Genomic DNA, 72,089 nt, shown 5'->3' on the forward strand with positions numbered 1-72,089 from the left:
TAGTCACGTGACACCTTCTACTTATCGCCTGCATGGCTAAAAACCCTTCTCCTATGAGAGTGGATCCTTGTTTTCAAGTGTTCCTGCACGGTGAAATGCTATATTCCCAGAAAGAGCTGTTCTTTGATTTTGAGTGTTTGTATCCATAGAAAAAGAACCTAGTAGATCTTAAATGTTTGAAATTGCTCAAATCGATCCATGGTTCATAGGAATTCTTCAGTGTGCTTTCTTCTGTGTGGAAGCACGCCAGTGATAATGAGATCCTCCCCAAACAAGCCCAGAATCGGTCCTTGGGACGGACTTGAGTGTTCGGGACAAGTGTGAAAAGGCCCTTAGATGCACAAAGGACAAAGTTCTTTAAAACCTTTTGATTGGAACACATCAAACCTCAGTCCCACGGTCTTTAATAGAAAGATGCCTTATATGGTTCTTTGAGCAAAACCACTTTTGGTTCCTTATTTTTGGTTTAAATTGTCCAAGATTTTACATTTACATCAAGTAAAAGTTCTTTAAAGGACTCTTGTGAAGGTTCTTCTATGGTAGCACCCCTCAAGAACCATTAGAAGCAAGTCCATACTTGCAGATTTGTGCCATCTGAACACTAGGGGAGGGTTTCTTGGGACACCAAACAAGCGTAGTCCTGGGCTACAACATGGCAGCAATGGCGAACTACCACTGATGACCATTTTAGTTTAGGGTTAGCCTAAACCAAGACCCCATGCAGCACCATAGAAGAACCAGATTCGGTTCCACACGAGGTGAAGAAGCTATGTCAGAATCTCATGCAACGAGGGCGATGAAATGAGCAATGCTAAAACCACCCTGATGTATAATTCACATTTTAATGGTCATACTTCCCATTATCAATATAGCCCTGTTCAACAGTGAGAAGAAGTGCAACATGTATAGTATATGTAATATTCAAGATAGTCTGAGGTCTGTCATTCCAAAAGTTGCAAACAACAAAAAAGGATTACTGTAAAAGTACACCAGTTTTTCAGATTGCCACACAGGGAGGCACTTCAGCCTGTCTCATGCAAAAGCAGGTAGAAAAAAAAGAAGATATATATATATAGAGAGAGAAAGAATTAATTCATAAACAAACAAACAAACAAACAAACAAATAAATAAATAAACGCCCTGAAAATGGACAGGACAGCCAGGCTCACAGAGTTTAACAGTACGCAGAGCACGAGGACACAGCTTGACTGGCATACTTTTGCAATATTTGGCACAAATGTGATCATATCCTGTACAGCAGGGAGTAACAGCCACGGTTGGAAAAGTGCTAGGACGACAACTACGAATCAAACCGAAGCAGTTTTCTGAAAAACTGCTCCTCCATACAAAAATAAGCTATTTCAGTGCTATTAGGCTGAGCAGGCAGTTTGTAGCAACCAAAAAAAGAAAAATTATTACGATAAGCAACATCAAAAAATTGATTTTCTTAAAAAAAAAAAAAAAAGTTTCCGTTTCAGTCAGTCTATAAGAAAACATTTGCACCGCCCTCCAGCACTGCCAAAAAATAAACAAATAAACAAATAAATAAAAGTGCCCAAAATGATCATAGATTTCCAAGTGAAGAAAGAGAAAAAACACATTACTGAAGAAGTTCACAGTCCCAATGTGCACAAAAGTCATCATAGTGTTGCAAAAATACCGAAAAAAACAAAGTGCCCTGTGAGAGGACGGTAATAATATAAACGTATGAGGAAATAGAACGGTTGCCAGTAGGCTTGTGACTTGTGCTTGTAATATCAATGCATTCCTCTCACAAATACAAAATGGTACCTTTTACTATTAAAAGATCAAACCCACAAGTATTGAACAACATTGGACTGATCTCAGCTTATGAAAGGAAGAAGAACAAAAAAAAGTGATATCAAAACATGCCCTTCAAAAGGAAAGAAAACAGCCGCTCGGACCCCAGCTTCCCCCCTTTTTTTGGAAGCCTGCGCCAGTGGTCTCCTCCGTGTGCTTTGCTGTGAAATTCAACCCCCTGTGCCGAGAGGCACTGCAAAGTGCTTTTTCTTTTTTACACACATTTGTGTACGCCGACACTTCCCGCAGCCCTAAAGAAAACCGTCCTTAGGCTCTCACGCCTCCGCCGGCGACTTTTCTGCTGTGTTTTGGAGCACTTCGTCAATCTGGTCATCTTCTATGACAACTGGAGGACAAAAAAGAGAGAGAAGAGAGAGAGAGAGAGAGAGAGAGAGAGAGAGAGAGAGAGAGAGACATTAAGGTTAGATGGGTCTTAAATTCTGTGAGACTTACCAGGCAGATGTGGAGAAGAAGGGTTGAGGGCTGTGGAGGACACATATACACATACACACACACTTGCTCAGTGGGCCCATAGACAGACAGACAGGCAGACAGACAGACAGACAGACAGACACACAGACTTGCTCCTCGTGACTGGCAAAAAGCCCACTGTAAGCCCACCACCAGCGCCAGCGCCACTTGGGGACCCATGTGCGCGTGCGTTATGCAATCCATCAAACCTCAACACATACGAGGTTTGATAGAGGAGACATGACATTCATCAGATATCAGACGTTACACCAACAGAGGAGAGAGAGAAGGGATGAGGACAAGCCTGCATTATTTTTCCTGTCTACAATTAAATAATAAAAAAATTAATTAAAAATAAAAAATAATTAAAAAATAATTCTAATATATTTTTTAATTAATTAATTAATTATTTAATTAATTAATAATAATAAAAAGTCCCCTCACCTCGCTTGCTCCTTCCAATCTGTCCAAGTTTAGGGGGCCGTTTGTTTTGCCCGGTGCTGAAGAAGTTGTTGGTGTTCTGCAGTCGACAGGTGAGCGAGATCTGCTCCTCGTCTCCATCATTCCCGTAGTTCCGTAGGTTTTCCTCGTAAGGCAACACCTCGGACATGATGTCGCTCTGTTTCTAATCACTGATAAATCGACCTGATCGAGGCTCAGCGGCTGAAGCGACCCGCACGAGCGCAGCCGGACCTAGCCTGGAAGCTAGCTGGAGCAGCTAGCTTAGCCCACTGCTTCACACAGCGAACGTCCTCAGGCGCGAGCTCGTGCTTTCGTGTCTTTGGTGACCTGGACCCGGTTCGTCGTGGTTCCAGCTCGGTTCGCGAGGGGCGGAAAATAAAAATAAAGCTGAGAAAAGCGAGAAAATGAAGAAGAGGAGAGAGTGAAAAGCCCAAATACGTCACTCACTCACTCACTCACTTACTCTCTTACTCGCGCGCGCGCGGGCAGGCAGGCGGGCGGGCAGGCAGAGTTGGCGGTGCTGCTGCAGCTCTACCCGCTTCACTGTGCTGTGCATCGAGCAGTCCCCTATGCCTCCGGAGGGAGCGTCCCACGTTAAATAAAAAAGTGTTCGTGTGGACCTAGTCGTCTTACACAATACGACCTGTAACGCTGGGCTCTTCTCAGATGTTCAGGACATGTGTGGACGAGGAGGAGAGAGCAAAATAGTGTTTAGCGTTTAGGAGGCAGATTTTTGGGAAGTGTGCATCTCACACACTGCACACTTGTGCACTTATACTAGAGCCCTAGCTGCCTTTTCTCTAACTCTCTAAGTCTAACTCTTATATGCTCAGAATAATAATAATAATAATAATAAACACTCAATAAATGTGTAGCCTAAAACTGATTTGATGAATTAATTACTTAATTATATTTGATTTGATTTAATTTAATTTAATTTAAATAAATGTATTAATTAGGCCTCAGATATCAACACAGCACGCGCATGAAAAGTATTGTCTGTGCCTGGAAGCTCACGAGCTTGTGTGCTCATGTCTCATCCCCTGTAATTTCCATGCAGGGACCTGGTGTACACTGGAGCACGTCCAGCTGGGAATACATCAGCTACTACTGCTGCTGCTGCTCTGTAATTCAGCCAAACGGACTGGAATGAGGGCTGCCTGCTTTTGTAAAGTACACAACATCTTTCACCACAAACATCTCAATTAAGACTGATTTGCACCACATTGAGTAATCCCAGTTTTGCACCTGATGATACGATGATGGGTGGAGAGCGCCCTCTGCTGGTGATCATCAGTGTTTCTCAAAGGCTTGTTATTTATATTATTGTTATTATTAATACGTCAACCCCACCTGCATTATATACTGTATATACACCACTGGCTCCCAACCCTGGTCAGGGAGGACCTTCTAACCAGCACATTTTAGTGGTTTCCTGCTCCAACACACCTTCACCTTTAAGTAAGAAAGGGCCTGTTGATTTTTGCTGATGAGCTGGATCAGGTATGTTGGTAGCAGGGTTGGAAACCACTAATAAGGACAATTACGTTCAGGGTCTGCTTCATTAAAAGTATTTAAAAGTCTTTGCACGGACAGCATGGACAGCATGGACGCATATCCAAAACTGTGACTTTACAGGGGAAAGCAAAAAGCAATGGAGAAAACTAAAAACATACAAACATGGAGATACATGGTTGTCACTGGACAGCAGCGATAGTTTGGGCATGTTAGGATAGTAGTGCTGTATAAGAAAAACATTCAGCACATTCAGAATCAGAACCTGTTTATTTTTGGTTTAGAAAACAATACATTTATAGCTCAGATATCTCTAGTTTATGGCTTGGAAACCCCTTTATTGAGAAATTTATTTAGAAAAATAAAGTAAATACATACACTGCATACACTTCAGTTTAAAGCATCCGAAAAGGATAAAAGCTTAAATAGGGATATGGCCATATAGTGTGCATATAGCAAACCTAGATACATTCATATCATCATCCAGAAATATTTCGACCTTGTTCATTTCTGTTTAACATAATAGAGGCCTACAGAAATGCCTCCATCATAAATCATAAAACCATAAATGCAAAACCTGTGGTAACAGCTGTTTGATTAGGCTGTTGCTGATGATGATGGCAAGCAATCCCACACATCCAACTGTATATAATGTATAATCTAAGGTGTACATAATGCGCCAAAGGGGGAAAAAAAAAAGAAAAACAACAAGCAGCAAGCATTTTTAATTTTTTTTGTTTGTCTGCCTAATGCAGGACATAGTCGATCAGCCAAGACCTGTTTGGTGTCCAAATTCTGCTTCTTAATCAATTACTGGCACTTTGAGGCCAACAAACGCTAGAAACCAATGATATTTTCTGATATTTTTTAAAGTTCACAGCAAATCATACTGTACCCTGAACCACATCATCAAACCTGTGCACCTGTAATACACACCTGGATGCATTTGGACATTTTTATATATACAGCGCCCCCCAACAATGCCACAACAGCTACCACACACCTGTGCTGGTTTTAAGGGGAAAGGGGAGAGAGGGCGACTCCGCTTGCTGATGGCAAAGCCGCATTGCTCAGCATTTGAATTTGATGCGACCCAAGCACAGGTCATAGTGGATGCGCATTAGACCGCTGAGCCACTCAGAGCCCTTTTCACACCAAACGTCTTTGCCAACCAACTACATCTAGAGTAAGATTTTCCACCAAACCATTCCTTTAACCAAAAGGTTAAATAGAAATAGTGAGCTCAAAATGCCTTCGTCTTTTCAGCCCTGGTGCTGGAGTAGCCGTGCCATGTGTTTTGTGGTGACATGATTCCATCTGACTGTTCTGAAGGACTTGAAGGACTCCAGAAGATCTGGAGAAGCTACTGTGGCTATACGATCCTCTTTTTTACACTTAAACAAAGTGCCAGGCTGTGGTTCAGCGGAATAAGGCGCGGTCACTATGACCAGAGATTGTGCTGCTAGCCATCGGCAGCCAGAGCCCAGAGGGAGCACAACTGGCCTTGCTCTCTCCAGGGTAGGTAGATGGAACTTTCTCCACACATCATTCCAGTGCAATGGTGGCCAGCACTTAGTATCTGCTAGGCGGTTCTGAAAAAGAAGCGCTGGCTGGCCTCTCTCAAGCACATGCATGAATGAGCATTGCTCACACACCTCAGATGCAGGTGGACACGGCCAGGTTCAGCTCATGACCATGACTAGACAGGATCAAATAACGACCCGATTTATATTGACCGAAAAAGTTCTTGAATTAGCATAAATGCCTTGATCCACCCAAACACCCCTAAAATGCTCATCAAAAGCATCTGTGACTTGTAGACAGACAAAAGATACAACAGGTATCAGCATCTCAAAGGCCTTCATCACGATAACAATTAATAAATGATGATTCTATTAATATTAAGAGGCAATTAGCTGTTGTATAGAGGCACAATCCTGTCTATGCTAGCCCTACATATAGGGCACTTCTTAGGGTTTGGGAGAGAATGATAGCACTGCTCACAAGAACAAACATGGCCACACTCAAGGAAGACGCAGGACCTTTCGTGGCTGAGGCAGACGATGCAGGTCGTTGGGGACATGGCACCTTCGTCCAGGTTTAGCTCCCGCACACGCTTCTTCTGCTGCTCTTTAAACTCCTTCAACACACTGCGCTCCTTCCTCCGCTCCCTCCGCCAGACATACTGCTTCCACAGCATGTAGATCAGCGTGGCGCAGGCCGCCAGCCCCACCAGCAGCGTCAGGGCCTTCCACACCCGCAGACCACTCTCCTGCTTCCCAAGCAGCGCCTCACTGTCCAGCCGGCTCAGGAAGTAGCGCAGGCCCTGCGGGGTTTTCAAAGACATTGCATATTGTGTTTGTTCAACAAACTATATTACCAAAACTCTTAAGGCTAAAAGTAGCTCATAGCAAGCTCATTTTGAGAGATTTTTTTTATTGCAGTCATTAGTCCTGATTAAGTCCTGTTTTTATTTAATTAACCTTGACAAAATAATTTTTTGCTAAACGTTACAATCAGATATTTTGCAAACACGAAAACTCTTTATGATTTTGGCCCCAGAAGCTACTTACATATGCCTGAGACAACAAACGGTTAATTAGGCATATTCTAACCCCACCAACACCAATGTTGGATTCTTCTACCTGCTTGGGGGGCTGCAGCCGCACCAGGCTGTTGTCCAGCACCAGCTCGCCAACTCCAGTCACGCTGGCCCCGAGCCGCAGCATCTCCTCCGTCTCCCAAATGCCTTGTGGCCTCTCGCCACTTATAAAGTGGCCGATGACATTGCTTAACGACTGCACGGTGGGGTGGAAGTTCTCATAGGTGGTCTCCAGATCCAACTCGGCTGCGTCCAGAGGGCGGACCACGCGCACAGTGGCCGCGACGCTGTCGTCGTGGGGAGCCAGGTCAAAGGGCACAGTGTTGGTGCGCTGGTGGATGACCTTCTCACAGTCGTTCCTGAGGGAGTTTGAAATGTCATATATTGCAGTTAAATTCAAGCGTTAAATTCAAACCCAACTGGTACCTAAGACATATCTAGAATCCAGAACTGTAGGCTCACCACCGATACATTCAGCTGCTTATTTTAGTATATAATTCTACATTTTTTTCTATCCCAAGCAGACAAAGCCAAACAAACATTTACCAGAGATGAGTTGTTCGATTCCACACCATCTTCTTTTCCTTCAGCGTCAGTCTCTCAACGACGCCTTTGCAGTTGTCCACAAACTGACTGTTCAAGGTTTCTTTCACAGACCGCACAACACCTAAAATTACAGGGGGGAAAAAAAATCACCACATCCCAATGTATTCAAGCCAAGGCGTATATCTGTGCACATGCACAAGTTAGGGGGAAAAAGAGAAAATGGAAATCGAAAAACACAGAGCAGCACAAACCTTAGCTCATACCTTCAATAACAGCATATGGGATGCATTTTCCTGGAGCTTCAGCCAGAATGCTTTTCAGGTCTTGATCCAATGAGATTTTCTTTGCCTCCTGTTAATTGAAGCAATGCATTTAACTGAAATGCCATCTGTGGTTCTACACCGCACCAAAAAGGCTCCCAACAAACCATTTTCAGCACTTTACAGCTAGAACCCAGTTTGATTAGGGTGTACACAGATTAGGAAAGGTGGAAGACCTTTCCTAACAGGGTCACTTCAAGCGAACCTGCAGCCAAAATGGACAAAATGCTGCCCTGAGGACGGACAAGATGAGCCTGTAAATCTTTGCATCTAGACGGTACATAATCAGCGAGAAGCGCTTAATTTTAAGTTAAGTTATTTTAATTCACATTTGTGCCCAATTATTATTACTACACCAATTGCTATAATTAAAATGTGCACAAATAGACAGTCAGCCAAGAAATAATCAGCTTATACACCAATCTGCCATAACAGGTGAAGTGAAACACATTATCCACATAAATAAATTCACAATTTATTATATTTTTTCAAATTAATCCCCAAAAGTCTCCTTTGGTACTTACTTTCAACCTGGCAACATGACCTGCCTTCCTCCTATAGACTGAGTACAGGACAGCAGTGAGGGCTGAGCTGGTGGCCAGCAGCACTATCTGGGCTGTGGAGGGTTTCCCATTCGGGTCCATTTTCAGGATCTAATCTAAAAGGCAGACTTTTAGCTTTATTAAACTAACAAAAACTAGCTTCAGCAGGCAAATATACTCGGAAATTCACTCGAGGACCTGAGGAACATCTCAGAGCGAGCTGGCTACCTCTGGTCCTAGCTTAGTTATCCTAGCACCAACTAGGAGGGAGACTAGCCCTACCTGGCTAGAGCTAGCTAGCTAACAGAAAGCTAGAATTAGCTACGTATTATTTCGACCTCATTTTAGAAAATAAGCTTGAACCATGCCTTTTTATATAGCTAATTAAGCTGGGCTGGTAGCTAGGGGGTTCGTGCCAAGGTAGCTTGCACTAGCTAGGTAGCTAGCTTAGCTATCTAGCTAAGTTGTGGGCTAGTTTGCGTTTAGCAGATCCTTTAAGCTCGTTTCATGAGAATTCAGGTGAATATGCAATACAAGGCCGATTAGTTCGGACTTAAATCACATATTTAGTCTCTTTTTAAACTAATATATCTAGAACTGATGACCGAAGTGAGGTAAACAACTCTCAGGGGTTCTCTTCTTCAACGGAGTCTCAGCAGTGAGCCTCGCTAGCTATGCTAGCTACCTGTACTGGCCACACCGCCGCTCGCTGGGAGGGAGTAGCGCTGTGAAGAACCCCAGCGATTCCAGTACGTTTATAAGTTTATGGTTAAATGGTTCTCTGTCTGGATAAATCATTATTTCCCCTTAAAATGGTTCTGAAAAGCACCATAAAGGCTTCCAACGAACCATTTCCAGCGCCGTATAGCTAGAACCCTGCTTGAGGGTGTACTCAGGTAAGGGACATCCAGTGAACCTGCAGCCAACATGGACAAGCAATATGAGCCTGTAAATGAATCAGCAAGAATAACTTTATTATTAATATTTATTTTTATCCATATGCCTAATTAAATTTGAGGTAAAAAAAAATGCAGCAACAGTAGACAATTTTGATATGTTATTATTAATATTTATTATGTATTATTATTATTATTATTATTATCTTCATCTTCAGTGGTATCTGACATGGGGTGGATATACCAGGCAGCAGGTGAACAGTCCATGAACAGTCCAAAGCAGGAGAAATGAGGGTCGACTGGAGGGTCAGAACATCTTTAAAACATCAGGCAGGTCTTGTGGGATTGTTCTGGTACGTAGAACTGGTCAGCACCTACCAAAAGTCGCTAATAAAAAGGGCAACCGGTGAAGCAGAGTCAGGGTCATGGGCTTGTACAGCTCAGTGATGCGACCCATGGAGGCCTGATCTCACAACTTACAGGACTTCAAAATAATAATATAATAATAATAATAATAATAAAAAAAAAAATTAAACAAAATCAGTAACATTACGTTTAATATTACCCTTATTTTATTAGTAGTTTTAACCAATCCAACCAAACCTGTGTAAGCATGAAGGTTTATGTAATCGTTCACAAACCGTGCTTGAAAAACCCTGATCTACAAATTTAGTTATTGCCCAACATTAATTTTGCAATTTTGCAAAAAATTTTGAGACACAATATCAGCTTATATCCCATCTTCTCTGTGGTTTTACTTTACATACTTCATTATTTACTTTTTTTATTATTAAAAATCATTAAAATGATTACATTTTGGTTACCAACAATTGACTTTTTTTTCAGTTGTTGGCATCAATTTTTATCAGTGGTATCAAGGTAAATAGAGCTAAACTATCTCTGTCATTGGTTAGGACTTCAGGAGCAGGGATGAAGGCCTATTATTGCATACACAATCAGCAGTCACATCCAATTTCCAGTAGGTGGCACTGTGAATACAAGCATATGCAAGTGCTTTGCCATTAGCTTTGAGCTTACTAGAAGATACCACTAGATTCCTATAGTGGGGCTAACAGAAATTAGCATTATAATACAGGGTGTTTTTTTTCATTATCCCATTATTCACGATTTGCCACTGAAAATATTATTTGAGGTAATAATTAAATGATGAAGTACCCTTTCGTAATAAAGAAAGAGCTGCAGGTTATTCTGGGCTATACTGTAGGTGGTAGTCTTGAGTCAAGTTGCTACAATAGGTCTTCTTCTGATGCACACAGTCTCAGAGCCAAACCCCACACCACTGCTTGCACTGCTAAACCCAGAACCACAGTAGACAGCCGAAGGTTGCAGGTTCACTGTCTGTGACGACCCGCTGATCTACAGTGTGTGCAGTCCTGCACCAGCAGCATCTCAAAGCACAAGTAGCAAGGTCATGGACTAATAAATCTCCAGCCGGGCACTGCGCGTGACCCCTGTTTTCATGATAAACACCCCAGCAGGTTGTGTAGATAGCCCCGAGAGCACTGTGCGGAAAGGTGTATGTTTCATCACGGGTGAGCTGTGCATAAAGAAATCTGCTGCACTGACGCTCCAGTTCCATCCCCATAAACACACAGATGCAGGCAGCACTCATCCGTTCTCCACGAAAGGAGGGTTTGGGGTTTTAATAACCCTCGGGCTGAAACGGGGATTAGAATGACATCCCGCTGCAGAGTCAGCTTCTTCCCACACAGAACAGAAACCTTGTCTGCTCAGTTTCACAGCAGTTGGTGATAATGTGTGGGGGTGGGGAGGGGGGGATTGGATGGGTGGTATTTGAAAAATGAAGAGATTAATCAGTCAAATGGCCCAAAACTGTCGGATCAGTTTCAGGATCTGTTCTGGAGTGATTGACAGGAAAAGACTGTCAGACAGAGTTAAAGCAATGCTGCTTAAAGGGTCCATAGCCTCCATTTGGACTGATATTTGTGACGTCACTTCCATGGCTTATGTTGGGAACCTGCTACGGTCTTTTGACCCCCCAAGATACACAAAATGGGACCCCTAACAACCATGCAAGACCTGTTAGACAGCCCAGTCACCTCCATCAGAAACGTTTTTTCTTTAAATCAACTCCATTCTCACTTCAGGTCTGAAAACATCTGCAGGTGTTTCTGTAAACAGTGTTGGTCTGAAAGGATGTGGAGCTGATCAAGAAGCTCTTACTCAGAAAAGCAAACAGACACGAGAACAGCAGAACATCTGATCAAACCAAGCTGCTGAAGCTGCCGCTGTTCTCAGAACAGTGCACTGATTACCCGAGAGCCGAGACCTCAACATCATTGAATGCGAATGTGTTGGATGGTGAAAAGCAGAAAATGCTCATAGTTCGTAGACCTAAAAGTGAGTCTCCAAAACAGGGGCACCGTATGGGTTGGTGGCCCAGGGGGTGGAGTTCTGGGGCCCAGTGTAATATATTTTATATGGGGCCCAAAAAAAGGTAAGTAATACACACCAACCACTCCAACATCAGATTTTTTTTATTTATTTATTTATTTAATTGTTGAGGCTTCTGTTTCATTTTCTGGTAAAAATGAACTTTCTTATTGATTAGGACTTCAGGAGCAGGGACGAAGGCCTAACGTTCCTTACACAATTACCATATGGAAATTGTATCTCCAAGGCCCAGGGGTCGTGGGTTCGGCTTTGGCATCAGCAGCCAGAATCTGAGAGTGCACAATTGTCCGCGCTCTCTCACCACTTCTTAAGCAATGTTGGCCTGCACTGGCGCCTTTTAGCTAAGTCTGATATTAGATTAGATATTAGATTCAGTTGTTCAGCCTTTTTGTGTTATTTTCAGAAAAATAATGAATGTCTTGTACCTTGTAGATGTTGTGGCTGGCTTCAGTAATGTGTCCGAACCCTTTAGAAACTGGCGTAGCTTTCCAACTTGCACAGTATCGGCAACGTGTCACGCGTTACCTGATGGAACGTGACTGATGGCGTGAACTTTACGTAGAAATCATCCTAATGAGAACGTGAAACAGCTTTCCGAAACAAAACAGGTATGACCTTTTCGGCTCGCCCCGCGAACAAGCGAGTGAGTCAGCACGAGACGGTGTGTGTGTCCCGAGGCCGGGCCTCAGCCTCGATATTACTCATCTGGTTGAGATAAGCATTAAGGTACCTGACTCATGGTTTAGAACACAGAGTTGTTTCACATCGAAGAGTCCGAGGCAGAAGCGGCAGAGTTCGTCTGCTCTCGGCGTCCAGCCGTGCATGGCAGGAGCCAGAAATAGCGGTGGCGGCAGGCTGAGGGAGGGCTGTGAGCAGGAAGTGCTGGAGAGCAGATGTGGCTGTCTCATCGCTGGATGCCTGGAGGGATTGCTGCAGAGCTTATTCCCTCACACACACACACTCACACACACGTCTGCGCCTTAGATTACCTAGCTATATTTCGATTATAGATAGATCAGATCACAAAGCATGCTCCACTACCTCTGGATCAGGACAACTAGATGTGAAGATTTGAAGCAGCAGTGAATTACCAAGTTGGGGAGCACAATCTGAGGGGCCCTGGCCACGCCACTAGGGGGCCCTAACTCATCATAGATTTGATGAAGATGTCAGAGAGGTAATATAACACAAGCCAATCAAGCTATAGGGCTCATAAGTCAATGATGGCAGCATTGCGATGAGGGTACCTACAAATAAATCACGTTACTTTGAAGGCAGCCATCCAGGATACTGACACCTACTGAATTCGGCTATTGCTGCTTGCTACCACCATGTTGCTTTTTCGCTTGAGATGAGCCGGCGCAAACCCAGAGGATCATGAGGCAGCAAAGGATGCATCTATGCTGCCTTCACAAATCGGCAAGATGAAGGTACCTTAGCAGGCAGCATTTTAAATAAATCTTTGGTTGACATGACATGACATGACTCCGTACTGTTGATTTTCTGGACAGTGACACAACCCCAGAATGAGAAACAGTTGGCAAGGGCTGCTTTTCAACTTCAGTGTAATGAAATGCAGCTGCCAGTTTAGCTCTGATAACCGATGGTTTAGATTCAGCCATATATGCTAATTTAGCTAACAGTGAATAAAGGCTAATAATCACCTCCCTGCTCATGTGGGGCTCACATGGGTGGAACGTGGGCTAGGTGAGTTCCAGGTGGGTTTGCACATACGTTTTTACTGGGACCCGGTTGGGCGTCCCATTGTTAAAGCCCCAGCCTAATCTCACATGAGTCCCATCCAGGCCTCGTTTGCGATATAACCCAGCTGAGGCCCGTGTTCAACCCCTCCTAGTCCCATCACTGACCCTGGTGGGCATCCATATGTGGGCCCAGAGGACAAAATGTTCAGATTCCCAGTTGGACTACCCATACGTTCCCCACATGGGCAGTTTGCATGATATAATTTTAATAATGCGGTTCATATCTTCAGCCCAACACCAGAGTTAGCATGAAACCATTGAACATATACTAACATGGGATGCAGATTTTAATGCTCACTGTAAACCAGCACAAAGGTGCTTGTCCTTGCCTGCTGTCCCGAGGCTGAGAATAGAGGATCTGCTTCAGGAAGCACATGTCAGATAGTTGCCCTATATGGCCAGTCTGCCTGGTGTTTAAGGTTGTGCATCTTGTGGACACGTGTGTGTGTGTGTGTGTGTGTGTGTGTGTGTGTGGGGGGGGGGGGGGGGACGACATCTTGTAATAATCACAAGCGAATCTGTTCACACAGGACACACCAGCACTGTTACTACCTTCTTTTTATCTTTTAACTGAGATAATGTGGGACATGCAACCCAAAAGCAGGCTATCTAAAAATACATCATTACAGAAACACCAGCCTCCAGTCAGAGTCACAGCACCTCTGCATGAGAGCACAGCTGTGTGAAGTGAAGACCGAGCTGCTATTTCTATTACAGTGGAGCAGAAAATTTAAAGAAAATTTAACGTAAGGCCCAACTTGCAATGATACTGTAACTGATTACAGAGCCATTTGTCATGTTACTCGACTTTAATTGCTCAAAAGTTCTCGTAACTTCCCATTTTTTTTACTTTAGCATCTCACAGTTTGGTCAACGGTACGTCTCGAGTCGGGCCTCAGAAACATGAGTAAATGATCTGCAGCTGAAACTGATTAAATACTTGCTCACTATTTATTCCTATGGATGGCTGAGGTGCACTACTCTCTAGACCGGCCCTATGGTCTAACTGCTAATGTAATCTAGTTCAAACCCAAAGGCAAAGGCTCAGAGCTCCATCGTCAAAAGCCTGCCAGTCTGGGGACGTCATGTGATGCGGGGATTCTAACCTGCAGATACAGAACATACAGTAAACCAACTGAGGGGGAGGAGCCACAGGCCGGCTTTGAGCCCTTATGGCAACGGGCCTTATATTAAAACCTCATAACTACCCTCAGCCAGTGTCACATCAAAAAAGTAATAATCAGGTGACGCTGCCAGGGACCACGTTTCAGATGTGCACACACACACACACACACCTCTCTCTCACACACACACACATGCAAACATTCACCTTCTTTCCACACAATCTCATACACGCGCAGATGCGGCGGCGAGCGTACACACGCTCATGAGAAATCTCCAAATGTTTTCCAGATGGAGTGTGTTTACCTGTGGGCGAGTGTGTAAACAGGAGGTTTACGGATGGGCTCGGATGTTTGTTCGGAGCGGCAGGGTTTCAGACAGTACAGCTCGTGTTTGCGCCCGCGTCTGCACTTCCTCCATTTAGCTTCAATGGCGTTATTATGCAGATGGTCTTGTTAAAACAGAGACGTGTTAAAAATGGGTTTAAGGAGAATGATTAACATCGGCGTCTAAATCGTCCTAATTGCCTCCCATTTGTGGCCGACGTGCTTATTTATTTTTGATCATTTTTTTATTCCCAGCGCCAGGCTTTTGTGTTTGCCCTGCTTTCAGACCTCTGCCATGTGCAAAATGGATTTTCATATCCCCATCAATCCTGATCCGACCCTCCTAATGCGCAGCATTGACTTTCTTCAGCATTCATTTCTTCAGTTCTTCATCACAGCACAACGGGAATGCGCGCAGGCTTTTATTTCGGCTAACGGGCGCGGGGAATGGATGATGCACGCTAAAGGGTCTGAGCTCGTCTTCCAGCTTGTGCACTCATCTGTACTGACTGCGTTCTCCCTCAGACGCCTTTTATAACGTGCCGTAATAAACAGCACTCAAAGCAACAGGCACGACACGAAGCCATAGAGTCAATTTGAGAGAGTTCGCGAGAGTTTTCAGGATGCTGCCGTCAGCAGAAAGTGAAGCAATGAGAAATAAAACACTGAAGGCAGTTGAGGGGCTTTTACCCCGGCAATGGGTTGTTGTTAGGGTGGTCCGATCAGGTTATCTTGCCCCCGGATCCAATCCGAGTCTCTCAGTGCTGAGCATGCTGTAGCTTGTAACTGTAGCTGCTGTACTGGGCTGTTTTAGCTGCTATATTAGTTTGGTAGCTGTAATTAGCTATTAGCTAACTAACTGTAGCTGCTGTATTAGCTTTTTTGTAGCTGTAATTAGCAAGCTAACTAACTGTAGCTGCTGTATTAGCTTGTTTTGTGGCTGTAATTAGCTAGTGAGCTAACTGTAGCTGCTGTATTAGCTTTTACATAGCTGTAATTAGCTAGCTAACTAACTGTGGCTGCTGTATTAGCTTGTTATGTAGCTGTAAATAGCAAACTAGCTAACTGTAGCTGATAAATTGGTCTGTTTTATGGCTGTAATTAGCTAGCTAACTAACTGTAGCTGCTGTATTAGCTTTTTTGTAGCTGTAATTAGCTAGCAAGTTAACTGTTGCTGCTGTATTAGCTTGTTATGTAGCTGTAATTAGCTAGCTAACTAACTGTAGCTGCTGTATTAGCTTTTTGTAGCTGTAATTAGCTAGCTAACTAACTGTAGCTGCTGTATTAGCTTTTTTGTAGCTGTAATTAGCTAGCTAACTAACTGTAGCTGCTGTATTAGCTTGTTATGTAGCTGTAATTAGCTAGCTAACTAACTGTAGCTACTGTATTAGCTTTTTTGTAGCTGTAATTAGCAAGCTAACTAACTGTAGCTGCTGTATTAGCTTTTTTGTAGCTGTAATTAGCTAGCTAACTAACTGTAGCTACTGTATTAGCTTTTTTGTTAGCTGTAATTAGCTAGCTAACTAACTGTAGCTGCTGTATTAGCTTGTTTTGAGGCTGTAATTTGCTAGCTAACAAACTGTAGCTGCTGTATTAGCTTGTTATGTAGCTGTAATTAGCAAACTAGCTAACTGTAGCTGATATATTGGTCTGTTTCATGAATGTAATTAGCTAGCTAACTAATTGTAGATGCTGTATTAGTTTGTATTAATTTTGTTGTGGGTGCAATTAGCTAGCTAGCGAACTGTAGCTGCTGTATTAGCTTGTTTTGTGGCTGCAATTAGCAAGCTAACTAATTGTACCTGCTGTATTAGCTTGTTTCATGGTTATAATTAGCTAGTGAGCTAACTGTACCTGCTGTATTTGTTTGTTATGTAGCTGTAATTAGCAAGCTAGTTAACTATATTTAACTGTTTTATGGGTATAATTAGCTAGCTAGCTAAATGTAGCTGCTGTATCGGATTGTTTTGTGGGTGTAAATAGCGAGCTAGCTAACTGTAGCTGCTGTATTAGCTTGTTTCATGGCTCTAATTAGCTAGCTAACTAATTGTAGCTGCTGTATTAGCTTGTTTTGTGGCTGTAATTAGCTAGCTAACTAACTGTAGCTGCTGTATTAGCTTGTTTCATGGCTCTAATTAGCTAGCTAACTAACTGTAGCTGCTGTATTAGCTTGTTTCATGGCTCTAATTAGCTAGCTAACTAATTGTAGCTACTGTATTAGCTGTAATGTAGGGTAACATTGTTAAATTGGTTGTACATGTAAATTGCTATTGCCAACCGATGTTGCCCCCCACCCACTTGTCTGACCAAATCGGCACCCTTGATATAGACTGCAGCCTCCTGAAGCTAGTAGCCATCCCCTCACACACATTTTCCAGGCCAAATTAGCACCCCTGACGATGTGCATGAACAGTTTGTGGCAAGTGTTTGATGATGCTTCCGCTAACAGTTAGCTATGTTAGCCTTGGACAAATTTAAAAGTGCTAAAAGTGGCTTGTGCTCGATGAGTGGGTACCCTGTGAATGACTGTTCTTTAAAGTAAAACAAGCGATTCTGGCAGATTTGCTTAAACCGCATCATATTCAAAGACTTGCTAAGCGCTAGGCTTAGCCAGACTTGGGTATAATGCATATAGATTGGGTTTATGAAACAATGCGCTGTCTGATGACTAATGAGCTTATTGCTCTTTGCTTATGCAATCACCCTGCTTTCTGGAGAAACCCTCATCCATCCGTAAAGACGGATCTTCAAAATCAAAACCAGCCTGCTCAGCCGGCTCAAGCAGGAACGGAAGCGCTTGTGACGAAACCCCAGGCCTGCTACTTAAGGATATTAAAATCATGCCATCTATCGAGAGTCATAATGCAGCTGGAGCTCTGCCTGTGAGGATTTTCCAGACAAAAGCTGCCAGTGAATAATGAAGCGCTTTGGCACGGGCTTGCATCATGCTGATTTTCATTTCCGCTCTTTACAAAACTTTGCTGCCATTTGCATTTGGGGCGAGGGCACTTAATGCATATGCAAATGAAGCCGAATCAGTTCGACTGTGCAAAAAGTGGTCAAGCGCTCAGGTGAGGGTGAAGGGATGGGATGGGAAGGGGAGGCGGGCCGGTATGGCTTCGGAGCGCCAGTAGGTGCTGGTTTGCTGATTGTAGAGAATGCCAGAGTTATGTAACTAGTGTAGACTAAGCCTAATTGGGCAATATATCATCTGACAAAAGTGGTGACGTTCGGAGAAAATGAACAAGCCAGCTGTTCCTTTATGACGGCGAAGGCATTGTTTGAGTGAAATGGGTCACAGGACGCGGAAGCCCATACCTCTCCTCTTGCTTCGGCACAGAAGGCTTCTTATTTTTCCATTGCCATCATGATAGATAGAGGACAAACAAGCCCCGGCTGAACGGCTGCTTGGTATTCATTGCGTATATTTGTTTAGCTGCAGGTCGCAGGTACTGTAGTTGGCATGGGGCCGCCACTCTGCTCCAGAAGAGGGGCAGGATGTCCGCTGTCATCAGGCCAGGCACATCCTTTAAACAAGCAGGGGGGCTTTCTGCCAGGGATAGGAAATGGTAATGTGAATGAAAAAATTTAAAAGAAACGACCTTTAAATGTTTTCTGATCGAAAACGAGGCCGAAATCAAGTGTAACCTTTATCTAGGGTGGCCAAAACAAAAAAAAAAAAGGGGGGGGGGGGGGCACTGTCTCCAGTGGTTAGGATGTTGTGGCCAGGGGGCTTTAAGTAGGAGGACCATGGCAGTGTGTGAGAAGAGTTACATACCTCTAAAACCACACAGCTTTGCTAATGAATAATAATCCAGGAAGCCTACATGATCAAACCACACCCAAGTCCTAAGTCAACCATTAAAAAAATAAATAAATAAATAAATACATATAAATAAAGCTTTTACCACATTTTACAACATTAGTTTTATTTTCAGACCAATATATATAGAAAAAATATATATAATGAAAAATACCTAAAATAAAATAATAAAAAAATTAATTAATTAAATGTTATTTTCAAAATAAAATAAATAAAAATAAACAATCCACTATTTGACTGGACACTGTTCAGTCCTCCCAGTGCCTCCTAAACGGTTATAACTGGGTGCGATTGATCTGATTATTGATTTTAAAACTCTTTCAGAAGATTTGCTGTTTTCAATAAAAGCTGCCGCTCAGTAGGTGGCGCTAATGCACCTCCCGTTGGTCTGCCAACGTCTTTTATTGAGTTGTCTCAGACAAGCAGCACATCCCACCAGACTCCAGAGTCACCAGAGAGTTATCGGAAAGCGGGTTGCTTTGCGAACTAGGCCGATGGGTCCTGTGCCAAGGTCCACGAGAATTTGGGAATTTGGCTAGCTTGAAAGCAAAAATCTTGGCCGGAATAATTTTTCACACCCCAAAAGAGGACATGTCTGGGGAAAAAAAGAGGACGTATCATCCTGCTTTATCTATTTGAAACGGCAGACATACTGTAACATTATCACGTTAAATTTATTAGGATTTATTACCTAGCCATTACAGAATTGTTCGGTAACTACTCTAAAACCAGAACCAGCTTTTAAACGGAAAACTGCCTTGGCTAAGCTGAATAATGAGAGTTTACGAAAGGCCAAAACGCAAAACCCAGGAAAGCGATTGGTTACAGTGCTAGGCCGAAAGCTAATGCTAGCCCACCGGCTATAATCTCTCTAGCTAGCTAACGGCACACAGCATTGAAAGGACTGAAAAAGACTATCCAGTGAGACTCTGGAATAATTACAAAAACTAATTACAATAATTGATGCAAAAAACAAAGCTATGCTACGTGGTTCTTGTGAGTCATTTCAGTGCTGTAAACCAGAAAGTACAAGCAGAGCCCATTGTTTTTCCCCACAGGCCCACCATTTACCTTTATTTACATTTATGGCATTTATCTGACGCTCTTATCCAGAGTGACTTACAAGGTTACTCGAATTACAGAGGTGGGTCAGTGTAGTGTTAGGAGTCTTGCCCAAGGACTCTTATTGGTGTAGCGCAGCTAGACCGGGAATCGAACCCCAGTCTCCCACATGGTCACATCTGGAAAATTGCGGTCGTAAATGGCAATGCGATGTCTGCAGCACTAGCCATTTTATTCACCATCCAAAATCACCAGTTAGTCGTTATATGTTAAAGAATAATAATTAATAATAATAATAATAATACAAAAATCCTTTGTAGTGTAGCGTTTAGAGGCGTTTCCATTGGTTCCCATTAACGTTAGCATTTCCCGCCTTCACCCCACACTCCATACAGACATAAAACACACACACACACACAAACATACCTACTTCACCTACTCTCTCTCTCTCTTGCTCTCTCGCCCCTGTCTTTCATTAGAGTGTATCAGGTTTAAGCGTAGTCTGATTAGGAGAAGGCCTGATTTAATTACATTGACTGGCAAGTAGGAAAACATCTAAGGAGGGCGCAATCAAAGTAGCCCACCCTGGCTGCCAGCCCCAATTTCTGGGTTTACATACATAAACACACACACCCACCACATAAACACCCACCCACCCCCACACACACACATATACATACATATATACAACAATCAGCCATAATATCCTTTCACCCTGTTCTTCAATGGTCAGCACCCCACAGGACTGACCACCACAGAGCAAGTAGTATTTGGGTGATTTGGGTGGTCAATTTCAGCACTGCAGTGATACTGACTGACATGGTGGTGGTTGTGTGTTAGTAGTGTGTGTTGCACTGCAGGTACGAGTAGTGGATCAGACACAGCAGTGATGCTGCTGGAGTGTTTAAACACCTCAGAGTCACTGCTGGACTGAGAATAGCCTACCAGTCAGAAATATCCAGCCAGCAGCGTCCTGTGGGCAGCAGCGTCCTGTGAGCACTGATGAAGAAGGACTAGAAGATGACCGACACAAGCTGTGCAGCAGCAGATCTGAGAGCTTCTGTCTCTGACTTTACACCTAAAAGGTGGACCAGCTAGATAACTAGAGTGGACAGAGAGAGGAAACAGTGACAGACCCCAGAAGCACTGCTGTGTCTGATCCACTTGTACCACCACCATGTCAGTCCGGTCACTGCAGTGCTGGGAATGACCCACCACCCAAATACTACCTGCTCTGTGGAGGTACTGTGGAGTCCTGGCCATTGGAAAAACAGGGTGAAAGGAGGCTAACACAGTATGCAGTGCTCCTATATGGGAAGTGGAAACAAGGAGGTGGTATTAATGTTACGGCGGATGGAGATTATATATATATATATATATATATATATATATATATATATATATAAAGAAGGGGGTTTAGATAAGAATAATTGGATTGATTCGATAGTGTTCTGCGCCGTGGGCTAGCTCATGCAAGAGGAGGGCTGATAACAAATAAGGGGTGTGGGGGGGGACCAGGCAGTGCCCAAAGAAAAAGGGCTCTGGTGTGCGAGAAGCGGGGTGGGGGGGGGGCTGGGGGGGACAACAACAGTACATTCAGCACTGCTCCGTTCAGCTCCACGAGCAGTGATGTATTTGTGCGATTTCCTCGGCTGACGTCTGTTCTGCTGAACTAAGTCTAATGAGCAGGGGAAACAAACGCTCCACTACATCGTGCTGTATAATGGCTGTTTGTATCATACCACGAGGGCGCTGTTAATTATCTGGGAAGACGCATGCAGTCCCAATTCTCTGAAGAAATTAAGTGCGATAAAATGCTGAAACTGTGTTTAAGCTTAGAACTATTACAGGGTTCTTCGCGACGTAGCTAAAAAAAAAAACCTGGTATTCCATTTGTTTTTGGGCCTCTACCGTCGGCATTCATCTCATTGGAAAACAGCTTCGTAAAACGAAGGTTTCGGATCCTTCCGTTACATTTACGGACGGAAGTGCCGGCCTCCCTGTCCCGTCGCTTTGAGGGAACAATTAAGGCCATGCGTAGGGAGGGGGGGGGGGGTGAGGAGGTTGAGCGGCCGCCTTCTTATCTAGCTTTCTTCCTCTCTCATTAGTAAAAGTCACACACTTAATTAATTCCCTTACACTCGCGGCTTTCATATGCAGATGAAGAGCTGCTCTGAGATGCAGCCGCGGCTTTAATAATGCATCCGCTTGGATCAGAGAGCGCTTGGCCCATTTTTGGCTGTTATCGAACAGAGTGTACACTGTCTTGACAACTCGAGCCGATAAAGGACTGCCTGCCCTCTTACAGAATCTTCTGGGGTACGTGCAGAATTTGACCATGGATAGAAAGAGCTGGCAAATGGAGACTGTGAGGATATGAGTGTAAGCTGTTTTCCACCCCTCTGGAATCCTGATCTTGTAGGCAGTTCTATCACTGATAGTTCCTGAGCTCCTTTGAGTAGTCCTGACGTTTAAGAGACAGGTTTACGCTGAGCGAAATCTTCGCGAAAATCGTGACTCCTACTAGCGCCTGCTGGCTTGCTAGTAGTCGTCCTGAAAATCTGACGGACTGGACTGCATTACCTAGATAAGTGGCTCAGAGTCTAGCCCTTTGAAGAGTTGCCCCTTCCTAAGATACCTCAAGCTTAGATACTGCCCTGAGCTCCTAAGCGGTATAACCGTTTAAAAGGCAGGCTAATGCTGTGCGGTTTTTGTCATGATAATGCTCATAGGTAAAGTCATATTGTCCATGACAGCATATGTAACTCTGTCACTTGCAAGTGAGCTAGCTAAGAGCGACACAGCTAGCAACTGCATTGAAGGAAGGGCAATGTCTACTGGTGCATACAGCTGGGGTGCGTCCCAATTGTGTTCTAATTACGAGTGTACTGACTAGTTTTTGAGTATGAAGTATGTAGTATAGTTAAAAGTATCAAACTTGGGTATACTCAAATATCCCAGATGCGTACTCAAGGTACAAACTCAAAACCGGTCGTTTTTGAGTGTGGCTACAATGAACACTATTGTCCCACAATACAATGCAAAATGAAGTCAGATAACGATTTGGTGTATTATTCTGCTAAACCCTCACACATACACATAGCAACTTGGCCTACAACTTAGGCCTACTTGAAACCCTCCAGCCACGACATCATGACTACGGGGGATACTTGTGTCCTGTGTCTCTACTTAAACTAATATATGGTCACCCTACTGGTATGTGTGGCGACTGTAGAAGCAAACGATGACACGAAATACGCACAAAATCCCAGATATTTTAAGCTAATTAAAAAATTCCCAGCTAGACGGGATCATTTTTTAGATCCCAAAAAGATGTTCAGGAAAAAGAGGACGTGTGGTTTAGGTTTAGACGTCCAGGAAAAAGGCTATGTCTAAGTTATGATAATTTATGAAGATGGCTTACAGAAGTGCTTCCCCATCCACGTCCACTCGGAACATATCCCTAGCTAGTGTGAGCTAAGTCTAGACGCTTTCAATTACAAACCTAAAGCTACAACCCTCAACAAACCCTGAACATCAGAAAATCATGTCAGACATGTCAGCACAATCCTAAGCCTTTAATAAGTGCAGGACGAGCCCCTGAAGGAGATGGGTCTTTAGTCGATGATGAAGATGGCGAGCGACTCAGCTGTTCGAGATGCCCTCTCCTCTTCTTGTCCTGCAAGTGGACAGCACAAGTAGTACACGAATGTACACACAATTTACACATCAGCAGGTAATGAGCACCTCCTTTGCCCTTGTATATTGGCCAGCTGACTTTGGGGTAATAGGAAAATGACCCATACGCAAATCGTGCTGACCACTGAGACAATACAACACCATGTTGTCCTCAAATGCCGCCTTCAAAAGTGGCTCCCCTTTTGCCGGCCACTCTGGGATCAGCCCAGGGAGCAGGCAGCTTGCAGTGATAACCGTCAAAATCTGTTGCCCTAAGCGATGACCAACCTTCTCTATCTATTTTTATCCTCTGAGAGATATGAAAGCTCCTGCCATCCATACAGTATATTTGGAAATGACCTGGAGGGAGGAGAGTTGAAATGGTCCATTAAGTGTAGCTGCTTTTTAGGAGGGCCTCAAGTGAAAGCTATTTGTTTGAGTGGACAGGGCACAGTGGCAGGGCACATGTGCCTTGTCACGTCCTTGTTTTTTGGTCACGGGACCTAGATGGGTGAAGAATAGGTCTTTTTTTTACCCCCCCTTGAGCACAAAGTCTGAATGAGCGACATCACGAAGCGGGGCTGTAATTCGGAGCTGCAGAAGATTAACGCCGAGAGCACAGAGGCCAGGACCTCTCCATGACTGGCTGGCCTTTACAGAGATTGATGAGCGTGGCTCATATTGACTTAGCTGCCGCCGAGGTTAACGCCACAGAGCTGGTGAAGAGAACAGACGAATGAAATTAGGAAATGTCTGAGAGAGGATCGACCCCCAAGCCGTGCTAGTTTTCCACCTACAACCAGATCATCCACGTTTGACTAGCCATGTTCTTCAGATATGGTCACTTGGTCACTCAAATTCAACACGTTAAGACTTTGAGACCAGCTTTTGCTGGTGGGTCATTTCCAGATGATCTAAGCTAGTCTTTGATGGTCAAGATGAAAAGTTGAAATATACCCTATACTGCTACACCAGCTGTTTATAGCCAGCTTAGCTCTAGACCAGCTACTGGTATAGGCTCACAGGGGTGGGCAATTTTGGTCCTGGAAGGTCAGATTCCTGCACAGCTTTGTGCTTTTCAGCTCAAGCTCACCTGATTTATTGCCAGGTCTGTTAGAGCAGACCCCTGGGATAGGCTATGTTTTTATTGATTTGATGGACTTGTTTGATGGACTTGCTGGTCTACCAGCATGACCAGCTTGACCAACAAGTTGTTCCTGAAGTTGTTCATGAAGATACTGGTGGACCAGCATGATCATACTGGGTGATTGTCTTGGTCGGGCTGGTGAAGTTCATAGATCAGCTATAACTCCAACAAAAAGGTCAAGAGCTTGACCAGCTTGACCAGCTTTAGCTAGAAAGGCTGATTTTGTTTGATTTTTTTTTGTTTTGATTCTTTAATGTAATGAAAAAATGTGAAACCTTAATGCGAGATCTGTCTACCTTCTTTACACCGCTGACCTAGACGGATGGAACAAAGGGAGCCCACGACATGTCTACTTAAGAGGAACTCACATCAGGGTGCTGAGTTAGTCAGACACTCACCGAGGAAGGGAATGCGTCACTTGCAGCACGGACAAAGAAACAATTACACCCAGAGAACAGCAGCTGAAGTGAAAATGAATGAACTACCTGTTTGCCACAGTTGCTTCTTTCACAGTCTGGAATTCCTATAAATCCTCTTCAGTTCAAAACTGCAAGCCGCTGCACTTACTCAGCGCTCGCCTTGGCGTATTCTGCGTGCCGATGTGCCTGACCTGCATAAATCCCTGTATCGTAAGCTAAACTCCATAAACACCAAGTATCTGTTAACCCGTTCCGCTGGATGCACTTCATATACATGCTTCTACGTGCCAGCAATCGCTAATATCAATATCTGTGGAAGCTCCTGCTGCCCTATTACTTGTAGGTAATCACAAGCTGGAAATGGGAATCAATCCATCACATAGAGATCTCATCTCAGCAGGACAAGTGCGGCCCCCGCTTCTCCGTCTTCCTCTCCACCACGCTTGATGGAAACGCTGCCCGCTATGATTCATCGCTGCTGACCCATCCAGCTGAACAGCTTCCTCTGACGTCCCCATCTGCTATTATATACTTCAGCCGAGTGAAGACTTCAGAGGAATAGACAGGGGAAGGAGCTATTAAAGCTTGGGAGTTACTTAGAAGGTATTAAAGCTGCCAGAGAAATGGGAAATGAAACGCACAGACTAGAAGATACAAGCAGTGCATCCTGGACTGCAACGGGGACATTTGGACAAGACGGACAACTGCAGCTACAGAACATCTGAAGACAGAACAGCTTCTAGTTTGAGCAATGAGACACACACTCTTAAAAATAGAGGTGCTGTAAAGGGCTCAGTGCCATAGAAGAACCACACCATTTTTTTGTTGTGAAAGAGAAGCCATGTTTGGGTTGTGAGTTCGAATCCCGAGCCACGCCACTTTGCCATCAGCAGCCGGAGCCAGAGAGAGCACAATTAGCCATTGCACTCTGTCCCCTCATTACTGGCTGGCATAGGCGTCTGTTAGCTGTTGCGGTGGGTGGAGCTGGGGACCCTGCGATGTCACATCGAGGAAGAGGCAGTGGCTGGCTTTGCGTGTACCAGAGGAGACGTGTGTTAAGTCCTTACCCTTTCAGTGTCCTCAGCATTGCTAGAGGAGCTACATTCATCCCTTCCCAGACTCAAATGCATCTACAGCCTTCTTTCTGAAGGCCTCAAAGAGCTTAGAGGGACCACCTGAGGGATCCCACTCACTTCGACAATCAAAATATGTCCCACTTTTTATGTCCCAAAGCATTGTTATCACTCTCCCAGGTTAGCATTGTTAGCACTCTCGCAGGTTAGCATTGTTATCACTCTCCAAGGTAGCATTGTTAGCACTGTCCCAGGCTATCATTGCTAGCACTGTCCCAGGCTGGCATTGTTTTCACTGTCCCAAGCTAGCATTGTTTTCACTGTCCCAGGCTGGCATTGTTAGCACTGTCCCAGGTTAGCACTGTAAGCGTTACCTTTGGATAACAGCTCATTCTACATTCTCATTCTGGTTTTGTTACTGTTGATGTGCTGTGCGGCCATCTAGGATTTTGAACTCGGGGGTTGCTGACGATCTCCTGTGTTTAAGGGTCTGAAATCCCACTTGGTGTGTGTGTGTGTGGGGGGGGGGGGGGGGGGGGGGGGGGGCTCCTGTCCTGAAACGCAGCATAAATGTGGGGGTGTTGTAACTTTTTCCTACCAAGAAAACTGCATTTTCATTAACTGCAAAAGTCCATATGTTTAGATGTTCAAAAAGCCAAAGGTTTTCATGAGGATCCATAAACTCTTATTGATCTTTCGCCCAACTCATCAGACTGATTCCCTTGAGGCATTGGGGTGACCCCTCCTCCCTTCACCATCTCAGGATTAAAGGCTGTATATGAGAAGATGAAGAGCGAATCAGTCAGAGCTGCACTCAGACCTCCTCTCTGCGTGGTGTTACTGTTGTTATTGGGGGAGCTGAAAGCAGCAGGGGAGGGGCAGCAAGAGTTAAGAGAACGATGCTGAAAGATCGGGCTGGGAGCCCAGCCTTGATCAGCTCTCTCTCTCTCTCTCTCTCTCTCCCTCTCTGTGATGCAGGCAGTTCAGGAGGAGAGGAAGGAGGAGCAAGTAAGTGAGCGAGCGAGCGAGCTTTGGAGCAGCCCAGCTGAGCCTCGCTGCTCTCAGTCTCTCTTCAGTGTGTGACTGAGCAGCATCCTCTCACTCTTACTCTTGCGCACACTCACGCACACATTCGCCAAGCAACCCACAACCACAGAGAACCTCATTTGGTCGAAGGGGCGCGGAGTCCCTTGCGCTTCTGGTCGGGACCATGCTGCCCTGGAAGAGGAGTAAGTTCGTGCTGGCCGAAGACGAGTCCAAAAGCAAGACCAAAAGCCTGAATGCCGGACTTGCCTACCAGTCGCTACTTTCCTCGCTTCTGCGCTCCTGCCCGGACCTCGTACCCGACTGCCCCTTCCACTGGCTGGCCGGCGTCTTCCAGAGCAAGCGTCAGAAGGTGGAGCTGAACAGGGAGGAGCCCAGCTACAGTGTACGCTATCTGGGCAGCGCGGTGACCGCCGTCGCCAAGGGTGAGGGCTGCACCCAGGACGCCGTGGCCAGGATCTGGGTGTCTAGCGACTACGGGGAGCGGAGCGCCAAGATGAAGCTGAGCGTGGGGCCGCACGGCATCCGCCTGGGAGCAGACAAGGGTGGCCGCGGGAAGCCCACTCACCTCTACTCGCTCAACCGCATCACATACTGCACAGCCGATCCCTGCCGGCCCAAGATCTTCGCCTGGATCTACCGTCACCAGGTCAAGCACAAGGCTGTGGTGTTACGGTGCCACGCTGTGCTGCTGGCCAAGGCCGAGAAGGCCCGGACCCTGGCCCTCAGCCTCTACCAGAACTCCATCTCAGCCTTCAGCGAGTTCAAGAGGCTCAAAAGACAGAGCGACTTCCGGCACTGCCAGCAGCAGCTTCTGGGGGACGATATGGTACCCCTCATGCCCCTCAGGAGGCTCCTAAACGGACAGTGCCACTACCGGCCACCCGTGGAAAAGCCGGGTAATGCCACCCGGCTGTCTTCCATCACCGAGGAGGAAGAGGAAGAGGAGGAAAAAGAAGAAGAAGAAGAAGAAAAAGAGGAATCAGAGGAGACAGCCAAAGTAGTGGACAGTCCCAAGCAGAGTATTGACCCAGAGCAACCTCCCGAGAGAGAGTTAGGGTACATAGTTCACGGACTGGATGGGTTTTCGATCACCATCAGAGACGAGGTACACATGACGGTCAGCACCCTGGTCTGACCCCACATGGACAACGGACAGTGTCTATTTGACTCAGCCTCTCTCACTTTTCCTCTCCTCCCTCTCTGTACACTCCACGCGAGCCTTGTCTTCTCGGACCTCTCCCCATCCCCCCCTCCCCCAGTTGTTGGCTTTAGGAGTACAATCCGGTCCCCTCCAGTCAGCAGCTTTTAATGCTGCGTGCTGAGAAACTGCCAACTCGTCCTGCAATCGCGTTCAGGCTAGGTGTTTAATAAAGAGGCACTTCGACTGCGTGAACGGACACAAAAGCACAAAGACGGAGGCTGCAAAGTGATCCATCGGAAGCGAGAACAAACACTGAGGAAGCTTTTTCTCATCTCCCTCAGACACTCCAGTGCACACTCCAAAACGAGTGTGTGTTTTTTACCCTGCGCCTTCTTTTCCTAGAAACACATGGAAGCGAGTGGTTTTCCGAGATCGTCTTGGAGGGAACGGTTTGGGAAAAGATCTGTTTGTATAATATGTACATTTTTCTACATCCCGACAGTCCTTGACACGCGTACCTTTCCTTACCTCCTGGTCATAACCTCTGTGACTGCACTCTACAGGGAGGCCAGGGCAGGCCTGCTAGCGGTGGGCTCTAATGAATTAACCCATGATTTAGGATATCAGCCATTGACTTGACGGGTTTACAGCTGCCGTTCGTTACAGCCCTGCTCGCCACTTTTCCATTCGAACAGCAAAAAACCTCGCCCGTGGCATTTAGGGCAGGGCTTTTTAAAACCATTTCCTACAGACTCTGGTTTGCACTGTGACATGTCTGGGACCAATACGAGGACAAAATGAGCATAGTCTACATTTCTATATGCCGCGTTTCTAGAAAAATCTTGGGCTTGATCTGTGATAAAAGGTAAATAAGCTTTACTGCTTTAAGAGGTAATGCATTCCATGTTGTGTTGTTCATGTTCATGTCCACAGGCTAATGCCAGCTTACAAACACTGTCATCTCATAGTGTCATACGTTTCGGACGTTGTTTTGAAACTCTTAACAGTTGCTTTGTGGTGATGTACTGCACATGTGCAGCTTCCAGTAGCTCCCTCATCATCTCCGTCATGACAACTGCACTAATACATTGTTATGTAGAATGAAATGAAATGTTGCACATTTATTTCTCAATGGAATAAAGCATTTATTAATAAAGCATCTTTTTGTAGACCAGGCTGCCAGTTACATTGTTCATGTCTGGATACATTAAGAGAGGCGCATGTGTGTGTTTCAGTCCTTTCTCAATAATGCGTCTTGCTCTGGAGAAAAAAGCAAATGGTTTGGGTTTTTATTTTTGCAAAAGAGGAATATTCATTTTTTATTTCTTGTATATTAATTTTCTTAAATATAAGTATTCTTCTACAAATTAAAAAAAAAATCCAAATATAACATTTTTCTTCTAAAAATTCTTATATACGAATTTCCATAACAGTATACATGTTCTTAAATATACATTTCCTCTCTCTAAGAGAGAGAGAGAGAAAGAGAGGAAGAAGCTATAGAACAAAAACCTTGTATCTCCATAACAGCAGCTTTACAGGAGAAGGAAAAAAGGTTCTCTATTTTCAATGGAAGTCAATGTAAAACATTTTTATTCAGAGTCATTTTGGAGCATTTCTATTGGTCCATACATCATGGGATTTGTACACAATGTAACAAACAACTGCCAGAGTCACATTATGTAAAAAAAATAAAAATTGACAGATATATATATATATATATATATATATATATAATGTTACATATACAGTACATATATATGTACATAAGTATTTGGACAGTGACACATGCCTCTATACACCCTCAAAATGCATTTGAAATGAAGCTACCAAAATATGATTCAAGTGATTCAAGTGATTCAAGTGAGCTTTTATTCAAGGGCTTTAAGGGCTTTTACAATACTGCATTAACCAGTTTAACTTTTTACACACTCCATTTCTTTCTCTTGAGAAGTTTTATCTTTATTTATTTATTTATTTTTTTGATGTTTTGGATCATTGTCCATCTATGCACTGAAGTGCCTAACCTATGTTACCAATTTTGAGGCATTTTACTAAATCTGAGCTGAACCTATATACACTTTGTACACTCCAAAATTCATCCTGCTGCTTCTATCAACAGGCACATCATCAATAAAACACCAGTGACCCAGTTCCACTGACAGCAGTCATACATGCTCATGCTATAACAGTGGCTCCACCATGCTTGACACATGATGCTTCCTTTATTTCCTTTTCTTTTCTTAAGTTAATCTCCCCAGTAAGCTGGTCAGCCTTTTTTAAGATGCTTGCATCTTGAAGTAAACCCTCAGTATTATTGGTCATAAATGGTCATAAACACCCTTGTCTCAAGACTGACCTCCTTTCCTTGCATCATGACCTTTTAATTAGCATATTAAGGGTTTTTTTTATGAGCAGCTAATTGAATAGCAAATTCCACACCTGGAATCTACACCAGACCTTTTTTTCTCTCCCCTAAATGTGTTATAAAAGAAGAAGGGAACAGGCTACACCTGGCCATGAAACTGCTTATCAGTCAGCTGTCCAATTACTTTTGAGTCTGTGCCTGAGGCTGGAATTCCTAAATAGTTTATGCAAAGTATATATACATATATATATGTGTGTGTGAGTGTGTGTGTGTGTGTATGCACAAAGTCCAAAGAAACAATGAACGACTCAGAGAAATTATGTTTTCCAGAAACAGCTGTGCTTTTCAGGCTATGTTTCACAGCGCCGTGTCCCCGGCTCAAAAGATGAACGGTCTCCACACAAATGGCGATGCAGATTGACACAGGCTGTGAGTGGGCTCTGGAGAGAGAAGCAGAAATCTCTCCTCGGCTGCCAATCCCCCCCCCCCCCCCCCCCCTTCTGAGAGCCAGGCCATTAATCAGCCGATTGAAATGTACAGGAAACGACCATAAACCACCTGCCCCGGCCTTCTAGCTCGAGGTGAAATGAACCGCCTCTGCTTCACTGAGCGTGCTCTGTTACCGCCACCAAATCAAGCCCTTTAATTAACCAAACACAAACTCCATAACACCACTCACTCACGACAAGCAGCGCTTTTCATTTTACACTGTTTAGCGCTGTCTCTGTGAGCTTGGTGAGCTTTACTTTTGGCTGTATTTTATTTTTTTTGTTCAAATATATACACAACTTAAATTTCAATCCCGTAGGTCTCTCTCTATATAGAGTGACATGTTAGTGTATTAGTGACATATGGAGTAAATCTCATAAGTAAATCTCATTCTCTTACCCCTCCCTCATTCACCTCACTCTCTATCTCTCTCTCACACACAGCTGATCTTCTCTTAGCTCTTAGCTTAGTCCAGCCCGATGACTGTCATCTAACACAGTCCGGGCCAACGGTGGTTACTTGAACTAAATGTATCGAATGTATTCATTTTTTTCTGAAATTAAGGGTATAAATAAGAGTTTATTGTTGGAGTAACTGTCTCTACTGTTCAGGGAGATTCATATATATATATATATATATATATATATATATATATATATATATATATATATATATATATAATTTTTTTTTTTAGGTGCACGTATTTGCACGTAATGTGTCCTCCGCATTTAACCCATCTGTGGTAGTGAACACACACACACACTAGCGCACTAGGAGGCAGTGAGTGCACACACACCCAGAGAGGTGGGCAGCCAATGCCAGAGCCCGGGGAGCAGAGAGGGTAAAGGGCCTTGCTCAAGGGCCCAAGAGTGACAGCTTGTCGAGCCCGGGAATCGAACCCACAACCTTGTTATCAATATATTTATTTATTTATTTATAATCTCACTGTACTGAACTAGTCTTTATTATACATATATATATATATGTGTGTGTGTGTGTGTGTGTGTGTTGAAGGCCAGTTCAGTACAGTGAGATGTCAATTATTTAGATGAGTAGGTCTTGGGTGAGCACTTGAATAACTATCAATATATTTATATCTGTCGAAAAAATCTTCCAGATCCAGTTCCAGTACTGGGCAGGCTTTATAAGCTTTAGAAGATTCTAGCACTCAAATCTCACATTTTCCCAGTGTTACCAGTGGGCCCAAACTTACACACTAGCGTGATGTGCATCGCTTTGCTCATTGCTATCTTTCCCTCCACCAACAGTCTATTTTCACGCCTTCCACCTGCGTAATTTAAACAGCAACGCTGTTCGCTAATATACCTATGCTGATAGGCGTGGTGGTCTCAAAATAAGATGTGTTTAGGCGTATTGCTGTCTTGGCAACGGAAAACTGACTGAAACAACCTAGGCAGACGTCAACAGTCAGACGTTGGTTGTAATCTTGGCAGTGATTTGTCAACACAGGCGCGTGCCCGACGCGCGTATACCCCCACAGCAGTGCACAAACCCATAGCCCAGAAGAGTAATGAGGGGAGAGCACTCCTTCTACCCCCCAGGAGAGAGACAATTGTGCTCTCCCGGACTCCGGACGCTGATGCAGACCTGGGCCATTGTTGAAGCATATTACATGACTAAATGGAGTCATTTGGAGCCCCCTATTCTAGCCCCCCTTCTAGATTATGTATGTTTATATTGTGGCTCTACATATTACAGAAATAGCCACGATAGGAAGTGTGGGTTTAACGTGCTGTTTACATCACGTCTTATTCTGTAAGCAATTACGGACTGACTCATGTAGGCCTGATTTTTCTCATCATCTGATTTCTCAAATGCATGTAAACATGCTAATCGGATTACTGACTAAATCTGATTGCCTGCAGGTATCGATTGATTAGTAAAGTATTAGTAAATGCACTCACTGATCTGCCTACCTCCTCGACAGTGTTCTTGACCTGACTAGATGTTGTGAAGGAGGACAATTCTGAGATCTACTTTAGTTGTCTTCCATGCTCTTCCTGGGCTTTTTTGGGGTTGCTGGGCCAATTATTTACAGAAGCTACAAAGCAGACAAGAAATTGGCACTGTGGACTTTACTGTGCTCAGGCCTTCTAAGAGGTGAGCACTCAGAGTTTTTCCGAGTCAAGGCCCAGGACTCCAAGACTTTCCAAGCGAATTCCGAAATAAACAGCATGTTCAGTACACAATAAATCAAACCGGTTGTCCGCATGGACAAGATGTTCTTTCCGAGCTGTAAGAATCATGCCTGCGATCATACCTGAAATGGCTCTTTATGGAACATGCTGTCTCATACAAACATAAGCAATTAGCCGAGGAACCACACCAGGCCGGGGGGTGAGCGTGCCGAAGTGTGCGCTCTGCCAAACGGAGACTAGGTCCAGATGGCGACAGCAAGGTACGTCGGAGATGAAAAAAAAAACCCATCTTTCATCACCGCTGGCCATATGCGGAGCAGACAAGTGTTTGATGCTAAACCCTTGTGAGATGGGACGGAGGTGGGGGGACGGGGGATCCACAGACTACATCTGAATCAAATCATACAGCACATGTCATACAGCCGCGGGGGACACAGCTTGATAATAGCAGAGCAACAGTGTGAGTTGTGACATTTCCTACGTGATGTGAAGTGCTGCTGCTGATGTTGCTAGTGGCTGAAGACAAATGGCCCATTTGCCTTTAAGAACAAGTAGCAGTTCTGTAGCTGCCAGAAAGTTTTCGTGGAGACTGGAGGTGATTGGAGAAGGAGGTGGGGTGGTGTAAGAGTGTCCTTGTCTCCAGCCCGGAGAGGTGTAAGAGTGCTCCTGTCACCATTAGAACAGAATAACCGGAGGGAGAGAGGTGAAACAGCAGTGGAGGAAGGCTTTAGTGAAGGCGCTAATGAGCTCTCCTGAAAGCCAAAGGGGAAAGAACAAGGTGTGCTAGGGGCAGGACATACCCAATCAGTGTTAGCCTAGCATACAGCCAGTTCAGGCTGTGTTTGAGGGCTGATTTCAGGTGTGTGTGTTTGTGCCTGTGTGGTAGAGTTACTTCCATTTGTTTTCTACAGTACACCCAACTGTCCTCATGCACCGTTCTGCTGGACACAACGTTATTATACCCAACCTACACACTGTTCCAGATCCACCTCCCTAAAGAGTCAGTCATGCATTATTAACTTGCCTAGAGATACCACTGCCAATGGCTTCCAAGCCTTCAACAATAAAGATGATTGTTCTGGGTTCCACATTACTCTACGGTACGGGTTCATTGACATCCCAGTTAGCACAACTGAAACAGCCCCTGAGGACACTTTCCTGAAAGCGATGTACTGCAGGACTTATTACAGCACTTAGATCTTAGCACTTTGTGAAATTCATTTTTTTTTTGCAAATTCTTCATCCAGCAACAGATGTGCACATCATCTCTATGTGAATACATTATGTCAGCACAGTAACTAGATATGAATATATTAGTCAGAATGAAAACATAATGCAGTAACAGATACAAAATACAGATACACATAGGAGGAGTGTTTAGATTTAGACAACCTCAATTTACAGCAAACAGCTTTTTCGTTAAAATCCACTTTCTAATTAAAATCCACTTTCTCGTTAAACTTGTTAAACTCCTCTTTCTAATTAAAATCCACTTTCTCGTTAAACTTGTTAAACTCCTCTTTCTAATTAAAATCCACTTTCTCCTTAAACTCCACTTTCTTGTTAAAAAGTACTTTCTCATTAAAATCCACTGTCTTGTAAAGCAGGTTAATCTCTTCTCGTTAAGCGTAAAATCCACTTTCTCGTTAAAACCCACTTTCTCGTTAAACTTGTTAAACTCCTCTTTATTGTAAAACAGGTTAAACTCTTCTTGTTAAAACTTAAACTTCACTTTGTTTGTTAAACTTGCTAAACTTTACTTTCTCTTTAAACTCCACTTTCTAATTAAAATCCACTTTCTCTTTAAACTCTACTTTCTAATTAAAATCCACTTTCTCTTTAAACTATACTTTCTCGTTAAACTTGTTCAACTCCACTTTCTAATTAAAATCCACTTTCTCTTTAAACTCCACTTTCTAATTAAAATCCACTTTCTCTTTACACTTGTTCAACTCCACTTTCTCGTTAAAACCCACTTTCTTGTTAAACAGGTTAAACTCCTCTTTATTGTAAAACAGATTAAACTCTTCTTGTTAAAACTTAAACCTCACTTTGTTTGTTAAACTTGCTAAACTTTACTTTATCTTTAAACTCCACTTTCTCATTAGAATCCACTTTCTCATTAAACAGGTTAACCTCTTCTCGTTAAGCGTAAAATCCACTTTCTCATTAAACTTGTTCAACTCCGCTTTCTCTTTAAAATCCACTTTCCCTTTAAACAGGTTAAACTCTTCTCTGTAAACTTAAAATCCACTTTTTGTGTTAAACTTGTTAAACTTGCTAAATGGCTGTTTCCACTCCTTCATAAATATAGAATTTTCTTTATGTTTTATTTCTCTGAAATCTGCTTATTTATTTTAACTTTTTTAAGAGTTCAAGGAAACAATTGTTTATAGCCTGGTTAAATGTTTCTTTGTGTGTACAGTTCTTTAAAGAACCTTGGTCCTACATCTCCAAAAACATACAAGAAGGTAGTATCTCCTTCCCTACAATGGAGAAGATTAATAGTTTGGGTGATTTTAAATGTTATATAGAACAGAATCCAAATAATAACTGAAACTGTTTCATAACAACATAACCTACATATAAGTTCCATCTGTAACCTGAATGATGAGCCTCACTGGCAGTCAGGAGGAATCTGCGAAAATGCTCAGTAAACACTAACAGAGGCAGTGCTGTTTAACTGAAGGTATCCTGACCGAAAACAGGACGCATCTGCAGTTAAATTCAGCAGTCTGGCTTTGGGGTTGTTCAAAGAAAATGCTGTATATCAATGATGTATAATTGAAAGCTCCAGTCCGGCACCATAGCGAGTTGCTGAGCAGATGCGGCGCATTTCTGCCGTTATGCAATGTCCTCGTAAAAATTGCTAAGCCATCGTTCCCTCTGTGTGATATCCCAGATCACAGATCCCTGCTGTGATTAGCACTACAGAGCTGGAATCTGACAAAGCTGGCCGCCCACAGGGACTGCGGTTCGCTCTACAGCTGACTTGTACAAAGTCTCAGGTACTGAATATTGCATGACCTTTCTGAAAGGAAGCCTACACACAAACAACATCATGCTAGCTTATACACAGACAGTCATCTCAGCTGCCTCCTTCATCGCACAGCAGCCAGACGGAAACCTTTGACCTAAAGTACCTGTGAACACGTCTAAACTCGTACACAACAACCTTTTACTTCACTACCGAGCCTAAACAGCTAACCTGTTATCCTAATTTTTAGTTTTTGGTAATGTTGCCTAGCCTAGCCCACCTCAAAGACCTCAAAGTATGGGGTCAAATAATCCAGAAAGGAACAGTACTGGATAACGAACGAACATGTAAAAAAAGGCTTATTTACCACCCTGTTATTTCACCTCAGATTTAACCACAGTGGACTTGTGGAAATAAATGCTAAACTCTTGCTAAAAAAACTAAAGAAAAGCTAAAAATGCTTTTTATTGGCTGGTTTCTGTCACTGAGCCGAAGCTCAAAGTAGCAAGGTAGCATAGTCTAGCCTAGCCTAGCCTTTAACACTGTAATTAGAACTGTAAAGGTGTGGCTAGCTGTAGCTGGAGAGATTGTAGTAGGGTCTGGTAGGGTTAGCTTTCAGCCTAGCACCCTTAGGAGTCTTGCCCAGGAACTCTTATTGGTGTAGCAGTATAGGCACCCAGCTCTTCCCCAGCCATTGAACCATTGTGTGGCGCATCACACAGTTGGCTAGCGTAAGCTGTTAGCCTTTTTGTCTTTGCCTAGTAGGCGTTGTGTTTGGCCTCAGAAGGATTTCACCTGTGGCCTGGGTGTATGTGGGTGCATTTTATCCGGGAAAGGCCTTGGTTCGGACCTTGGTTCCAACTTTCAGGTGTGAAAAGTCCCTAAAAGAGCCGCCACACCGATTTTAAGACCCTTCAAAAATGATCAGCATCGATCATGATCTAAGAGTCTGTAACCTCACTCAGTCTCTGAAGAAACCTTCTTTAGCTTACTCGCATTTCGGCTGTTATTTACAGTGTGATGGGTCATCGGAAATTTGCATCAGGCACTTTCCACACTGCCCAGCTGGCCCGCCATGCGGCTGACGTTATTCCCATCATTAGAGCAGCGATTATGAAAGCGATAGTGTGAAACAGCAAATGAGCTCTAAATGGAATTCTCTGAAAACCCTCGCCGTTTCCCTCGTACTGACACCCTCCACACTAATGTCACCTTCTAAATGCCAGCACAATCAGGGCAATGATTAGTATGTAGTATCGTATGGCTCTTCCCGTACCAGCACTTCAGCCTGCCGGTTAGTGCTCTCTTCTAGACAGTATGTAGTTTTTTTAAATCTCTGTAATTGAAGGTCAGTGGTGATTCCAGGAACTTTTTCTAACCATTTGAACCCAATGTTTATGATCAGTTATTAATCTTAAAGGGCCCATGTCCTTGTCTCTGACTGCCTCACGTCCTTAAGAAGCCTTAAAGCCTATTTTATGACAGTGCCTCCATCATGTTTGACAGATGATGCGGTATGCTTCGAATCATAAACTCTACTCAATTTAATATGGGTTTCCTCAGCCCAAAGCCCACAATCTGGTAATACATACTGGTCAGCAACTTAATCTCAAGGGGGGGTGCTGTCAAGAGCCAATGAGAATTAAGCACGAAAGTGCAGATTTTGAGCAGCCTCTTGTTTTAATTTCACATTCCACCTTAAATGACGCAGCAGCCACACTCTGGTACTAGTACATGTCTGATTCTGCAGAACCATTTAAGGTGGAATAGAAATTCATATATAAGAGGCCAACAGGCCTGGCAGGTAGGGTAGCCTCCAATATCTGCTGTGCCATGCTAACCCCGTCTTCCCACCCATGGCCTCACCTAAAGGCGTTTTTACGTTCCTTATGTTTTGGGTCAGAGGCGCAAATGGGGGCGCAAATCTGTGCCTCCTAGTTAACGTGAGCAGGTGCTAGGCAGTTGTAATGTCCCAGGTGGTTGCTGTGGTGTCACAGGTGGTTGCTGTGGTGTTGCCAAGTAGTTGCTGTAGTACTCTAGTCCTGTAGTGTACCGAAGTGTCCCAAAGGGAGGCTGCAGAAACAATGATGTAAAGGTCCAGAAAAAGGCAGAGGTAAGTACGATATTGGGCTAAAGGATAGAGACATGCGGCAGCACTGAGTTATTCGAGGTATCAGTAACTGCTTATTGCACTGAGATTTTCAGGCAATATCAAATCGATAAAACAGAAGCAGGCTCGGATTCTGCTCTTACTTTTTAATTAGGCATTGCCATTAGATTAAAAAAAGAGGTCATTAGTTAAAAGTAATTACAGAAACCCGTTACAGTCTGGCCATCAAATCATTGGTGTAATTTCAGGTATTCAGAAGGAAAAATGAAAATGTGCAGCCATTAAAATCAGTGCAGAGCAGGCCGTACTGCAACCATAGCTGGATTGTGGAATACTGTGCAAAGGCTCGAGACCACCGTTAGTTTATTGAATTTCCAGCCAAAACAGCCGTTCAGTTCAAGGTATTCGTTTTTCAGCCTCAGAAGAACAACATCTAAGGCAGGGGTGGGTAAGTCCGGGCCTGGAGGGTCGGATTCCTCACAATTTTGGGCTTTTCCTGCTCAAGCAAACCTGGATCCAACTCACCTGCTCATTGCCAGATTCATTGCTGGCCTCTGGCCCCCGCTGCCCACCCCAATCTAAGATAATATCAGATGTTTGAGGTCTTCCACACCTCCAATGGTCAGTCTTAGAAGTTGGAGCATTTTCTGCTTCTCACCATCCAGGTCATTCCAAACCTATTCAATGACATTGAGGTCTGCTGTGACTTCTGAGGACAGCAGCAGCTTCATTAGCTTCCTGATGAGCTCCTCATCCTTTCAGTCGTCTTCTCAAAGTGGATGGATGGAGAGAAAGAGGTGTAGACGTTTTCAGGTCTGCGGTGAGAGGAGAGTTCGATTTTCTCCTGGTTCTTAAAGCTTTAGGTGCTGTTTGTCTGATGGGGGGCATTTTCATGGTCTGCCAGATCTTGCACTTTTATAAATGGTCCCATTTTTAAGACTCAGTTTCATATGTAACCTCCTCGACAAAATGTTGGGGCGCCCCCGGCTCAGACAGACAGACCCATTTGACCACAGGGCTGATCTTCAGTACATGAAGTGAAAACTGACTGAATTGAGAATAAATAAAGAACAAGGTTGAACATGCAGAGTTGGAAATAGGAGAAAGCACAGCTTGTGGGTAGCAGTGAAGCTGACCCTGAATCAAGTGTTTACTGTCTTTTATCACAGCCAGAACAAGTGGTTCCCGACCAATTGATACAATTGGTTACATTCTCAGCGACGGAACAGAGCTACGGGGTTTCCTTTCTGTTCCATATCTAAGTGACGTAGAGCCCAAACAGCCGTTTAAACGAGCACTCAGTGTTCTTCTCCAAGTGATCTGAAGTGATTGGAAAGGCACAGAAGCAGCCTTTGTCCTCGTGAGCTGGCTGTACTGTAGAACATCAGGAGAGAAAGCACACTGCTGATTCTAACTCTGGAAAAAATCTCCAGAAAACAGCACTTCCTGAAGGAAAGCTGGAGCGGTCGCCCAGCTTAAGTGGTTGCTACTTTCAGGCAGCTGCTAGGCTGTTGCTACGTGGGCATTGGGGTGACACTGTGTCTATGTTAATGCAGGTGGCTGCTTTTGTGTTGCAAGGTGGTTGCTATGGTGTTTCTTGTTGGTCGCTCTGGTGTTTCTAGGTGGTTGCTATAGTATCGCAGGTGATTGTTATGGTGTGGCTACATGGTGTTGTTACAATTGTATCCCAGGTATTTAATATTATGTTGCTAAGTGGTTGCTAGGCAGTTGATATGATGTTGCAAGGTGGTTGCTATTGTTTTTTATGTTGGTCTCTATATATGTCAGGTGGTTGCTAGGTTGCTAGGTGGTCGCTGTAACATCCCAGGTGGTTGCTATGGTATTGCTAGGAGGTTGCTATGGTGTTGCTACATGATTGCAATAGTATTCCAGGTAGTTATAATGGTGTTGCTAAGTCGTTGGTAGATAAGTGCTAAAGTGTTACTAGGCTCTTGCTATGGTATTGCTTGGTTGCAATAGTATCACAGGTGGTTGTTATGGCGTTGCTATATGATATTGCTGCAATTGAACCCTAGGTGGTTGCTGTGGTATCCCAAGTAGTTAATATGGTGTTGCTAAGGTGTTGCTAGGCAGTTGCTATGATGCTGCAAGGTGGTTCCTATTTCATGTTGTTAGCTAAATATTCCAGGTGGTTGCTATGGTGTTGCTAGGTGGTTGCTGTAATATCCAAGGTGGTTGCTACAGTATCGCAGGAGGTTGCTATGGTGTTGCTACATGAGTGCAGTAGTATCCCAGGTAGTTATATTGGTGTTGCTAAGTGGTTGTTAGATGGGTGCTAAAGTGTTACTTGGCTCTTGGTGCTATGGTGTTGCTTAGCGGGTGCTAGACAGTAGTTTTGTTATTCCAGGTGGTTGCTATGGTGTTGCTACATGATCATTGTGGTATCCCATTGGTTGATGCAGTATCATGGGTAGTTGCTATGGAGTTGCATAGGTGGGTGCTATAGCTGGGGAATTGCTATGGAGTCTGAGGTGGTTGCTGTGGTTTTGCTACATGGCTGCTTTGTTATTCCAGGTGACTGCTATGGTTTGCTACATTGTTGCTGTGGTATCCCAGGTAGTTGCTATGTTGTTTTTAAGTGGTTGCTATATGGATACTAAAGCGCTGCAAGGCAGTTGCGGTGTTGCTTAGCAGGGTGCTAAGCAGTTGCTAAGGTATCCCAGGTGGTTGCTATGGTTTTGCAACATGTTTGCTGTGGTACCCCAGGTATTTGCTATGGTGCTGCTGGATGGGTGCTAAAGTGTTGCCAAGCAGTTGCTTCAGTGTTGCTTAGCAGGTGACCCGGGTGGTTGCTGTGGTGTCTCAGGCGATTGCTAGGGTGTTGCCAAGTGGTTGCTGTAGTACGCCATGTTGTTGGTCGAGTGTTACTAGTGTGTTGGTGTCATGGTAACATAAGAATAGTGCACAAGCCTTCGCACCCCATTCATACCTAAGCCTGAATATAATTATATAGATACAGAGCTGACGATAGTTAGAGCTGCACACTGCAAAGCTTCATCCACAACAATAATAAACAACAGAGGAAGATCTGCAAAGACAGTCAATAAGCACTGACCTTTCTGAAATCTCCCCGTTAGCCGAGAGGGCGGGCGGGGGCGGGGGGTATACAGCATTGGCGGCCTCCGCTTATTACATTCTTACACAACCATCTATTGGATTAAAGCTCATAACAGGACTGTACTCCTGCGGGTGCCGTTCAGCACTTCAGACGAGAGGAGCTGCAATAATATGAGAGTCTCTCTCTGCTTCCTCTAAGGTCATTTCAAACTGCCTCTGCCTCTCCTCCTCGCTCAGAGCTGCCAGTCTCTGCCGTCACGTATTAATTCTCTGGTTTCTTAAGCATTTCCTTTTTTCTTTTTTTTTCTTTCTCGAGTGCAAATGGTCTTTTGAAGTCCAGGAGGCGACTTCTCTGAAGGTTGCTTCTCTCTGGAGCTTCGGGAGTATTGTTCCAGGCAGGCAAAACCAATCAGTCCTGCCTCCGCAGAGTCGTTGGGCCTTATTACAGTGGAAACAATGAGATGTTTTCAGAGTAATTGCCTCGTGTTTACCAGACACACATACTTACTACACTCAGTGCTGGTCCTGACCTTCTCAGGGCCTTCCTTAGCAAAACCTGATTGGCTCTCAGTAGCCTCATATCTACATACTATTTCAAATCCAACTTGTAATCATCTGCTGCTGGTCATATTCACCCAGTATCCCAACTTCTGGAATACATATTTACTTGAATGTGTTGCTGATGAAACGGCTCTTACCTCCCAATCCCAAATTGTCACACAGATGCACACCAGGACATAGGTAGGTCTTAACCAACTCAGTGTTCCTGAGGAGCCAGATGAGGTCCACCACAAGCTCCTTTGTCTGCCAGTTCGCAAAGCTGTTAACCAGGCTCATGTGCTCCTTCTCTTCTACAAAAAAAGTATTGGGACACCTATGCATTAAACCTACATAAGCTTTTCTGACATCCCTTTCTAAATCTATAGGTATTAATATGAATTTGGTATCCCCACTGCCAAACCCAGACTCGTCCATCAGACTGTCAGATAGAGAAGCGTGATTCGTCACAGCGCAGAACAAGTATTCATTGCTTCAGAGTCCAGTGGAGATGTGCTTAACACCACCCGTTTGATGCTTAGCATTGTTTTTGGTGATGTTAGTTGCTTGCATGCAGTTGCTCAGCCATGCAAAACTACGCCATGAAGCTCCTGGTGCCACATATGATTGCCCACCAGGGTCAGTGATGGGACCAGGAGGGGTTAAGCATGGGCCCTATCTGGGTTGTACACTACACATGGGGCCTAGATGGGACCCAAGTAAGATTAGCATGGGCTGTAATGATAGGGCCCATTTGGGAAGCCCACTTAGGAAACCCACTCAGAGCCCATGCCCACCTGGAACCCACATATGTATAAAATCAAGCACCTAGCCATGAAACACCTTAATTCAATGATTAAGAGGTGTGTGTGTGTGTGTGTCCCAGTACTTCTGTCCATATAATGTAGGTGGTAATCCAGGAGAACACAAAAGTTGAGGTGTGGTTCAGCAAAGTCCTGATTGATGGGTTTGTAAAAAGGCCTGGTATCAAACCTATTACAGAAGCGTTCAGCTCATTTCCCCTCATTCAGCTCCGCTCAGTCTGCAGTTTATAGCTTGACACTTTCTTCATGGTATTCCACACCTCTTTCACCTCAACCTTCAGAAGATTGTTCTCCATTTTTTCTATAGTGCTATCTATCACCTTTAGCTCCCACTGCATTCTTCTTCTGCCATCCCCATCACCAGCATTAAAGGCATCTTTTTTTTCTTGTTCTGCAGGATCTTCCCAGGGTTGTGGGTTCAATTCCCACTTTCGAGCCCTGTGCTGTCAAGCAGGCTAATTCCAAAACCCCATATCTTTTACGTAACTGCCTTGAATCAAGCCCCAGTATGTACACACACCCAGCCCAGTACCGAAAGCCTTTAGAGACATATGGAAGAGAATATGGAATAAGGCTAAAAGCTAAGGCTAACAGACAGAGCATCACTCGAAGAAGGATCAACAAGAGAATGCATTGCTGCGAGTATCTGTGCGAAGACTGGACGGTGTGCCGTGCACCATGGATAAGCCAGTGAAAGGAGCTAGTGCATGTTCTAGGCTAAAAGCTAATCCTAATAAACCCTACTACAATATCTTCTTGCTAGCGGACAGCACACCATGCTGACTCAGAGGACACTGAGAGGACCCAGAGAGGACAGCAAGACTGACTGGCTGGTGGAAAAAATATACTAGGCTATGCTATATTATGCTACATGTCCACTATGAGCCATTGTGGTGCCGTAAACCATGCAATCAAAGTACTGACACCAGCTCTCTAACTTCAGTCCAGGGTTAGGTGTCGAGAGGTCTGAGAGCACGTTGGAAGTCTTCCTTATCCCCAGACCAGGACAAAACACTGGTAGTGACAGTAGCATGAGGGAAAATGCAATGATAGTATGTCCAGATGATGCTTTTTGCTTTCCTTCATTTCACCTCTCTGTGTGGCTGAGTGTTTACATGCCTCTGTGCTCGCCTAAGAAGAAAGGCTTGCCCTTTATCCAGGGAAAGGAAAGTGGTTTTAAGGCAGGATTAGCTGTCAGCCGCATGTGATGCGCAGCGGTGTGTGACACTCAGTGCCACGTCTGAACTCACCTGCCATGTGAAGGGAGATGCACACGGATAGCAACCAATCGACCCGTGCCCTCGTCTTCCCGCCACCCGTTCCCTTCGAGTGCACCCCAGGCCCTGCACAGGATGCAGTCACTCCAGCTCATTTTCAGTTGTAGGCAAGTCTGTTCTCTCGACGGCCATCTTTGCCAGGCAGAACACCGTCAGGCAGTTTTTTCCAGTCTCACAAGACCAGGCTTTCATTTCTGTGAATGAGGAGAGACCAAACTACTTTAAATCACTGCTAAAATCTCAGCAAGGCCTCATTAGTAGTTTCATTAGTAGTTCGGCTCACAAATGGCTACTGTGCAGATCTCCACCTCCAGGAGGGGCTTTCCCACTAGTGCCACAATATTGTTGACCCTCTGCTTGGGCATAACTAGCAAGCTGATCGCCATGTTGTACGTTACAAGGACTCCCATTCATATTTCAACCAGTGACCGGGTCCTCGTTTAGAGCGTCTCTGATTTCCCTCAAACTATGTCAAGTGAGTGCAGCCGTCTAAGCCTTGACCCATATTATTATGTCTGTCACAGCCATCCATGCCAGGGAGTTCCTGAGAGAATAACTAGCCCCTTACTCCCCTATCGCTCAGGGCAATGCTAGTCTGTTAGCTGATGTAAAAGATCTGGCAGTTGGAAACCCTGATGTCTCAAACATTGTTGTCAAAGAAAATCTGGTATGACCAAAACAGAGCTGCAAATTTCCAAAATTCCATATTTTTTAATATGACCCAAGTTCCTTGATTCAAGCCCCAAAATGAACACTCAGCACCAGCCCACTAGCAAAATCCTTAAGAAGCTAAGCACAGCGGCTGTTTACTTCAACCAAATATGGAAGTATGGAATCTGCAAAGGCTAATGAGCATTGAGCATCACTCAGAGACGGAGAGAACGACCCACTTTGTGTATCTGTCTGAAGGCTTGGGGAGCCCCATGCACCAAGGGCACTAAAACCTAAAAGCGAAAAGCTAATCCTAACAGACATTTACATTTACAGCATTTAGCAGACACTCTTATCCAGAGTGACTTACAAAGGTGCTTTGCTATTTACCCAAGAAAAACCTCAGCTAGTTAGAATAGACTAATAGTTCAAAGATACCTATAAGTTTAGACTCTACTAAACACAAGTCAGTGAGGAGACCACTCTGCTATTCGCCCAAGTACTCTCAGAAGAGGAGGGTCTTCAGTCTGGGTTTGAGGACAGCGAGCGTTGGACTCCCAGGGGAAGCTCGTTCCACCACTTTGGTGCAGGACAGAAAAAAGTCTGGACGATGGATTTTGAGGGATGGTGGGTCAAACCAAGCCGTACTTGAAGCTCAGATTTTGACCATTGCCATCAAGTACGGAGGGGCTGGTCCGTTCTTGACTTTGTAGGCCAGCGTCAGGGTTGTGACATGGCTGTCAACAGAACCTAATAGAAAATCTTCATCTAGCTAACAGCACACCATGCTGACTGGAAAACAAGAGAATCCAGAGAGGACAGCAACACTATCTGGTGAGACTTATATGGGGCAGTGGTGGCTCAGCGGTTAGAGCGCCGGGATATCAATAACAGGGTTGTGGGTTTGATTCCCGGGCTCGGCAAGCTGCCACTGTTGGGTCCTTGAGCAAGGCCCTTTACCCTCTCTGCTCCCCGGGTGCTGGAGTTGGCTGCCCACCGCTCTGGGTGTGTGTGTGTGTGTGTGTGTGTGCTCGCTGCCCCTAACACGTGTGTGTGTGTGAGTGTGTGTTCACTACCAGATGGGTTAAATGCGGAGGACACATTTCGCTGTACAGTCCACACTGTACAGTGACAAATACGTGCACCTTTAATATATATATATATATATATATATATATTTATTTATTTATTTATATACTAGGCTATGCTATACTGTTACATGTCTACTGTGAGGCATCGTGGTGCTGTTAACCAGGCAATCAAAGCAGAGCTCATTATTTTCTTTCACATGCATAACACAGGTGTTTTAAAATGAGGCAAAATAACAGGGTGGTAAGTAGTAAGTTACACACTTACTACTGATACATCGTATAACAACTTAATGACTACTGTGGACTGCATTTGGGCATTCTTTTTACTGCACCGGCAGCTGGTTGGCACATTTTGAAAAATGGTGAATGAAATATTCACCAGGCCTGTACACGGGTTCAGCTGAGGTCTTCCAGCAAAACTTTGAAATGAGTGCTTTTGCTCCTCTTTTGTTCGCCAGTCCTGCCTCAGCTTGAGGGATGGCGTCCTGTCTGGACTGGATCCAAGACCACATGGTGACTGGCGACTCGGAACGCTTCCGTGCAACCCGGGGGACCGCGCTTGTTCTGGATCTGCAGGAACTCATAATCAAATGTGACGGCCTTCATTTGACTAAGCCTTTTTACGGTGCACTGTAGGAGAGGCTTTCAGGAGGCATCAGTAAAGATTCGGAAAGATCCCGAATGAATGGCATCATGATGAATCGTCTGTTCTCTGGCCCGGGTAACATAACCCTTCTGCTGGTGAACAGATCTTTTCATCAGGGTAATAATGAAGCAATGGGAAACTTGCTCCTATCTCGAGAGAGCTCGTTCACACTGAGGATTATCACTGCGTTAGTATAGAGTCTATTGTCTGAGATTACAAAAAGAAAACAGACCAGCTTATGGATTTACTGACATCATATGACAATTTTGAGATTAGGCCTAACAACCTGAGTTTGAGACTTCAGTCTAGCCAATGTAAACCTACACTTGAGATTGTAGTACGATTTTTAAGAGGGCAGCGGTGCCCTTGAGGTTAGCAACAGCCAATTAACTACCACTTGAGATAACATAGCAAGCAACACCTAGACAACCACCTGAGATGTGATGGCACACATTTGAAACACTATAGCAGCCACCTGGAATGCCTTAGCAACCACTTGAAATTGCTTAGCAACCATCCTGGACTAAAGTGACTGATGTTCAAAAGGGTATGATAGTAAGGTATGTCGGAAATCATTAACTTTCTGGGATGTTCGAGAGCCGCCATAGTGTAGGTGTACTGTGAATGGACACTAAGTGCCTCCCAGTGGCATAGCAGTGGTGCCCCATGGGCCACTTAACGAACTTCCCCTGGGTGTTCGAACAGCAGAGTTGCTTGCTGTCATCATGAAGAATGCTTGGCCTGAAGAGTAGAGTCGAGTATTATGGTCTCCATACTGACTTTTGTGTTTATTGGCATCTGAGCTATCTTTGGATCCTATACAACCTAGCAAACTATACAAACTAGCCAAGGGTATTTTCTGAGGGGGGCAACCAGAGGGGAACAACGATGCTGTTTACTCCAAAGACACCTTAGCTTAGATGCTACTAAACAGAAAAGTCAGTATGGAGACCATAATACTTGACCCTTCGGCCAAGTACTCTTCGCGATGACAGCAAGTGACTCTGCCATTCGGACACCCTGGGGAAGTTCGTTCCACCACTTCGGTACCAGGACAGAAAAACGCCTGGACGCTTGTCTTCCGTGGATCTTAAAGGATGGCGGGTCGAGCCATCGAAGCTGGAAGGGCTCTTGGTACTGATCGACTTTTGACCACTACCATCAAGTACATAGGGGCTGGTTGGTCCATTCTTGGCTTTGTAGGCCAGCACCAGGGTTTTGAATATGATACGGGCAGCCGCTACAGGAATCCAGTGGAGAGAGAATGCAGCAGAGGAGCTGAACATGGCTGAACTTAGAAGCGTTGAAAAAAACCCCTGCTGCTGCTTTCTGGGTTAATTACAGGGGCCTGATGGTGCGCAAAGGATGACCAGCCAGAAGGGAGTTGCAGTAATCAAGTCTGGAAGTGCCGAGAGACAGGGTGGGCAGAATATTCTGATATGACCATGCGTGTCTTGGGTTAGACAGTGTAATTTGATGATTTTTTTAGCAACACCATTAAACCCTTTAACTTCTCCATCGATGTTCTCCATCAGATTACAGCCTTTCCCTTCTTTGTCTGTAGTGAAACCCCTGTCAACAGGCCTGTTCATGGCTGGAATGTGCGCTCTGTCTGCCGTCTCCCACGCTGTGACATGTCAGGTCCTTAAAGGCCGATGGTGGCGTGCGGAGAATTCTGAATTGGCCAGCCAAACTGCTGGAACTCAAACAGCAGCCGTCTAAAAGACTGCTTTAACTGATTATGACAGTCTGTCAGCTGCTTTTGCAGCTTAATGTTTGCGCTCACAGCCGGTGGCGGCCGATTGGCCCGAGTGTGCCGGCATCTCACGGAGACAGTCTGAAGCCTGGAGAAGAGCCTCATTCTTAAACCCCTTTCCATGATGCCTACAGTCATGGTAAACAGATGCTGCGTCCTAGTTCCAGCTCCAGATCGTCTGTTTTTTTATACAGCTTTTTGATTGGACGTTAGATTTCCGCGTAGCAACAGATTTTTTCGCACTGGAAACAAACACCCATACCGTAGAAACCACTTGGCACCTGAGACATCATAACAACCACTAGAGATAACATAGCAAGCACTCGGCAACCACCTGAGACATGATAGCACACACTTGAAATACCATAGCAGCCACCTGGAACACCTAAGCAACCACTTGCAATTCCTTAGCAACCATTCTAAAAGCCACCTGGATCACCTTAGCAATTGCCACAAATCCCTTATCAACCACCCCAGCTACCAGCTGGAGCCTGGAACCTCTGTCAACACCATAGAACCCCCTAATAAACACCTTAGCAACTGCCATAGCAACCATCTGGCACAGCTGGCTGGTGAAGCTGTAAAATGTGACGGCAACTTCATGAGAATGTGGTGTTGTTGATACTGGAGAGCAGCTCATCACCTCCAGACTATTGCTTGATGTTATCCGAATATGGGTTGCTACGGGGACCAGGCCTCGTGACATCATTTTTCCTGTGCCAGTGTTCTTAAAAGGGGAGCTCAGACTTGGCACATGCTGAAGCAAATCCCAAGGAGAAAATGGGGATCTGCGCTAGGCTACAATCTAATGCTAGCCAATGCTAGCTTTTACCAACTCTTCGCTCCATTGTCCGCCACCTAGAAAAGAAACTGGACCAAACTGGAGCTAAACACACATCAGGAGGCAAAGCAGCAGCTTATTTGTTATAGACATACCCTGGGGAAGCAAGGTGGGACAAAGCTAAAAGCTAACCGGCTACCAGCATCTCTTCAGCATGCTTTTCTCCCAGTGTTAAAACTGTGCTATGATATGAGGGATCTGCAAGATCAGCATGGTTCATTCTGAGGCACTATAACAGGGTTGTAAATGGGTGTGTTTAGCAAGAGTAAGTCACATACTTACTATTTATACCCCTGAACAGCTTAAAATACAGCTTAAAAGACATTCTTTGGTACCATTAACCATTAACCAATTGGGAAAGTTACGACTGCAGGCTGTCTATTTCAAGAGGCAGAGCATTTTTTCCTCTTGTCTTGACTAGTTGCAAGACCCTTCCTCTCCAGAGAGGCCGCCCAGGTGCTCGTTCAGTCTCTCATCACTTCAAGACGTGACTACAGCAGCTCTCTTCTGGCTGGTCTCCCTCTGCGCACCATCAGGCCCCCGCAACTTATCCAGAATGCAGCGGCACGGGTCGTCTTCAACATTCCTAAATTCAGCCATGTCTCTCCACTGCTGCATTCTCTCTTCACTGGCTTCCTGTAGCTGCTGCCCACATCAGATTCAGAACCCTGACGCTGGTCTACAAAGCCAAGAATGGACCAGCCTCTCCGTGCTTGATGGCAATGGTCAAAAGCCAATCCGCACCAAGAGCCCTTCCAGCTTCGAGTACGGCTCGGCTCGACCCGTCATCCCTCAAAATCCACGGAAGACGAGCGTCCAGGCTTTTTTCTGTCCTGCACCAAAGTGGTGGAACGAGCTTCCTCTGGGTGTCCGAACAGCAGAGTCCAACGCTCGCTGTCTTCAAACCCAGACTGAAGACCCTCCTCTTCTGAGAATACTTTGGCGAATAGCAGAGTGGTCTCCTTACTGACTTGTGTTTAGTCGTGTCTAAACTAGGCTAAGGTATCTTTAAATTATTAGTCTATTTAAACTAGCTGAGGTTTTTCTTGGATAAATAGCAAAGCACTTTTGTAAGTGGCTCTGGATAAGAGCGTCTGCTAAATGCCTTAAATGTTAAAAGTAAATGTAGTTGACCACGGGCCCCCTTTCCACACTACAATACTGAAATATAGTAATAAAGTGTAATTACTCAGTGTTAGTGGGAGTATTTTCCAAACCCGGAATTACGGTTTTGTGTATTTGGGGGCGTAACAGTTTTTTTTTTTTTCTGTTGGAGATCTACTAACAGTAGCTGTCTGGCTGGGGGGAAGGCAGAAGGACTGTTATTGAGAGTTGCAGAGACGTGTGGGTGAGCTTGCGGCTCCGTGATGGAACTGCTAAACGGCAAGATCAAAATCCGCTTCGCGTCAGTCTCAGCGCCTCGCAAAAATAAAGGCCAGCCCCTTGAAAAGCCTCCAGAAATTCTTCATGCGGTTATGCAAAAGAGGCTGGAGCGAGTGAGTGATTGAGAGATTGGAGGGTTCTGGTGTTAGAGACACAGTGTTACTGGGTGCCTGCACTGTCCTCGGTTTGGGAGCCGTCCTCCGTCACCGTGGAAATGGATGTCTAGATTATTCCTGGCGCGCAGAGACGAGGCTTGTCATTTTATGATGGAAAAGACAAAAGAGAGACTTGGGGGTCATGCATTATTTATGCTGCATGTCTTGTGTGTTTCCCAGGGCCAGATGTGCAGGGCTGTGTGGGGAGGGTGTGTGTGTGTGTGTGTGTGTGTGTGTGTGTGTTTGCACATGCTTTAACTATAATGTGTGTGTACAAACCTTTGTGTGGATGGATGGATGGATGGATAACTATATGGACAAAAGTATTGGGACACCTACACATCACACCTACAGGAGCTTTTTTTTTATCACATCCCATTCTAAATCCTTAAGCATTAATATGGACTTTACAGCTCTAACAGCAGGTTTGGTTGCATTTATGTGGTTATTGAGTCAACAGAGAGTTGCAGAGGGTTTCTGCACTGTGCTCCTCAGCATATCAGACAACTTTACGTGGTCTGTCACTTTGTGGCTGAGTTCCTGTGATTCCCAGTACTGACAACGCTGTCTATTTCAATATGGCAATAACATTTTTAATCTTGACAGACAGACAGACAGATAGGTGTTGTACATAGACAGACAGATAGACAGACAGATAGGTGATGTAGATTGATAGATAGATAGATAGATAGATAGATAGACAGGCAGACAAGCAGACAGATAGGTGCTGTACATAGACAGACAGATAGACATACAGATAGGTTCTGTACATAGACAGACAGATAGACATACAGATAGGTGCTGTACATAGACAGACAGATAGACATACAGAAAGGTGCTGTACATACAAAGATAGATAGACAGACAGATAGACAGACAGACAGATGTATATAGAACCTGCAGTAGTAATACATGTAATCACCGGTGGGGCGATATTACACTGCCTCCTTATTTTGCATAAGAAACTGTGGGGAACAATTTCAGACTGACACCTTTTGATGATCCAGTGTTACGCAACTTTCAAGAACATTCTGTCTGCTCCAAGCCAAGATCTGCGTTTCCTTTGGCAGAGTTGCTTTCTCTCTGTCTCTCTCTCTCTCTCTCTCTCTCTCTCTCACACACACACACACACACACACACATATTGAAGTGACTTACTGCAGGGGTTTTATACTAATGGTGAGGGAAATCGGAGGCTAGCTGTGAAATTGCTCACTGGATGAAACACTCTGGTGTTTATAAGGAACTGTGGTGCAAATTTAATTATAGGGCTGTAGACTTCAGCAGAACACGTACTGGACTTTCTGTTAAAGGGAGGCTAACATGACTCTGTGCCTAGGTAGGTAAGTGGACGACTGGATAGATAGATAGATGATAGATAGATAGATAGATAGATAGATAGACAGATAGATTGCCAGACAGATATATAGACAGATATATAGATAGATAGATAGATAGATAGATAGATAGATTGCCAGACAGATATATAGACAGATAGATAGATAGACAGACAGACAGACAGATGAATAGTTCCTGTAGATGGATGTATTGATATGTATAAACAGCAATAGTGTGTTTTTGTGGATAGGTTGGTAGATTGATAGACAGATGGATGGTAGATAAAGGTAGATAAATAGATTATAGATTGATTGATATTAATAGATTGTTAATACAGTTTAATACGGATAACAGGTCTAACAGCTATACAGCTGTACGTGTGTTATAGTGTGGCGCCTTAATTTAATCACTGGCTGGCTGTGGCTCAAGTCCAAGAATGCTTAATAGACGAGCTCACTGAGTGTGTGTGTGTGTGTGTGTGCTCAGTAGAGATTAGGGCCACCCCAAGTCTACTTTCAAACAAAAGACTTTCTTCAATCCATCATTTTTTCAGAGATGGTACGATCTTCTTTGCCAGTATTGACACTGATATTGGTATTGGCTCTGAAATCAGACCCAATACCTATTTTAAACTGAAGCACATTTAGATGACCACAGATGACCAGAGCCATACACTAAAGTGGGATTTACTGGGTTTACTGTCCACCCCAGTTTTTCTGCTGTGCAATGTGGGACTTTACATAACATGGCTCAAACTGTCATGTTGTTTATTCCCCCTCAGCGCGGTGGATGTGGCTGGTAGGCTTGTTAGGCTATCCGGTGGGAGCAGTAGAAGTGGCATGCTGCAGTATGAAGGCCTGAAAATGATTTGCCCTGTAGGCAAAGCCTGTGTGGTGCAGATAGCAGTCAAGTGCACTTAAAGCAGCTGTAAAGCCTGGCCATGCTCTGAAACGCAGGCCTCTGGGGACAGGCTGGGGAGACAGCTGACATGCCAGCCCCTCAGTACAGGAGCCAGAACACCTGCAGCAAGCACAGCCACTTATTCCAAACCACTAAAGACTTGCACTGCAAAGACCCTATGAGTGACTGCATTCTTGGCCATATATATATTTATATAGTAAATGTCACAGAAAATCCTTGTATCTCCAAAATGGCAACTTTACAGGAAATAGACAAAACCTTTATTATGTTTAATGGAAGTCAATGTAAATAGATTTCCTCTGTTTCAGCTCAAAATACCGTCAATTCTTCATGGCATGGATTTCACAAGACGTTGGAAGCATTCCCCTGGCATTCTGGTCCATGTTGGCATGACTGCATCAAGCAGTTCCTGCAGGAACCCTTCAGAAACCCTTTCACGCTACGAATATCCATTCTACCACATCCCAAAGGTGTTCCACTGGATGTAGATCCTATGATTTGGAAGAATCAACACTGAAGAACACAGAAGAAACTCACTGTCAGGTTCATAAAACCAGTCTGAGGCGACTTTTGCTTTGTGCCATGGTGCATCATCATGCTGGGAGTAGCCGTTAGAAGACTGGTAAATTGTGGTCAGGAAGGGATGCACATGGTCAGCAACAATCCTCAAATAGACTGTGGCATTCAAGCCATGATTGATTGTGACCAACAGACCCGGAGTATCCCAAGCAGACATTCCCCACACTATTACACCACCTCCAACAACCTGGACTGTGTAGGTCCCCCTCAAGCCACCAACACAGCTCTGGTCTGTCAAGGCCTTTCCAAGACCGTGTCATGTGGTATCTGGCAACAAGACAGTAGTCTTGATCCATTAGTCCTGTAAGTTGTGAGATGGGGCCTCCGATCAGATTGAGATCGGGAGCATTTGGACAACGCTGTGAACCGTTTGTAATGTTCAACTCAATAGCAGCCACTTAGCAACAACTTAACCACACACCATAGCAACCACCTAACAATAGCCATGCCATCTACCTAACAACCACTTAGCAACCACCTATGATACCATGGCAGCCACTTAGCAACACCACAGCAACCGCATTACAACACCATAGCAACCACCAACAAGCATTTAGTAACACCATCGCAACCAACTAAGATACCATAGCATCCACCCAACAACAGCAAAGCAACCATCCTGCTAACAACCCAATAGCAACCACCTGGAATGCCATAGCAACCAGGTAGTAATGCCATAGCAACCAGGTAGTAACGCCATAGCAACGCCATAGCAAAAACAGTTTCAACCCATTGATCACAAAGCAATGGCCTCACAACTGCCTGGATATAGGAACTACTCAAAGCAACATGGGTTTATGGGCTTCTTGCTCATGGGCTCCCCCTGCAGGCGGGAAGTTTAATTTGTGCTTTAAGCCACGTCTAAAGGGCAAGCTAAAAGACACAGAACCGTCACTGAACGTGAAAGAGCTGGTAAAGTGCTATTTTTGGTTTACGCTGTTCTCGTAAGCGTTATCCTGCCCACTTTGCCAAAGTTCCATACTTCAGCTAGCAGCGTTTCAAGCCCAGAGTAGCAACGACAGTGACGTTATGCTCCCTGTTACTGTGAGCAGGTAGCATGTACCGCCAGCCACCAGCAGGGGGCCTGGCCAGCAAAGTAGGAAAGCTGGTGGGGTTGGAGCAAAGAACTCCAAGCCCCAGAATTCCCAGCGGTAATCAACGCTGACCAGGCCCACCTGTGTGGCATGGTATAAATACACCCAGCCAGACACACTTCCACGGCGCACCTTTGTAGAGGGGTAAACGGTAACAGTGGGTTTATGTTGTGAAAAGAAGTGAAAAGAAGTGAAAAGAGAAAAGAGAAACGTGAACAGCTGTGAACAGAAAAGAGAAAAGTGAACAGCTGTGAACAGAAAAGAGAAAAGTGAAAAGTGAACAGCTGTAAAGAGAAAAGTGAACAGAAAAGAGAAAAGTGAACAGCTGTGAACAGAAAAGAGAAAAGTGAACAGAAAAGAGAAAAGTGAACAGCTGTGAACAGAAAAGAGAAAAGTGAACAGCTGTGAACAGAAAAGAGAAAAGTGAACAGCTGTGAACAGAAAAGAGAAAAGTGAACAGCTGTGAACAGAAAAGAGAAAAGTGAACAGAAAAGAGAAAAGTGAACAGCTGTGAACAGAAAAGAGAAAAGTGAACAGCTGTGAACAGAAAAGTGAAAAGAGAAAAGCATTTGAGTTGTCTTTAGTTTGAGTTAATGTCTCTCCTGGTTTTCCTTTGTTTGTTTTCCCGCCTTTTTGTGTTGCTTATGACCAGTGTTTATAGTGCCACCTCTCACAGTTGTGGTGGCACAGTGAAAATACACTGGGCTCCCATGACCAGGGTTGATAGTTCAAGCCCAGCAGTCACTAAGCACACACCATTTCATCATAATAAAACGAGTTCTGATTGCACTTGAGTCCAAACCCCACACCGTTACAGTCCGTGGAGCATCCCAATAATTTTGAAGCTGTTTTTTTGAGGTAAAAATGCTACACAGTGTTGCTTTCAGCTGCGTCAGCCTAGGAAATGCCCTTTCCTAGTTTTTATTAAAGTCATTATTAGACGCAGTAGAATTCAGTTGGAACGTGTGAGCCACCTCGTTTCACAGTCTGCAGATATTTTCTCATAGACAAACCTTCCAGATGATCTGCTCACAGAAAAGTAGGGATCTCGTTCACCTCGGTGCTGCTGATGATGAATTAAAGATGCAGTGCTTGAAGGCAACTTTAAATTTATAATCAAATCTCTGCAGGAGTTTTTTAATCACCAAAAAAGAGCTTACTGCAGCAGAAATAAAAAACAAACAAACAAACAAATAAATAAATAAATAAGGCCCTGATTAGTCTGTAGGTGCTCGCTCAATAATCAAAGCGATAAAAGCTTTGATTTCATTGCAGAGATTTGATTGTGGACAAGTCTGAATCAATTTGTTTAGTACGGCTTTTAAAATTAGGCTCTTAATATGAGGCGGCTCCCCACACGCGTTTATTAGGTGCACTTTCGACACAACTAATTCGCTTTGGAGGGATGTTGGAACGACTCGGTGGGACAGAGCAATAAGGAACGCATGGCGCTAACAAGACAGCACCACGAGGAAAATAACGGCGCAGCGCGGAGAGGTGAGGAATTATGCCTTCATTACACCCACTCGCTTTGTACAGAAGGATGCACCTTACAGACGTGCATGATTTTCTCATGCAGACAGTCTGACAGCGAGAGCTCAGCCCTGTGAAGAGGAATCCCGTGCCGCAGAGAGCCTTCTGGTGCATCTACACTTTCAGTGTGATCTGATCTGTGTTTGCAGTGACATTTCGAAGTGTCTTTTGAAGGCACAGCATGAAAGGGGGATGCATTTGTTACTCCAGCTGCCCTCAAACAGTGTCTATATTTATATTCTGATTAGTTCACCTCCCTGATTTACAGAGCTGTCAGTTTATTAGGTACACATCCCTCATAGCTACACTTGCTGGCTCTGAAGTTCAAAATTGTTTAGCTTCCTGGCACGGACTCAACTTTTAAGCACAGTTTATGTATTTTGTGGTCACCATCCTGTTGGAACACCCAGTTATGTCTAGTTTAGGGTTTGAGGGTCAGAAAGCCCCAGAACATGACACTACCACCACCATGCTTAACAGCTGGCACAGAATTCTTGGGGTTGAATAAATTATGTTTACTACTCCAAACATACCTCTGGCCAGACAACCTAGATTTTGTCTTATCTGACAAGAGACCTACATCCAGGAGACATTAATAATAATAACATTCATAATAATTATAGTAATAATAATAATAATAATAATAGTAATGTCTTTACATTTAAACACCTTCCACTTGAAATACCATACCAACCACCTAGCAACGCTAAAGCATCCATTTACCAACCACTTAGCAACACCATAGCAACCACATGGAATATTATAGCAGGCATATAGCAACACCACAGCAACTGCCTAACAACACCATAGCAACCACCAACATGCATTTAGCAACATTATAGCAATAGCATCTGTAACTGAGGGTGATTCTAATAAAGTGTCAAACAGGTGCCAACATACACCGGTTAGCCATAACAGTAATACCACCTCCCTAATATTAAGAAGGTCCCGCTTTTGGCACCACAACAGATCTGACTATCTGACTATGGAATCTGGCACCCAGACGTTAGCAGTAGGTCCATTAAGTCCTGCGAGTTGTGAGGTGGGGCCTCAATGGACCGGTTCTACTTACTTACTTTTGGTAGGTACTGACCACTGTTTTGGAAATGCTCTGGAATGGATAGTGGAGAGCTTACAATCTGTGCAGCCACAGTTGGCCTACAGTCTATGTGTGACTGTTATCACACCTAGTGGCCAGAAATGGACAGTGACTGAAGGTACAAGGTAGAGGTCAATAATGGGGATGCAGTAGGGGAAAGCTGCCCCTCATCCACTTACACACAGGCTCAGTAATGAAGAGGGGCTACACTGAAAAGAGTCCATTACCCTGTCTCACCAGTTAATATCCTCTGCCAATATAAACCCTCCTGCCAGTCAGCTCCCTATGCAGGCACTGAGCTCCGTTTCAGTCTGGACGCTTCATCAGAGCGTGCTGTAGATACAGCTGGCCTGCTATCACCCTCACACAGACGTGCTAGCTCTGCTAATCTCCCAGCTCTCAGGACAGGAACACTGTCACATGCTGTTCATAACTACATTCAGTGTGGAGAACACCGAGTTACCTCAGCAAACACAAACAACCCCCCCGCCGGCGGGAGGCGTGTAATGTGCTCAGTTTACTTCATTCCAATGTGTACATCATTTCTACACCAATAAAATTCACACTCACTGTACAAAGTGGAAGCAGGCCACAGAGAGACTGGACTGTGGTCTGGTCACGCATTGCTGACAGGGGATCGAAATGGCGCCCTCCTGATGACTGGGCCAGCACTTAGACAGCTTGGTAGGCCCCAACAGGTTGAATTAAATAAATGCATTAAATAACAGGTTTTTATTAAATAATCAAATTTTTGCTTTAGATAAACAACAGAATAGTTGACATCAATTCAACCCCTTAAAAAACATCTTTTTGTAGTTTGTATTAATGGACCAATAGAAACAGTCCAGAATAATGCAATAGGTGTGATGTGGTATGTAACTACAATGGGGGCAGCCTTGGAAAGCTCAGCTTGGAAAGATGGCCAGACCTAGCTAGCGGCTGGAACTGGACACGACTAAATTTAGGGGAAAACTGGGCCAAAACAAATGAATCTTGGGGTGAAAGGAAAGGGCAAAATAGTGTTGATGTAATAGAGCATTTATACACATTTGAATATACGTCCAGTGCAATGCATACATCTCAATCCACTGTGATCCTGTAAATGGATAAAACCCAACTATTGCATTTACATTTATGGCATTTAGCTGACGCACTTATTCAGAGCGACTTACAAGGTTACTCGTATTACAGAGGTGGGTCAGTGTAGTGTTAGGAGTCTTGCCCAAGGACTCTTATTGGTGTAACACAGCAAAGTCACCCAGGCTGGGAATCGAACCCCAGTCTCCCACATGTTGTGGTAGCTCAGTGCCAGGTAGTGGTGTTATATGTAGCGCCACACCAACCACCACTCACCAACTATTGAAGAATGGTGTCTTCCTTCCCTTCTTCCTTCCTTTTAATCATGCTTAATTTTAGACTTGCCCAACTCTGCCTGTTGGCACACTGTAGCTAATCCTATTGTGCACTCCAGCTGAACGCTGTGTGTTGTTTTGCCATCCTCCCCGCGGGAACAGCGACTTGCTGCTTAGATTACACAATGCAACCGATAGCAGATAACCAAATGGTGGAGAAAATTCCTCTAAAACCTTTCAGAAGCTCCTCACAACTATAATCGCACTTAATTAGTGCACATAATGGAACAGAATAAAGTACGACGAGTTCTTCTTCTGCACACAAGTACATCTCCCACGTGCTGTCTGTCACTCTCACAGCCCCCCGAAATAGAGCCCCACTCGCTAATTCTCGCGCTGCATCATTCCGCTCACGCATGTGGCTTCGAGTGGTAAACTGAGCTCTCCCGTGATCCGTCGACTGAGAATGGAAAACGAGGTCATGTAGGCCGCGGTGTCACGACTCATGCTAGGAATACACACACGTGAAGTACTTGCAAATAGACCTCTGAGGATGTTAGCCATTAGCACCCAGAAGTGCCTTGGGATTTAACTGTACGTTCTGTCTTGCAGTCGTACAGTCTTTCCCCTCAGTGGCACTGTTGCATGCTAACATGCTACACATACAACTGGTCACAAAGTGGCAGGCAATCCAGCTACCTGTCAGGTCCAGCCAATCAACACTGAGTTAACAGTGTTAATTAAACACTAAGGGCCCTATCTTACACCCTGCGCAAGGCTTGTCGCGATGCTCAGTGCTATCTTACACCCCGCTAACAGTCTATTTCCATGTCTTCCACCTGTGTTGATTAAATAGCAACAGTGCTTGCGAATATATCTAAGCCGATGGGTGTGGTGGTCTCGAAATGAGGTGTGTTTGGGTCAATTTCTGGCATATTGCTATCTTGGCAACGGAAAACACTGGAGCTCCACAAACTAAAAACAACCCAGGCAGCCTCAACAGTCAGACGTTCATTGCTATCTTGGCAGTGAATTGTCAACACAGGCATGTGCCCAACGCGCCCTACTGCACTGTTAAAATAGCAATCCGGCAAGGTCAGACCACACCTGGCTCGTAAAGGGAATGACGAGTGACATGCTGATTGGTTTATTGGACGTTACGCCCAAAAAACACACCCATGATTAATTAAGAGGTTTAGTACATGCCTTTTTGCACATTTCGAGCTGTGGAAGGTGTACTTTTTCCATGGTTACGATAGCAAAGATGCACTGACACGCCATAAATCAAGGTGCGCGGTTGGCATCTTGCCAAAATATCGCTAAAATAGGGCCCTAACAGTGTTGATTTAACACTGGCAAATTTGATGTGCAGGCTACAATTCGAGAAGCTGGTCTTGTTGTAGTGTTTTTTTTTAAATACTTTATTTTAGTTTTTTTTTTGTTGTATAATCAGTACAAACAGACAAACAAACAAGCAACAACAAAAAAAAGTACATATCAAACAAACCCTACCCCCTCCTGTCGAGCACATTCAAGAAAGAAATAGAATAATAATAATAATAATAGTAATAATAACAACAACAACAATAATATTGTGATAGAAAATAAAAATAACAGCAACAATGACAGTAACATCTGCAGTAGCAGCATAGAAGGAAAAAATAAATAAATAAATAAACGAGAAAAAAACAAAAAAACAAAAGGGCCAACAAATGATGGTCTTACAGTTACTTACATTTATGGTCTTACATTTACTTGAAATAACTAATTATTGGATTCCAAATCTGGTTAATGTACTTCTGTGCACTTGGTCCACGGCTACATGCACGCTCCAAAGAGGCAAAATTAAGCATCTCAGCTAGCCAATGCTTGAACGATGGAGCGAAAGGCGATTTCCAATTCAAAAGGAGCAGCTTCTTAGCCACAATCATAGCAGCCATCACCACCCGTTGTATCTTGTAAGGAAAGGTAAATAATAATGCAGAACACCCACAAATTATGATTATGGGATCAAAGTCTAATTTTATTTCAAGAGTTTTGGAAAGCCAATCAAAAATTCTTGACCAGAAGGTCTGTAGCACAGGGCAGGTTATAAACAGATGAGTCAAAGAGCCCTCCTCAATTTTGCATCTTTCACAAAGAGGTGAGATGGATTCAAAAATCTTATGTAATTTAGTCCTGGAGTAATGCAGCCGGTGAAGCACCTTAAACTGAATCAGCCTGTATCGAGAGTTTACAGAGCAGCTTAATACACGAGACAAACTCTCCACCCACACTTCTTCTGTAATTTCGCTATCTATCTCTCTCGCCCAAGCCTTCTAAATTTAGTTGTGTCTGGAGTAGCTCTCAAAACTGTAATAAAATGTGAAATCAATTGTTTAGATGTGGGGTCTGTGCGTAAGAAACGAAATAGTGTGTGATCACTTGGCTTTGATTCAAAATGAGAAATATTTTGTCTCACATAATGTCGAAGCTGTAGATAACGGAAAAAATGTATATGAGAAAGGCTGAATTTATCTTTGAATTGATTGAATGACATAAAGGTCCCATCTACATATAAGTCCTCTATAGTTCTTAGTCCGTCTTGTTGTAGTGTTGATGTGGTCGATAGTTACCCCTTAAACTAAGGCGGTCGACCAACTTAGCACTTGACCAGCGTTGGATGTGGGGTTTTATTTTCCCCGTTTGATGGTTTAACTGGTCTACAAGCTGGTCAACAATCAGCCTAACCAAGCTTGACTAAGCTGGATGACCAGCATGACCAAATGCATAATACATGCAACACAAGAGGCTAAGAGGTGGTTAGCCAGCTGGCTTACCAGCATAGGGTATGTTTTCGTCCGGTTGCTTTTCAACCACCTTGACCCTCAAAACCCAGCTCAGACCATTGAAAACCAGTAAAAGCTGGTCTTGAGCTGGTGTTTTCAGCAGGGATAGAAGTTGCCTTTCTTTCTTTTAAGCAACTGTCCAAGCAACTGCATCTGACTGACTGATTAGACACTGCAGCAAGTAATTTGGAATTCTGGATGTAGTGCAGAGATGCATCGCGGTACAAGCCCATTATGGACCGCTCTATCAGAGTGCACCTATTTGTAGATGGCTTCTTTTGATGGCTATCTTTGAACACATCTAGAAGAAATTGAAATTTGATTGAGTATCGAATCACATTTGAAGAAATGTAGATTAGAGGTTGATTAGGGATTGTAAAAGGCCTAGCATCAAAATGCCGCTGCAGAGGAAAGAATACCAGAGCACATATACCATACACTATATACCTTGCACTATACGTCCAAATATTTGTGGACACCCCTTCTAAAAAATGCATTCGGCTATTTTAAGTTCCACCCATTGCTGACACTGATGTGCAAATGTACAAACACACACAGCTTGTCTAGTCCCTGTGGAGAAGTACTGCTAACAGAATAGGACTCTCTGGAGCTGATAAACATGAACCTATTGGATCCATGCCTACAGCTTGACCTCACTAATGCTCTTGTCGCTGAATGCAATAATACCCTCAAAGCAATGCTCCACAATCTAGTAAAAAGCCTTCTTCCCTGAACAGTAGAGACAGTTACTTCAACAAAAGCAGAATAAATTATTTTGAATACCCTTGATTTAGGAAGAAACAATGAATGAGCCAGTGTCCCAATACTTTTGTCCATATTTGTCCATATTTCAAAGGTGTCATATAATTCATTTTTTCAGCATATTAAGTTGTTCTTTGATGTATAAATAATAAGTATGTGACACTGGTTGGAGTCCAAAATGCTCAAACGCAGTATTACAAGCCTATTTACCACCCTGTTATTTTGCCTTAGAATGAAACTCACTGATTTTATGGTGAGCTTATGAAAAAAAAAAAAAAGCAAATAGTGTTGCTGTCTTTACTGTGTCCTCTCACATTGCTCTCGGCACAATGCACAGTTAGCTTGCTAAAGAGATGATAAAAGCTGGTTGGCTAGTTTTTGTTTTTAGCCTAGCATGGATGATACTCGCTCTCCTCCCTGGGTTTGGTTTCCTCACACAGTGCTTCCCTTTCTGACATGTGATTAGCTGTAGTCTCAGGTAGCCCAGTTTGTTGTTTCGAGGGAGTGGACGTTGGAAAACGTAAAGGCGGGTCTGGTAGTGTTAGCTTTTAGCCTAGCATGGATGCTCGCCCCACAACTTGGGGTTGGGCTGTGTGTGTGTCCAAAAGCCAACAAGAGCCTAACAGCTTTGGGGTCTTTAAAATTTTATATATATCATTTTTACCCAATTTTTCGATAGCCAATTACCCAACCCACTTGTTAGTGCTCTCCCCCTATCATATGTAATGCTCCCGACACTTGTAGAGTGAGGACTGACACATGACTCCTCCAACACATGCGCAACCATCCACCGCCTCTTTCCCGAACTGCCACCGATGCAACATCACGGGGCAACCAACACGCTTGGAGAAAAGCGTCAGATACCCAGCTCTAATGCATCGGCTAGTAGACGCCTGTGCCGGCCGGTAAACACCCATGCCGGCCGCCATGATGTGGGGAACGGGAAAGCCATCTACCCACCCTGTGAGAGCAAGGCGAGTTGTGCTCTCTCAGGCTCCGGCTGCCGATGGCAGGCAGCACATCCCAGAATTGATACTTTTTAAAGTTACGTACAGAACATATGGATAGATTGTCTTAAACAGCAGGAGACAACGGTGTGTTTGAGGTTCAGCTTTCCACTCTAGGGCTGAGAAGTAAATGGGATGAGATACTTTGTCAGATACTACTAGTTTGTGCCCCGAGAGGACAGTATATAAGAATAAATGGGAGGCCCAAACAAGATGGCTTTGTAATCAGAAGAAAAGGTGTACTGGGGTAAGTTGATTAGTATGAATCTGCTTTAAGGAAGCATAATAACCTGCTGCAGTAGCCTCCCCTCAGCCCACCTCCTCAGTGGCCCAATAAAATCACTGACACTGCCAATAAGTGCTTGTTTTCTAAAGCTACAACTGGAAGCAGAGAACTCTGTCTCTAATCGCAATTATATCTCTGTCACGAATAAGCTCTCATTAATGATTCATGATAAGAAATCTGTCTTTTACGGATTGTGAGACTAATGTGTCTGACCGTTCATTTTCCACCTCAGTGCTACGCCCAGTGAGCTCATAAATAGAGAAAATCTCATTTAGATCGGGCCTGCTAGGTGTTTTCCACCAGGGCGGGATGTTCTGCAGTCGCACACCGTCTCTGTCGAGCTGTCTCCAAGCAGCGCTTAAACGAGAGCGGAGTCGGAGCAAATTTACATTTCAATTTGGCAGCGAGCAATTTAGGCCCCACGAGTTTGTACATTCTCTCTCCGCTAGGCTGAAGTTAATTACAGATTAACGGCAAAGCTTCGAACAGAGCGAAAACGCAAACAAATCTAGCCTGTGAGACACACCCGCTAGCCTCGCACGCCCACGAAGCATCTCGCAAATGGCCGGAGGGAAACCGAACAATGCTAGCCAGGCAGAGAGCTGAACCCTCCTATTTTACTCGGGTCATGGCAGGTGTTCAGTGTAAGAGAGGCTATTATGAAAGCATAATATTCATGTCTTTTTAACATATGACATAAATAAATAATACATAGCAAAAAATTATAAAAACATACCTGATAAATACTAGAGTATTTACTGCATACTTCGATAAATCTCAGTAGGTTTAAATACAGTTAAGTGCACTTTGTTTTCCTAGGGTTGCTTGACATCAAGCGAATCCTTTGTTTAGCTACGATGTCATGCACTCAAGTCAAGTCAAGGCTTTTATTGTCATTTGAACTACATACAGAGTACAGAGCAAATTATGCAGTGTGCAATAAATATTGAGTCCAGTGAGGTAGTAAAGTTATTAGTGCAAAATACTTCCCATATTGTCTGGGTTTAGTCTCTGGAGTTGAGAAGTCTGATGGCTTGGGGGAAGAAGCTGTTGCAGAGCCTGGTCATGTTGGACCAGATGCTGTGGTACCTTCTTCCTGATGGCAGGAGGGAGAACAGTCTGTGTAAAGGGTGGTTGGAGTCATCCACGATGTTGGTTGCGTTGCAGATGCAGCGGGCAGTGTAAATGTCCATGACCTCACAATACATTGGAGGGTCTTGTGGTCAGAGACTGTGCAGGACCCAAACCACTCTTTCACATTCACCTACTCTAAATACACCCATCGGCCCTGTCTCTCCTTGGATCTCCTGCCCTTGGATGAAGCAGAATATGCCTGTTTCTTGTCAGATCATCTACAGTCCAGATCAAAAAATTAACCCTTGTAAGTGTTCGTCAGTGATCCCCCATCCTTCGAAGGATGCAGCCCCTGAATTGGGACACTCCCTAAGGTGTAACACAAAATTGCTTGCAGAGAATCTTGTTGGCTGAATACCATGGTGAAATCTGTTGGCCTGGGTTGGCATGTCTCAACTGTCCTTTTTTTTTCTTCTTCGAAACTTAGAAGTTTGAGTCGGCCTCCAAACTCAAAAATCTGGTGCAGGAAGTTGCCTTGACATTTTGGAGAGTTTTCATAACTTTTCCATTGTTTTACACTGCATGTTTGCCAAAACCGAGATTCTTCTGACCTTTCAGGCTTCCACTACCTCCCAGTGAACCATCAGACGTCCATTAAAACACTGTTCTGACAGCTCATGATCCATTATTCTCGGCGTGGATGCTTCATAACGTGGCTTTCATCAGCAGCTCCACTCACCTCCACTAATCTTTAAGGTCATATCTCCGACTCCTCTTGCGATGGCATCTTTCCTACAAGCAATTGGTAGATCGATGAGTTCACCTCACTGAAGAACACTTGCCTCCAGACTTCATATGGCCTTCTACTTTTATTTCCAGGCTCTTGGTGGATTCAAGCTGAGCCTCTGGGAAGCTTCCAGGATATGTTACACATTACGCTTCTGCTTCCGCTGATCTGACATGTACTAATAATACTGGAGCTGACTTCCTGGCCCTGGACTGAGTCTTTCTGACCTTCCAACATATAGCAGGCATGTCTTTAGGCCAGAGCATCCTTAGACCTGCATTATTTACAATCCTTGTTGAAGTGAGGCATCAAACGCCTGTTCTGTTCTGTAGAAACTGGCTTCTGTGTTTGTGTATGGCATTTTCCAGCATAGTCAGCATAGATGCCCAGTGGAGAAGCCAAGATTCTAGGTATGATCTTTTCAACTATAAAGACACTTATTACAAAACCACTGTCTCTGAAGCTGCTCTTTTTCTGGCTTCCTTTTCTGGGTCCATTCTTAGCTTGTCCTTTCCTAAAGCTGATTGGAATGACTTTGGTAATGACTCTGTATAATAGTTTCAGAGAATGGCAGCATTCCAGCTTTAAGAATTAGCATAGTAAAACCTTAAACCCTGGGGCAGTGGTTCTCTTTTGGAACCCCTTGATACTCTGTGCCGTGACTTGATGCTCTAGAACAGAGGCTTCAAACCTGTTGATATCCCTGATAAAACAAACACGATTCAACTTAGATTTTCTTAATTATGAGATGTAGTAGCTGTGTTACAGTAGCAGAGGCGCTGTATGGGGGTGTGGAGTGTGTGGTTGGCTTGTACTTAGGTTGATTCCAAGGGCCTGTGATAGGGCTCAGTGTAATATCCTATCATGGAGCCTAATATCCATGACTACAGCAGGGAAATTAACAAACGCCAGGCCTCTAGGACCGATTTTGGACACCTTTGACCTAGACATTGACTGAATGCCCAGGTAGCTTACTTGATAAAGGGACATATTAGTGTGCTTTCTCTGACAGCAAGGTGTAGCTTAAAGCTCAGAAGGGGTTTAAACTGCAGTAGAACAGGATTCTTCCTAGCCATACAGTCCAGAAGGCTTGAGAACACACTCAGACAAATAAGCTTTCCATGGCAATCTGACGGTTCCTTTAAGGGAACGGAGGCTTTTGCCTGAAAGCCCTATTCGACACACACTCTATTAACTGCACTGAAGATGACTCCACTTAACCTCAATCACTGGGCTTTAGATCATGTTGGCAAAATGCCTCTTAACTCATTCTTATCTCGTAGAGGACTGAGGAAAGCTTTACAAACCTTCAAGACCTTCGGTGTGCTCTTTCAGGTTGGCACAATGATGGCAAGACTGCGATAGCAGGAATTTTGTCCAGGCACCAAACAGATCCCAAATGTGGTTGGGGAACATGTCATGAACTTAGAAAGTCTCATAAATTACCTCTTCTTCTACAGCCTTGCCGAATTTCACCAGTCAAATCGCCCTCCTGACCCTCCTGGCCTTAAATTTCCAAGTCGTCACTGTGGCCCTGAAGTGCGGGATCATTTTGCGGTGCTCCAGCAGCTGCCCTTTCTCATTAGCCAGAGTGTACATTAGAAAGCAGCAGGTGGAAAATGAGCAATCTGAATGCAAGCTGGATCCAAGCGGAACTTTTCTCCAGCTGACTATACGTTACCGTATACCCACGCAGGTTCTGTTACAATTGACTGTCATGCCAATTAAATAGGCCCAAATTGACCCATAAGCCATGTCTCACTGACTGAAAAAGAACTCAGTGGTGACAACAGAAGTGTGTACACTGGCAGAGAGCTTCTTCATGGCAAAATAAGGAGATCTAATGAGAGGACCTGTTGTTTCTCCCGCAGCTTTGAGCGGACTTCTGTTCTTCTTGTTTTTCTTCCTCTTCTTCTTCTTCTTATTTGTATTCCACCTGTTTTTTTCCGGTTATGTTTGATATATCAACACCGTTCTGGAACAGTGTGCTTGTATACAGCTTTTGGGGACGATCCAATACACACACACTTGTACAGTATAATGTACAGTATATGCACATAGGTCTCTTCTGGATCAGTTGCACCAAACTCCACCTCCATGATCATACAGACCAACCATTTTTCAGCTCAAGGCCTCGTCCAATGTGGAGGACTTTGCTCTCATTGTATCAAACTAAATCAGAGCATAATGGAATGTCACGTGCTGCTGATTGTGGCCTCACTCCCATTTCTTTTGGCTTTTCTTTCTGACTCTGAAAAGCGTGTCCAATCTCTTCCTTTCGCTTGATCTTCCTCTTTTCTTCCGCTCATTTCCACATCTGTCTTTCCCTCACTGCCACCGCCCACCCTCTCTCTGCCTCCTTTCATTTGAGCGACCTTCAATTTTTGCGCTAAATTGCTACGGCAGAGACAAAGCAACAGCGTTGTTCTGGTCCTGTGCCCAATCTCCATTATAATTACCATTTATCATCAGGTCCTGGAGCTACATGTATCATCCTACCAGTAAGAAGTCTGCTCCAAGGGTGACTTGAAAGAGCAGAACTTTTCTCCGACGCCCCTTTCTCATAGAATAGCGTTTGTCCTGTGGCCTGTGTGAGTGATTACATGCTTTCAGTGAGTCTCAATGTGACAGGCCTGGTTATGTAAAGTTTAAATATGGTGTGTGTTTCCTGACAAAATTGCTTCAGAATAGCTAAAGTGGTTTGCTATGTTATCTCAGGTGGTTGCTATGGTATAGCTGTTTCTATAGAACAATGTAGATTGTTCTATGGTTGGTAAGGTGTTTTTACAGTATTGGTGTGTAGTTAAATGTGCAGTTCCAAAAACCTTTGTCCAAAAGATGGTTGGTCCCAAAACTTCAACCAGTACATTTGGCTAATAGAGCTTTGTCCACCAACTTTTGGCCAAAATGTGACGTGCCAAACGAGAGGTGACCGCATTTTACCAAGAAGATGGCTATTCCAAAAGCTCATTGAAAAGTCTTGCTATCAGAGCTGGGTCCACAAACGTGTATATATATATATATATATATATATATATATATACTGGCAAGGTGTATTTCTGTGAAAAGAGTGCTTCTGTGGTGAATGTTTTTGACTGCATGTTTAATATGCTGTTCCAAAGACAGTGTATTCAGCTGAAAGTACTTTGTAGAATACATAGCTTGCAGCAGTATTGCACGCAGCCTCCAGGTGAAGGCAATCATTTGAATTCTTATTATTTGAAGAACTTCCTAAACATTTCTATCCCCAAGTGTTTTACTTTGACGTGAGATTGTGAGCTAGCATGCTGTGTTAACATACTGAGTCGGTCCAGACATTTCCTCAGCTCTCTGGATTAAAGAAATGTGAAAGATGCTTGTTTGTTAGCCAGGGCAGCAGATAAATCAGCTGGTCATTTCTGCTGACCGCTTTCTGTTTGGAAGGGAAGTTATATTTTCTTCGGCCAGAGCTCCTGAGCGAACTGCTCCATTTTTAGAGTCTGTATAAGAACAGGTGCACAACCCTCGAGAAGCACTTCAGAACAACATCTTTAGACGTACATTCAAGCCAAGCGTCCCAGAACCAGTACCATTACTCACAAAACTGCTCCTTCCTTATTATTGATCTTCCTGAGCTTTCAGCCAGAGCAGTGAATTGCCCAAGTCTCTCCTTTGAGTCTGGAAAAATGGAAACCAGCACGTTCCGCTGTAGTTCTGAAATTCTGGTCTTGAGTTTGAACTAGGAAAACACTGCAGTTAATGCTAACGATAGGTGCAAAATGGTGTGTTTACATAAGGTGACTAGACGCCTTCATTTCTCTGGACATGTCCACTTCTTGGAGTCTAAATCTGAATCTGTGCCCAGCTGGGACTTCTAAATTGGGTAACATGTCTGTGAATTCCCCTTGATTGTAGGGCAGTATTTGCTTCTACAGTCGCCTTATACTTTTCGTGTATGGATTTTCACAACTTTAAACACTTAACCCACTAAATACCCACATTCTCTCCACAATAACTGCTCTAGATGTACTCACATCTACATAACCAGTGGTCAGACTGCTTAAGAGACAGAGAAAGCAGAACATGAAGATTGCCAGCAGCCTAAAAAATGTCTAAACACTAATGTAAACCATCACTATCATGAAAAAAACGAATTTTGCAGTTTTTTTTTTTTTTGGTTTTATGTCCCTCTCGTATACTGGAAGGCCCTCCAGCCTTTATATTCTAACCACACTGAACATCTGTATGGTCACCTTAGTTTAAGCAGCAGGCCATTCCCCTCCCCCCACAGTTCCCCATCTTAATTGCATTTCAGTGGTGAGGTAAAACCCCTAGGTTTTAAGCCAGTCTACTGAATATCATCCACTGGTTTTGGCTCAGTGGGTTTTTCCAGCACTGTGAGCGAAGCTAGCGTGGAGTGAGCAAGAACACACAGGGGAGCTTGTTACTGTTAATTACTGTCTGTTACTGTCAGTGTCTTAAAGACACCACCAGGGACGTCACAGTACCTGCTCTTCAAGAAACCATCTGCATTCTACTTCTTGAGATGATCCATCACTACTGTAATAGTTGAATATTAAAAAAAAACACAACCAGCTCATGGTGGTTTAGAAGCACCACACTGGTCAGTAAGTCAGTGTATTGGAGCATTTCTATTGGTCCATTCACCATGAATTTCTACCAAAACTTAAAAAGAAAAACATTGAAAAAAAATACCAGGTTTAGGACAGTGACCAAATTCGCAAATCTGTCATGAAAACAAGTAGACCAAATATTCTGAAATCAATCATCAGATCAATGTCACACAGTAATAACTGGTCAATCAGACCAGGAGGACTGAAAAGTGTCTAGTGAAATCTTGAAATTGTCCAGCGAACTGCTGCCCCTGTAGCCTGAATCCCAAGTAATCAGCAGCCGGAGCCTGAGAGAGCACAATTGGCCTTGCTCTTTCCAGGTGGAAAGAGCAACAACCAGCAAGCCTTGCCAGCTCATGGTGGTTTAGATGGACCACCACCATTTTTTAGCATAAATATTCAATTAAATATTCAATAAATATTCAATTGTGGTCGATAGGGTCAGTTTTCCTCAGAGTTTGGTGGTTTAGCTGGTCTACCAGCATGACACTTGACCAAGCTAGTCTAACTGCATGACCAGCTTGAGGGCCTGCGGAAAGGACATGTCTGACCCATGTTGTTTAGAGAATATGCTAATGTTTACTGCTGAATCAGTCCCATCTTTTGCCTTCTATTATACACAAGTGTGTCCATGGCAGTCGACTTGGCTCCTTTAGCTCACAGTTACTAATGAGGAAACTATGTGAAGCTCAGAGCGAACGGCTTTCCCTATCACTTTTGGATTTCCAGAGCTTTCGGCTCATGCAATCAGGCTCTTTCACACTCTACTGTTCCCATCACACACTCTCCCTCTTACTCTTGCTTGGGAGCAAACCAGCCTCAGAGTACTTCCATTAAACAGCAGGACACTCGAGTCGCCCCAATCCGCGGCATAAGCAACTCTGTTCCATACTAATGCCATTCGACCTTCAGTGCTGAGAACATACACTTGAACTCCACAGTTTTTTTTTAACATTTCAATAAAATTTCAATGCAGTTGAGATGTAAACAAAGCCATTCAGAATGGTGGGGGTGATGATGTCTACAGCCCTACAACACCCTGCATGCACCTCTTCACCATTAATGGGATTTAAAGGTATCTTGTAGGCCAAAAGCCTTCCAGAACTGTCATAATACAATGTCTCAGGCATCAGACAGCATATCCATAACTAATACCTTTCTGTAGTGCAGCTTTTACAGGCATTATAGCAGCAGTATGCAAGAACAGCAGAGAGATACAGAATGCATTTTGAGCAATATTACAGGATTTTACATGAATAATCAAGAAGCCTTTTTGTAAACTCTTCACTGAAGCTACTTAGAGCTATGTGCTAAGTCCAGGGTAGCAAAGATAGAGAGGCTATTCACCCTTTTACAAGCCAGTGGAGCATCACGATGATTTTGAAGCTTGAATTGTATGGTAAAAACGTTACATAACGCTGCTTTAAAGTCTTTAGATTAGGTTCAATTTACCACCACTATGAACAGTTCTGACTGGGTACGTTTCTCTACAATGGAGCATTTCTCACTAAGCCACTTTGCCAAGCTTTGTTTACATCTTGCAGATTTAATTACATCAAAATGACGATCGATGACACACCCCTTTACCTCTTACCATATGTTCACTCTAGCAGGCCACAGAGCAACAAGTGACCAGTCGTTTCCTATGGGGTTACGAGGTTTGTAACTGCGATTTAGCGACTATCTACAAATGAATTATGCCGCGGTGAAGCAAGACATTCCAAGCGATTGGCTCAACACTTGGGGGGAGGGTCCAAGTTCCTTAGCTTCTACTCTCTGGACTTTTTGTTCCTACCACCTATTCTCAACAGTGTATTGCTAAACAAGCAGCAAGTTACATGCCCACCTGGAACCCACCTAGCCCATGTTCCACCCATGTGAGCCCCACATTAGCATGTTGACTGGGTCCTAACCACTGTTCATTTTAAATGTACTCATTAAATTCACAAATTGACTAATGATTTATTAGAAACAATAGTGATACATATATCTATATCTGTTATAGATATTATATTTGCTATCTCACCCACATGAGACAAACTTAGCAAGTCGCCGGCTAGTGTGAGTGCAGGGTTAGCGTTACTACAAAATGAACTGACGTGTATTTACCCCTCTTTTCTCTGCTGTAGCGTATTTATAGCTCAGCAGAACATTGCTCTGTGGCATTTATATGAGAAGTCTATTCTAAAAAAATAGCATTGCGACAATATTTCATCAGCCAGTGCATATGCATAAATAGTTCTGTGCCGAGAACACAGTGCCA

General features: G+C 44.1%; 3 protein-coding genes across 3 annotated transcripts; 1 reads left to right on the forward strand and 2 right to left on the reverse strand.

Annotated features, from left to right (window-relative positions):
* Positions 1-823: 823 nt before the first annotated feature.
* Positions 824-3,539, reverse strand: camk2n1b (calcium/calmodulin-dependent protein kinase II inhibitor 1b). Its single transcript, XM_072696806.1, has 2 exons — positions 2,737-3,539; positions 824-2,167 (listed from the first exon to the last, which is right to left on the reverse strand). Exons 1-2 carry the CDS (start codon positions 2,900-2,902, stop codon positions 2,097-2,099), a joined length of 237 nt encoding a protein of 78 aa, XP_072552907.1. The 5' UTR covers positions 2,903-3,539; the 3' UTR covers positions 824-2,096.
* A 1,042-nt stretch (positions 3,540-4,581) lies between these two features.
* Positions 4,582-8,970, reverse strand: mul1 (mitochondrial E3 ubiquitin protein ligase 1). Its single transcript, XM_072696690.1, has 5 exons — positions 8,262-8,970; positions 7,681-7,768; positions 7,418-7,538; positions 6,915-7,230; positions 4,582-6,595 (listed from the first exon to the last, which is right to left on the reverse strand). Exons 1-5 carry the CDS (start codon positions 8,379-8,381, stop codon positions 6,182-6,184), a joined length of 1,059 nt encoding a protein of 352 aa, XP_072552791.1. The 5' UTR covers positions 8,382-8,970; the 3' UTR covers positions 4,582-6,181.
* A 14,454-nt stretch (positions 8,971-23,424) lies between these two features.
* fam43b (family with sequence similarity 43 member B) lies at positions 23,425-29,388 on the forward strand. The gene is made up of 2 exons (XM_072696981.1): positions 23,425-23,443; positions 27,003-29,388. The coding sequence occupies exon 2, from the start codon at positions 27,235-27,237 to the stop codon at positions 28,204-28,206; it is 972 nt and encodes a 323-aa protein (XP_072553082.1). The 5' UTR covers positions 23,425-23,443; positions 27,003-27,234; the 3' UTR covers positions 28,207-29,388.
* Positions 29,389-72,089: the final 42,701 nt, after the last annotated feature.

The sequence above is a fragment of the Salminus brasiliensis genome, chromosome 14, assembly GCF_030463535.1.
Source record: "Salminus brasiliensis chromosome 14, fSalBra1.hap2, whole genome shotgun sequence".
NCBI classification, from domain to species: Eukaryota; Metazoa; Chordata; class Actinopteri; order Characiformes; family Bryconidae; genus Salminus; species Salminus brasiliensis.

Coding starts and splice junctions, on each gene's coding strand:
- camk2n1b (XM_072696806.1), bottom strand. CDS start 2,902: ATGTCCGAGGTGTTGCCTTACGAGGAAAACCTACGGAACTACGGGAAT. Junction 2,168..2,736: donor GATTGGAAGGAGCAAGCGAG/GTGAGGGGACTT, acceptor TTTGTCCTCCAG/TTGTCATAGAAGATGACCAG.
- mul1 (XM_072696690.1), bottom strand. CDS start 8,381: ATGGACCCGAATGGGAAACCCTCCACAGCCCAGATAGTGCTGCTGGCC. Junction 7,539..7,680: donor CCCATATGCTGTTATTGAAG/GTATGAGCTAAG, acceptor CTGTAATTTTAG/GTGTTGTGCGGTCTGTGAAA. Junction 6,596..6,914: donor GGCTGCAGCCCCCCAAGCAG/GTAGAAGAATCC, acceptor AAAACCCCGCAG/GGCCTGCGCTACTTCCTGAG.
- fam43b (XM_072696981.1), top strand. CDS start 27,235: ATGCTGCCCTGGAAGAGGAGTAAGTTCGTGCTGGCCGAAGACGAGTCC.